A 72,089-nucleotide genomic window follows, 5' to 3' on the forward strand; every position below is an offset into this window, starting at 1 on the left:
ATTCTTCTACGCTCTGATCCCAGAACACTCTGCAGGCAGGACAAACTGTAGGCCAAAGGTTTTGTGGCTGGGTTGGTGTCCCAATCTTTTCACTTGAGGCTTTGCCTGGTTATAGAAGATGGTCAGTTTAGGCTCTGTGTCTCCCATTAGTAGGAGTTTTTGCTAAGGTTACTCTAATAGATTCCCTTGCAATAGGTTACCAACTTACCTCTAAAATGCTTCCCACCACTACAGTCCTTTCTCCAAGTATTTTTTCCTCACTCCAATCTGATTCCTTTTGTCCCCACTCCTTCCTGTTCCCAGCCCACCTCTGAAGGAGAACAAGGAGCCTGTGTGGTTTGACTTAGATAGTCTGCATATATGTAATGGGCAATTAGCTTGGTGTTCTTGTGACAATCTTGGGAGTAGCACCAGGGGATGTCCCTGACTTTACTGCCTACTTGGGGAACCTTTTTACTCCTTCTGGCTTGCCTCATCCAGCCTTGATGTGATGGTATATACTTAGTCTTAGTCTAATGCAGTATTTGGTTGATGTCCCTGAGAGGCCTATACTTTCCTGAGGGGAAGCAGAGGTGGGTGGATCTGGGAGAGAGGGGAGGTGGAGGGGAGAGACTGGAGAAAAGAGGAGAGAGGGGAAACTGTAGTAAAGGTGAAATAATATATGTGATGATGATAATGATGATGATGATGACCATCATCATAATAATAAATAAGGTGAGGATCTCAGTATAAGACATCACCTATATTCTGAATGATCTTTGAAGACTGCGACATTATTACATAGCAGATAATGGAAATTCACATTAACAAATGGAGTAAGGGGAAAATGGGAGGGAGGGAGGGAGGAATGAGAGGATACAAGGGATGGGATAACAATTGAGACGTAATATGAATAAATTAATAAAATATATTAAAAAACAAATGATTGAGAAAATTAAATAGCTAAATATAAAAGAGTGAAATCCAATCTCAGTCTTACATCATTAATAAAAATCAACTGAAGTGGACTGATGTCAGTCCTGGGACTACAAATATCCTAGAGTTACAGGTGGGAGACTGATCCTTGACATTTGTATACGCAGTCATTTCTTGCATATGAAACTTAAGGGTACATGTAACAAAACAAAAACAAATAGTACTCCATCAAAAGAAAAGTTTGCCCAAAGCACAGAGAAGACTCTGAACAATGAAGAGAAAGCCTATGGAACTTGAAAATATCGGCACATCACATGTTTGAAAAGGAGTTACTTTGCAAAAATAAGCGCAAAGAATTCTTTGAACTGAAAAGTCCATGATTTAAAAATGGATTGGAGCTGGAGAGATATCTCAGCAGTTATGAGCCTTGGGTTTGATTCTTAACACCCACATGGCAGTTCACAAATGCCAGTTAACTCCAGTATCAGGGCATCTGACACCTTCTTCTGGCTCCCAGATATACATCCAGGTAAAATTGCCAGACAATATTGAAATGAGAAACTGAGGCAAGACATAGTTGGAAACATGGAATAGGCTCTAGAGGGCCTGCAGTCAATACCGCACGACCTCTTAACTTTATTCACCATTCAATTTATAGACATCTCAGGCATGGGAATAAAAGCAGAAGGTCACTCTCAGGAGATAATGCTGACACAGGGAAAATGGTTTAATCTCAATGGACTCTCAGCCTTGAGGCCACACTGTACATTTTCTGAAATCTGAAGCCCTTGAGTGTATACTTGGCTGAACATCCTTTTTAATCATGGGCTCAGCCAATCCATGTGATTCTTATGCTGGAGCAGAGATCATGACAGCAATGCCTATTGATAGCCTTTACAAATGGCTCCTGATGTAAAATGCCCATATACATAGAATAAATAAATTAATTAAGCTGGGTGCAGTGGTGCACACCTGTAATCCCAGCACTTTGGGAGACAGGGGTAGGTGAATCCCTGTGAGTTTGAGGCCAGCCTGGTCTACAAAGTGAGTCCAAGACAGCCAAGGCTACACAGAGAAACAATGTCTCCAAAAATAAAGCAAAAAAAGTAGATTAATTAAAAATAAATAAAAATGGGCTAAGCAATTGAATATATGTGTAAATGGCCAATGGATACAGTGAAGGCTGTTTAGTGTCACTAAATCATAGCTGAAATGTTAATTAAGTCACAATTGTATATTTTATATACTTCTCAGGATGACTGATGCAAAGAATAAGATTAAACAAGAGCAAGGGTTGTTTCATTAGCCTGGAGTATGTAAGAATCTGTCTTATAGATAAGAGTCTAAAACAGCACAACCTTTACAGAAGAGAATATGTAGTTCTTTTTTTTTTAATTGAGAATGAAACTATCACGTGAGCCAACAATCTCCATCCAAAAGAACTGAAATCTCTATTTTACAATACTATTAACCTTGCTCATCATTATAGTACTCATCACAATAACCCAAATTTGAAAAACACCTAATGCCCATCAACATATGAATGGATGAAGAAAATGCAGTGTGCTCATACAACAGAAGGAAGCTGCAACACGCCACAGTACTCACAGTGCCTGGAGACACCATGCTAAGTGAAATAGCCCTATAACAGAAGAGCAAGTATTGTATGATTCCAAGTAATATGAGTTGTAATATGAGTTTTTTTTTAGAACAAACTAGTACAGTCACTTTGGAAATCTATCTGGTGCTATCTCAGAAAACTGGGAATAGGGGTTCCTCAAGACCCAGCTATTCCACTCCTTGGAATACACCCAGAAGATGCTCCAGCACACAACAAGAACATTTGCTCAACCATGTTCATAGCAGCCTTATTCATAATAGCCAGAACATGGAAACAGCCTAAGTGTCCATCAGTAGAAGAATGGATAAAGAAACTCTGGTACATTTACACTATGGAACACTACTCAGCTATTAAAAACAAGGAATTCCTGAAATTTGTGGACAAATGGATTGAACTAGAAATGATCATAATGAGTGAGTTAACCCAGAAGCAGAAAGACTGAAATGGTATGTACTCACTTATATCTGGACACTAACCCAAGGGCATGTCCCATAAAAGTCTTCACTCACCAGAAAAGTGGGTCAGAGGGGAGGTCATCCTATTAGGACTCTAGGTGAGAGAAGCATGGGAGAATGGGGAAATAGAAGGATCCAGAGGGTCCTAGAAACCTACAAGAAGAACATTATGATGGGCAGATCTGGGCAAAAGGGTCCTGCTCAAACTACGGCACTAGGCAAGGACAATACGTGCAGTAAACTTCGAACCCCTACTCAGATCTAGCCAATGGACAGGACATTCTCCACAGTTGAGTGGAGAGTGGGGTCTGACTTTCACACGAACTCTGGTGCCCCATATTTGACCACACCCCCTGGATGGGGAGACCTTGTGGCACTCAGAGGAAGGATAGCAGGCTACCAAGAAGAGACTTGATACCCTATGAGCATATACAGAGAAAAGAGGTCCCCCTCATACTCAGTCATAGGGGAGGGGAGTAGGGGGAAATGGGAGGGAGGGAGGAATGAGAGGATACAAGGGATGGGATAACAATCAGATGTAATATGAATAAATTAATAAAATATATTATAAATAAATAAATAAATAACAACAACAACAAAAAATAAAACAGAGCAGTTCACCAACCCAGCAAGTGGAATTGTGGACTCTGGGCTTGAGAGTATGGAAAATATTTTATTTCCCTTACTAGTTCATGATCATAAATTTTTAGGTAGGAAGAATTAATATATTTTTTATATATAAGCTTATATCTGTTGTTAACCATGCTTTCTTATATGCTTAAAAATGGTTAGGAGGGTAGATTACCTGTGATAGTCTTACCATGATAAAATAAAAAATATAAAAAGATTTTTAATTCATTCTTTTGATATTGGTAGTACTATGTATATGGCAATCTCTTGTGTACTAAGAACTAGGCAGATGAGACCCCTCCCTTAGGGTAATTGTAGAATACACTGAAAGCTGTGGTAAGTGCAAGTGTGAAGCATTTTTTTTCAGGGTTCTCTGTGACTGCCCATTAGTAGAAAATGTCTTAGTTCAAGATGTCAGGAAAATCATTGATGACAAAGTTATTTAAATCTTGGACTTAGGTTGACTATAGTCAGTCATCTATGAGAAAAGTCATGGAGAAAGACATATAGAATGCTTTGCAGTTTAGTAATGATAAAGTTGTAGAAATTTATCTTATCATTTAACTATGCCACACTGATTACTCTAAGAAGTATTTTTTATTAATTTTTTAGATTTTTACATATACACTTATATTATTACACATAAATACAATAAACTACCTACAGGAAGAAGAACAATGAAACAATCAGGAATTATATAGATGTTACATTCTTAGTGTTTTGGCTATTTGTATTTGACAGCCTTGAAGAAAACACCTTTCCTATCTTGGTGCATCTAATATTCTGAATGTAAATCAATACCTGTCATATCTCATATTGGTCAACTTAAGACATCTATCTAGACCTAAAAACATCTTAATTCCTAAACAACCAAAGAATGGATATAGAAACTGTGGTACATTTACACAATGGAATACTATTTAGCTACTAAAAACAAGGAAATCTTGAAACTTGCAGGTAGATAGATGGAACTAGAAAAGATTATCCTGAGTTAGAAAGGCATGCATGGTATGTACTCATTCATAAGTGGATATTATCCATTTACTACAGAATAAGTACACTATGATACAGAGACTGATTTCTTAAACATTTTATCATGAATTCAACAAACTCCTAACTCTTCCTGTATTCTAGAATTGGATCATCAAATATGCACATAAAAATTCATAGAGAGTGGCATACAAATCAGTTAGTGTGAGCACAATGCTAGTGGGAAGACAGAGGTGAAATGAATTTCAATCTCCCAGATGCAGTCTGGGATACTTTAACTTAATTGTTGGCTAGATGTTTACACCATTCATCAGCTGCTGCACTTTCTTACAGTCTAAATGAGATGAACAGATGAAACTGAGCATCCTCTTCCTTAGTTAGCTGGAATTGGGCCATCTGAGGTTCTACATCCTCTTAGTATTAGCTTTGTACTAAAGAGGGATGACCAATGGTCTCCTTAAGCCTACAAGGAAAAGATCCTGACTTTTAACCTAAGGAAGTGAAGCCCCAACTTAAGATCATTGCAAGTGTCTATCATGGTTAGGACCATCTGACAGTCACTGTGCCAGTGTGCATGGCAGGGTCATTAAAATGTTGGTGTAAGTTTGATCATTCTGTTTGGAATCATAAATGTTAGTAGGCAATAGAGAATGGGGGAGTATCTGCCCACTAATATAGTTCATATCTCAAGTCGTCTATAACAAACCTACAAGATGTGGAAAATAAACATGATTTCATTATTGAAAATGGTATTCCAGATCGGTTGGATGTATGGCTATAAACTAAATTCTTCTGGTGAATGCAACTCACTCTGAATATGAAATATGAAACCTGAACCACAGAACACAACCATATTTTAGAAGTGCCACAATTAAATTACAGTGGAATGATGTCATTTCCTTTTGTGAATCATTCAATTAAAAACAAATTAAACCCATGGGTAATTGAAAATATTTCACTCACACACTTGTATATAATCACATGCACATTTTATTTCTCGGTCCCAATAGGTGAGTACTTAGAGGTTCTCTGTCCCACTAGATTGTCAGTACAATTTTCCAAAATAAATGAAGTAATTAACTTGTAATTTTAAGGGAAGTAAGTTATTTTGGGCTGGATCCCAAATGATTAAAAAACTCACTTAAAAGTTGCTTTGCTGTGCAGTAAGAATTCCTCGGGGCCCACCCTGGGTGTTGTGGTAGACGTGTCACTGACTTAGATGCCTGGCTTTTCAAGGATAGAAGAATACTTAAATTTCCTAAGCATTGCAGAAGCAACTATTTGTCTTGAGGAAAATGTAGGAGATTGAGACTTTTTTTTCTATTTCATTGCAGTGTGAACAGTGCTCAGTGTCTGTGGTCACACTTATGAATAAGTACAGGAATCCACTGTGGTGTGTATGTTCTCCTCTGTACAGGTAGGAAACAGGAAGTGCATAGTTCTTGTCATTTGTCTGTGTTTCCAGCACTGAGAGAGGCACAAATTGGTCCTCGGATTGTGTGTGGCCCTCACTCCATTGCATTTCTGTGTACTGCTTTGTCTTCTTGTAGGCAGCCACATCCTACATTGAAAACATTTATATCTTTCATACATTTATGTCCTGTAAGTAAATTTGTCTCTGGTATGAATCTTTCTCTAGGAGCCATTATCGGGGCATTGTGAGTCACAGTACCAGAGAAACTTTGGCCTAATATAACTTGATAAATCTGAATAAAAATGCAGTTACCAGTAGCTATACATGTATTGCTGATGGCTATATATGTATGTTTCTTAGACATCTGAATAAGTTTTTGAAGAAAAAATAATAAGTTTTAGGACTCCATTGGCATTTAGGGTTGTGGAAATAGACGAACAGGACCTTGCTCATGCTCTTGAATGAAAGGCCCATTATTCTTATGTGAGTTGAAGTGCTAATTGGCCTTTCTTCCATTATAATTTGCTAGTTTTTATACCTTCCCATTCCAACCTGACTACGCTGTCTCACCCTACGCCACATGCACAGCCTTTTTCTTTTCTGACTGCTGTTTTTTTTAGAACTGGTGATATAAAAACTTGCCTAAAGCGAGCTCCCAGACACCTCTGTTCATTTGTTTGCTGCAGAGACATGGCAATACCTAGACTCTTATCATGTTCTACAATCTCATAAGCATAAAAGGAGTGGATAAAAAGTCATGTGACACTTTGCAAAATGTCTAGTATAAAAATTGTGATGATCCTTTCTATCTTGAATATAGATAAGGTATAGCACTTTGTACTGATATTTATTTTAGTATCTCGCTCTCATCTATCTCTCATCTATCTATCTATCTATCTATCTATCTATCTATCTATCATCTATCTATTTATCTATCTATCTATCTATCTATCATCTATCTCTATCTATCTATCTATCTATCTATCTATCTATCTATCATCTATCTATTTATCTATCTATCTATCTATCTATCATCTATCTATCTATCTATCTATCTATCTATCTATCAATCTATGTATCATCTACCTATTATCTATCTATCATCTATCATCTCTCTATCTTTCTATTTCTCTATCTCTCTATCATCTATCTTCTATTATTTATTTTTTAGTGTTTTTGAGACAGGGTTTCTCTGTCTCTGGCTGTCCTGGACTCGCTTTGTAGACCAGGCTGGCTTCAAACTCAAAGAGAGCGCGTATGCCTCTGTCTCGCCACTGCACCAAGCTTGATTTTTTTAAAACTAAGAAATTGGGTTATTTTTTCTAGCATTTCATTAGAAACAAAAGGTGCCCAAATGACCTCTATTGTTATTCGTCAGACAATTACACAAAAGGAGGTTCTATTTGCTGGAGAAGAGAACACTGGGTCAGAGGTGAGTTTGTAATGGGGATGGGAGTACCAAGAGTCAGTCCTAACATAAATCTTTAAATTAGCCACAGTTTGCACTATGCAAGTAGGAACTTCCTAGTTTTAGGATCCTAAAAAATTGAGTTTCCTATTATAATGTCTCTTGGTATTTGTAAAGAAACTTTACAAAGCATTCTATGACTAAGATAAATTTGCCATTTAAAATTTTAAGATTACATTTTAGTACATATACTAAGTGCAGGGTCATTTCTGCCAGTGACTCTCCTCTGGTTCTGGTTCCAGTAGGCACCACTGAGTGAATAAATGGAGACTGAAAATGACACCATGGTGACAGAATTCATTATTTTGGGACTAACAGATAGTCCTATACTACGTGCCATCTTATTTCTGTTTTTTCTACCAGTTTATATAGTGACCGTAGTGGGAAACATCAGTATAATCCTCTTAATTCGAAGCAGCCCACAGCTTCACACCCCCATGTACCTGTTCCTCAGTCACCTAGCCTTTGTGGACATTGGGTACTCCACATCGGTCACACCCCTCATGCTCATCAGTTTCTTAAGAGAGAAAACTACTATCCCTCTCACTGGCTGTGCAGCCCAGCTTGGCTCTGATGTAGCTTTTGGAACAACAGAGTGCTTCCTGCTGGCCGCCATGGCCTATGACCGCTACGTGGCCATCTGCTCACCCTTGCTCTACTCCACGCAGATGTCCCCAGAGGTCTGCATCTTTCTGCTGGGGGCATCCTACTTGGGTGGGTGCATGAATGCTTCGTCGTTCACAGGCTGTTTTGTGAATCTAAACTTCTGTGGCCCAAACAAAATCAACCATTTTTTCTGTGACCTCTTCCCACTCGTGAAGCTCTCTTGTGGCCATGCGTACATTGCTGAGATATCCCCTTCCATCTCCTCGGCGTCGGTCTTGGTGAGCACACTTTCTACCATCGTCGTGTCCTATATTTATATCCTACACTCAATCTTAAGGATGCGCTCTACTGAGGGAAGGAACAAAGCTTTCTCCACCTGCACTTCCCACCTTACCGCAGTCACTTTGTTTTACGGGACGGTTTTGTTTGTGTACGTGATGCCCAAGTCTAGCTATTCAGCGGACCAAGTCAAAGTGGCCTCTGTGATCTATACAGTGGTAATTCCCATGTTGAATCCTCTCATCTATAGTCTGAGGAACAAGGAGGTGAAAGAGGCTATGAAAAAATTAATGGCCAGAACACATTGGTTCCCTTGAAATCAGACAAAACTCCATGGTTAATAAAATCAGTAATCTGAAGAACATCAGGGTGTGATATTTCCATGTTATTTATCCTTAACCCGAACACTTACATATAGGAAAAGCTCCTATAAGTACAGAAAATTGATGTTTATTTCCATTTAAAAGCTAAAAAGTGTCATTTACATGGATAGCTGCTGCATTCAATTGAAATGTGGATTTTTCTTAAAGGTAAGACCACATCACAGGATAAGTTATAACTTTAAATATTACTTATTTGCAAATTTTGTAATGTTGTTTAAATAGACATATTTCAAAGATCTTTTAATCTCTTACTTAAAATAACACCTGGGAATGAAATTTCCAGTAGATATGAAACAAACAGAATGCCCGACAAGTTAGAGATTCAGGTCACTGCCCTCTAAAAGTATTTATTTCCCTTACATGGTGAATGACTCACTTAACTTTTGGAAACAGTGGGCATAGTGTCACTGAAAAAAATTCTGTTTATTTTTCTTTAATTTAATCCAGAATGGAAAAAATCATAACCCATCTGTTTTACCATTACAAGATCCAAATCAGATAACAGAGGAAATTGAATGACTCTTAGCCTATATCTGCCAAATGAGGTCTGCATACGTAGCTGTTAGTGTGGAATTGGGTAGCAGACATTTTTTTGGAGGATGACAACAGGATGAGGAAACTGTCCTTGAACAATATCAAATAGACAGGAAATTATGGCTCAATCAGAGAACACACTTGCCACTCTCTTTTCTAACCTTTATGGTGGTGTCTATGGTCACTGCTTACCCAACTCATGATCAGTCTGCCCATGGAAATTTCTACCCATAGGTCTTCTAACAGTGATTTATGATTAGTACTTTAGTGAATGTATTTTTGTTATTAATATAGTTTTAATGTTGGGCAAACAATGAGAAGATATGGAAAAACCATTTTCAAGCTGACTTCTCATTCACAAAAGACAAAACACTATTTAAAAAACCCACACAGATCTGGATGCTGCTGCTATATGCTAATGAACATTGGAAATGAACATACATGAAAAACATTAACTTAAACTTGAAAAAGCTACAGGAGAGGCATGGAACTGAATCTCCCTCAGAACCCCAAGAAGAAACAAGCCCCAACAATGCCTTGGTCTTGGACTCCAAGCCTCCAGAACTGCAAGACATGCATCTATATTGCCTAAGACATGCACCTTACAGCACTTGGCTATGGTAGACCTAGCAAGGAAATAAAACTGCCTGCTTAGTTTGCTATTAAGTTTCATTATTGGGCAATTTATACCTGGAAGAGAGGGGGATACAGGCTTAGAGAGTATCAGGAACACAAATAATAGATACCTTTTTAAAAAGAAAAAAGACAAAAATAAAAAAGACTATCAGTGGCAATAAAAAGAATTTCACCCAAATAGACTGAGTTAATAAATAAGATTCAACAATAATGACTCTACTCCCATTGAGAGCAATCTAAAACTCTTATACAGGTGTGTGTGTGTGTGTGTGTGTGTGTGTGTGTGTGTGTGTATGATCTTTACTTATTATTTGTCAGATTCCTAGTTAGAAGGCAGGGATTCAAACTGGGAAAGATTTAAAATTCTTGTCTATGTTTCTTTTTTTAAATTTATTTTTTTATTAATTTATTCTTGTTACATCTCAATGGTTATCCTATCCCTTGTATCCTCCCATTCTTCCTTCCCTCCCATTTTCCCCTTATTCCCCTCCCCTATGACTGTTCCTGAGGGGGATTTCCTCCCACTGTATATGCTCATAGGGTATCAAGTCTCTTATAAAGTTTTAAAAATATAAATCTTTTCAAATATAAACCTTTTAAATCTTTTAAAATATAAATTTCAGTAAAGTTTCCCTCTATGAAATGGATTGGCACTTAGAAACCATAAAATTTCTCATATCTTTGTAAGATATAGCAGTGGATTGATGCTTAAAAGTCTAAGAGAAGGAGATCAATTTATAGGATTGACAAAAATCAATGTATATTGTAATTGGGGTAAAGTTATAGGGGTGTATATACTAGGAAAATTCACCAGCCTGGATGCTCAAGTTTGTGTGTGTGATCTTTTCAGTAAACCTTTGCAGAAAATTAGGCAAGAGAGCCATTTTTTCTCATTTTAACTTGAGTCTACAAGCTTTTTGACAATGATGTCACCTATTCACTCACAGAAGCCAAAACTGCTAATTTACTTCTTAAAACTGTTCCCTTCTCCTTCTTAAAGCTCACCTAGCTTACTATATATGCTTTTTGTTTTTTCTGCAATCCATTGTTTTCTTCAATTGCTTTTTATTTAATATTTTGTTTCTTCTCATAATGATGGTTAATTGATGTTGAGTTTTTAATAGGTTTCTTTTTGTCAAAAAATTCCTTTTTGCACTCTCAATTTTGAGTGATATTTTGTTTACGATAGAATTCTGCATTAACAGGTAAAATTATTTTTACACAAAACTTCACTGGAGTCTAGTTTCTATCATTTCTTTGAATGTATCTATCTTTTTTCTTTTTAAGTGGAATACACTTTATCTTCTACCTGTTTTTCTCTGTCTCTCTGTCTCTGTCACTCTCTCTGTCTCTGTCTCTGTCACCACCCTTTCTTATAACACAGAAAATCAAATCCAGGGCCTACTACCTGCTAAGCAAGCATTCTACTATTAAACTATAACTCTGCCCACAGTTCCTTTTTAGTACTCTGTCCATAATTTGCCTAAATGTTCTCATATTTATAACCTTGGGTTTCTTGGACTTCTTAGAATATCTTAGCTCATGTAATTTCACTAATTTGGAAATGTTTTGGTGACTATCTTCAGACATGTCTTCTACCTCATGGGCCTCCTATTTTGAACTTAAATTATTCACATGTTAGATCATTTCACATCTCATAGGAAACTCTTGGGCTATCTTCATTTCCATCCTGTAATATTTATTTTTCTTTCGACAAATCTTTGAGTTACAAACCCTACTTCTGCTGTGATAGAATAGCATGCTTGCTGAGAATTTCACTTATGTTTCTTTTCTCAGATTCAAATGTACCATTTTCTCTATTTTCCTCCATTTTCATCTTTCTCTTCCTCTTTTCTTCCCCCTTATTTCATCCCATCCTCCCATCTCTCTCTCTCTCTCTCTTGTGTGTGTGTGTGTGTGTGTGTGTGTGTGTGTGTGTGTGTCTGTGAATGTGTGTATGCAATTCTTGAATTATTTTCATTTGGCGCTACCTTTGCTGTGCCTTGTCATTTTAAAATTATTGAGGGATGGACAATGAAGATAAACACTAAGAAATGAGATTAACATATCTTCCTATAAAATACGTTTTATTTTGGAGTCCATGAAATCAGTTAATCCCTTTGAGAAGATGAGAACACTGTGCCAAAACAAATCAGTCACATAGGAAATCAGATGGTATCTGTGCACACAGTCTAACACTTAAGTTTGCATTCCAGCCAACTGCTGGTAGCAATGAAATTTTGACTACTGTTTGTAGTTGAAAACCACATTTTCCTAGATTACCCTAAAGTCTTCCCAAGCTTAGTATCTAAAATAAAAGACAATGACACTGTAGGCTCACTTTCTCCCCAATAACTTAAACTTACCTAACTTTGAAAGATGAACTACAAAAAGATAAAATCTGTACTGAGATTTTCAGCTCATTCTTGTCTGGCCAGTTGCTGTGCATCCTGAAAAACTCAAAATTCTTTGTAGAAAATGACTAGGGGAATTTCTAATTCAATTCTCTAGCTTCTTAGATCCCTGAATCTTGTTCTCACAATTTTTAGCTCGAATATAATCTTTAGCATATACAAATAACTCTATTTACACAGCCTGGAATACTGCTATTAAGTTCAAGAACTCATGTTTTTGCTAAGTCTATAATTCTTGAATCCTAGAAAGGTCTCAGTTGCAGAAATGACAAAAACTCCACCAGAATGCTTCTATAGCTGATAAACACTTTCAGAAAAAAACAGCAGAAAACAAAATTGATACACAAAAAATCAGTAGTCATCCCATATGCATATGACAATTGGATTAAGAAACAAATCAGGGAAATGATACTATTTATAATCATCTTAAGTGACATATATCTTAGGGTAACCTTAACCAAGCAAATGAAGGACTTGTATAATAAGTGTTTTAAGACACCTAAAAATTGAAGAAGTCAAAAGATGGAAAGATCGTCCATGCTTGTGGACTGAGATGACTGATATAATAAAAATGGCCACCCTACTAAAAGCAACATAAAAATTCAATGCAATCTCCAGCAAAATTCCAAGACAAGTCTTGACAGATTTTTGAAAAGACAATCCTCAGTTTCTGATGGAAACAAAAAAACTGGGATAGCTTAAAACATTATAAATAATAAAAGAGCTTCTGGAGATAGCACCACCCCCAATTTCAAGTTCTGTCACAGAGCTATAGGAATAAAAATAACATGATATTGATATAAAATGTACACGTTTATTAATGGAATCAAATTGAAGACCCATATATAAATACAACACACCTATGCTCTTCTGTTATTTTACAAAGCACCAAAAATGCACAGTGGGAAAAAGGCTAGCATTTTCAACAAATGGTGCTGATCACACTGGATGACTGCATGGAGAAGAATGTAAGCACACCCATGCTTATCATTTTGCACAAAGATCAATTCTAAATGGATCAAAGACTTCAGTATAAGGGTAGCTACTCTGAATATTAAAAAAGAGAAATTGAGGAGTAGTCCTAAACTTATTGGCACAGGAAGGGACCTTCTGAACAGACTACCAACAGTGCAGGCACAGTCAACAATAAACAAATGAAACTGAAAAGCTTCTGAGTGGCCACGGACAGTGTCAGCTGTACAAAGTGGCAGGCCATAGAAGGGGGAAATCTTTACCAATTATATATCCAATAGAAAGTTAATGTCTGAGCTATATAAAGAAATTTAAAAACTTAAACATCAAGAAAACAAATAACCCAATTAAAAGTGGTTTAGAGAGCTAAAAAGGGAGTTCTCAAAAGATAAAACACAATTATCTGAGGATGAAAACATCTTAAAATGTTTAATATCTTTAATCATCAGGGAAATGCAAATTGAAGCAACTTTGAGATTTCATCTTATATATGCCAGAATGGCCAAGAGCAATAAAAAAAATGACGGCTCATGCTGTCTTGATGTGGGGAAAAGGGAACACTCATCTACTGCGGCTAGTAGTTCAAACTTGTACAGCAACTGTAAAAATCAGTGTGATGTTTTGTCAAGAAGTTGGGAATAGATCTACCTCAAGATCCAGCTGTACTACTCTTGAGCATATATGCAAAGAACTGTTCATTCTGCCACAGAGCAACTTCCTCATCCATAGACATTACTATACTACTCTAATCACAACAGCTAGAATTTGGAAACAGCCTAGATATCTAACAAGTGAATGCATCAGGAAAACACGGTACATTTAAATAATGGAATATCACCCATCTGTTTAAAAAATAAGATAATGGGATTTGCAGGTAAGTAGATGGAACTATAAATAACACCTCGAGTAAGCTAACCCACACCCCAGAAGACGTATATGATATGTATTCTCTTATTTATGGATGTTAGATTTTAAGCCTTCAATAGGCATACAGCTAGTGTATAATCACAGAGGTTAGTTATATAGTAAGGAACTAGTGTGGATGAAAGAATTTCCAAAGGAAAGAGAATTAGAATATATAGTTAGAGATAGGGAGGGTGTGTACTGGAACAAGTGGATTATGTGGAAGTGGAGGGAACACTAGGTTAGGGAAAGAGATGCAGAAAAGGCAACTAACCCTAAGGTCCATTTGAAGTGTCATATGCAAAACCATTGCTTCTTTAAATATATACTTACATGAAAGAAACTTAAATGGGTTCACCAGATAACGGAGGAGACAAAGCTCCAGCTAGGCATCTCTTGCACAAAGTGAAGTTTCCAGTGCCAAAAGCTGGTTACAGCTAATTGAGTTTCTGGCCAAAGAAGCCTAATGAACCCCCCTCAACAACTCAGGCTGTTGCCAATACTACTGATTGCTCCACACAAACTGATGTTAAGCCACTGTTCCTGAAGACAACATTTACATATCTCACTGAACAGGAAGAAGTTGGGTTGATGCCTAACTAGAGGCAACTCAGCTGACTAGTGTTGATGGTACTAGAAGATACTCCGCACACCAGAGGAGAGAGTTGAACATCAACACAGCTACAAACCCATCAATTTAGGGTGGTGATCTGCCTGTATGACACACTGGTGCAATAGTGGCACAAACATCATGCAGGAACTAAGCACTATCTTATTGGGTTTATGGCCCACTCCATGAGATATAACCCATGTCTGACACTGGATGTCAAGGTTCTGAGACTAGATAAGGCCATGAACCTAACAGAAAAACAAATAATATTGTACTGCTAAAGGAATGCAGCAACAAAGTAACTCCTAACAACATCCTACTATCCATAGTAAACATCTGTTCATAGACCAGCGTCTCACTCAACCATCATTAGAGAACTTTCCTCCTTAAGTAGATGGAACAACGTGCAGAGAGGCAGAGACCTTGAAACACTCAGTCTTACATGAAATGTCTTCTTCAAATCCCTCCCCTTAGGGCTCTAGAAACTATGGAGAAGAGGAGGCTGAAATATTGTAAGAACCAGAGGAGATGGATAATACCAAGGAAACAGTGTCTTCCAGACACAACAGGACTGATGTACATATATATTTGCAGAGATTGTGGCAGCATGCTCAGACTCCATACAGCATTAAAGCATATAGAGTCCCAATGCTATGGTAGGAAAATAGACATGAACTCCCATCCCAACTAAGATACTGTCTCCAATTAACAACTCACAAAGGAAAAATTAGTGTCTTCATAAGAATCTCACTGGATACCAGCAGTCCATAGCCGCCAAGACAACACAAATTCAAAGGTATTTGGGGGAAATTTTTTGCCTGATTCTGAATTTTTGTTTGTTTTTTTTTGAGACAGGGTTTCTCTGTGTAGTCTTGGTTGTCCTGGACTTGCTTTGTAGACCAGGCTGTCCTTGAACTCACAGTGATCTGCCTGCCTCTGCCTCCAGAGTGCTGGGATTAAAGGCGTGCATCACCACAGCCTGTTTTTTTTTTCATTTTAAAAACTGGATTTTGCTTTCTAATTTTGTCTGTTTGTTCTTTTTTGTTTTACCCTTGTTTGTCTTTTTACTTGCCTGTTTTTCTTAAAAAAGAAATAAAGAAGACATGAAGTTGGCAGAGTTGGGTGGTGGGAAGGAACTGCGAGAAGATGGGGGAGGAGAAACCAGAAAATAACTTTATATGTATAAAATACAAATATGTATAAAATACAAATAACTTTATATGTATAAAAATAACTTTATTTTCAAGAAAATTTAATCAAAATAAAAGACATAAGAAAAAGTAGCAGTGAATTGGTAAACTTGCATTTATGCTTTAGCTTACTCTAAGAGGAACTATAGAATAAACTTAAAGCCATTCTGATTAAATATAGTTTCAGAAGAAAGTGGGTCAGAGGAGAGGACATCCTATTGAGACTTTAGGCAAGAGTAGCATGGAAGAATGGGGAAATAATAGGACCCACAGGGTCCTGGAAACCTACAAGAAGAACTTTATGACAGGCAGATCTGGATCCTGGGGTCCTCATCAAACTAAGGCACCAGCCAAGGAGAAATAGGCAGTAAACTTCGAACCCCTACCAAGACCTAGCCGACGAACACAATATTCTCCACTGTTGAGTGGAGAGTGGGATCTGATTCTCACGTGAACTCTGGTGCCCCTTTTCTGACCATGTCCCCTGGATGGGGAGGCCTGGTGGCACTCAGAAGAGGGATAGCAAGTTACCAAGAAGAGACTCGATAATCTTAGACCATACATAGGGGGAAGAAGTCTCCCTCAATCACAGACATAGGGGAGGGGAGAAGGGGGGAAGTGGGAGGGAGGGAGGAATGGGAGGAAACAGGGAAAGGGCTAACAATCAAGATGTAATATGAATAAATTAATAAAAAAATAATAATTAAAAAAAAAAAAGAAAAAGAAAAGAAAAAAATAAATATAGTTTCAGCTAAAGCAATTAAGACAACTGAAGGAAATAAAAAAGACGCAATTTGGAAAGGAAGAAGTCAAAGTATCTTTATTTGAATATGATAGTATACACAAGTTACTCAATAAACCCCACTGATAACCTCCTACAGTTCCACAGAAAATTGGCAATCAGTCTACCTCAAGATCCAGCTATAGAACACTTGGGCACATACCCAAAGGATGTTTCATCCTAACCCTTTCTCAAACATATTCCATGCTGCTCTATTCATAGCATCCAGGAATTGGACACAATCTAGATGTCCTTCAATGGATAAATGGATAAAAATTATGTGGTAATTTATACAAAGGAATATCTTTCATCTGTTAAAAATGACATCATGAAATTTATAGGCAAATGAATGGAACTCAGGTATCTCAGACACAGAAAGATGATGAATATGGTGCGTATTATCTTACATCTGACTATTAGCTGTGAAGTTATAATCCATAGAACAAGAGAGCATAGTTACAGAGTAAAGAACTAGAGGGACTGAATATATCCCGATAAGAAAGAGAGATAGAAAAGGTGGTTATGGATGGATCGAGCAGGAATGAGAGAATAAAGTGGGGCAGGATAGGGAGAAAGGGCTGTGGGAGAAACATAGTGAGTGACAGCTAAATTTAACAAGCATTTGAAAGGTAATACGGAAACTTAAACAGCAGAAACTTATATATATATATATATATATATATATATATATATATATATATATATATATATATATATATGGAATACATACCAAGATTTTATATAAATATATGTATATATTTATATGTGTATGATCTAAATGAAATCAGCAAGTAATGGAAGAGAGACAGAGTCCCAGCTGGATCTCTGTCACCAAAAGAAGCTTTGATTACTGGAATTGGGTTACTTCTAATTATGTTGCTGGATAAAGGAGCCTAATGGAGATCCTCAAATAGGCTCAGACTATGGGTTATTCTCCACAACTGACAGCAAAGCCACATTGTTGAAGACAACACGTTCACAGCACATTGGATAGGGAGATGTTCAGCCAGTGCCTACATAGAACTTTCGCTCCTATGTTCCAGCATCTTTCATAGAGCAAGATACTCTGGGTGCTCTTAAAATGTAAACACCAACCCAGCCACAAAACCTTTATCTACAGTGTTATAGTACCTGAAGATATGCTAGACCAATGTTCACACAAAGCTTACAGGAGTAACTATCCAACAACTGATTTTACTTAAGGCCCACTCCTTGATGAGAAACCCGTAACTGGCATCACTCAGGGTGACCAAGAATCTCAGACAATATAGCTCAGGGACCTCGGGTGAAACCAAATAATACTGGTCCTGAAAAAGAAAGAAAACGTAATGAGATTCTGCTATACTCATAAATCAGTGCCTTGTTCAGGCATCATAAAAGAAGCTTCCTCCTGAAGCAGATGGAAGCAAATATAGACACCCTCAGCCAAACATTATGCAGAAGTAAAAGAACTTGGAATACTTACCCCCAAATATGATATCTCCATCAAAACCCTCTCTTCAGAACTCTGCAGAAGAGGAGGCAGAAAGATCATAAGAGACAGGGTGATGGAGGACACCAGGAAAATAAGGTCCTTTTAATGAACATGAGCAAATCTCATCAAAGAGACTGAAGCAGCACACATAGGGCCTGCAGTGTCATTACAGGGTCCTCTGTTTATCTTATGGATTCCAGTTCAGTGATTTTTATGAGATTCCTCAGTGTGATTCTTGTCCCTTCTCTTGGGTTCTTTCCCAGAGTTCCTCATCTCGAACTCCAAAGAGATAGTTTCTGTGTTATCTCATTATCTTTTCTTTTGTTATTTTTAAAAAAATGAGTGAAAGAATGGGTAAAAATTAGCTACTGGGTTTTCTCCAATAGAATGACACAGCACAAAAATCACCTCAGGACTGGCTTCTTATTCAGGAGAAGCTGAGCAACATATAATGGATTCCATTATATTTTTCTTAGTTTGTTTTGTTTGGTTATGGCTTGGTGTTTTGTTTGTTTTCTGTCTGGGTATAGTTTTATGTTGTTTTCTTTGGGGGGCTATTTTTTGGTATGTGTGTTTTGCTTGTTTTTAGGGAGTGTGAGAGGTTCTAGAAGGACATGAGTAGGGGAAGAATATTTCTATCATGTATCTGTCTATCTATCTATCTAAAAATTGTTTCAAATAATAACACTAAAGTAAAACTCTGGCATAGATTTAGAATACAATATAATCAATAAATTTACAAAAATGCAACGTTGAAAATATAATGAATTATAGATTCTCTCTCAAAACCTTTCACCTGAGATAATTTTTTTCACATGGTTTGAGGAACTATCTGATGGAAGTATGTTAGTTCTTACATAAAAGGAAAGTACCAGTGGAAATTTATAGACTCCTAGGAAAGTACTAGTGCGTGTGAAATGAACAGTTCAGGACTCACTGGGAGTGATGTAATGATCCCTGATTATTTGAATTCTCACTGGAATCCAGAGCCTCAGCAGGGACTTATCCTCAGTGACAAACTATGATAGTAGAGACAGCTTTGCAGCTATAAAATCATAATGGCTTTGAGCATCTTACTTTGTAATGAATTCTTGATTGAAGAGGTAAGCTTTGAGATTAGTGGGTAAATCTAGTTTACTGATTTGACTTTTATCTTTGGAGAATACTTTATTTTTAAAACAATGCATCTAAATGTATAAGCTCTTCTGGACACAAGTCAGGTAAACTAAGGCAATAAACTAGACCAAAAATTGACTGAATCAACTTCTATTTTCATATTCCAACTCCTGTGGATAACCAGATGACCTCCATTGTTAAAGATTTCTTATTTATCTATTTATGAATCCAGAACCCAGCATGATCTCTAATTGTATAGGAACTTACTACTCAGGGAAATGAGGTCACTATCTTGGAAATGCTCTGATGGAGTATTGGTAGTGTCTTGTAGAAATACTTGCTTTGCTTATTGACTGAATTTTCTAGTATCAGAAGCTCCAAATGTTTTAGACAAATAGAAAGTATAATGTCAAAAAATATTGAGGTAAGAGTGCATGCAGCCCTGAGCTGGATGAGACCATGTAAAAAGTCCTAATTTTTTTTTTTTTGCATTGAGTATTCACTCACCATTGCACTGTGTAGAATAACATGTGATTTCATTCCAACAAACTTCAGTCAGAAAACTCTGAATTTTTTCTTTTTTCTTTTTCTTTTTATCCAAGGTTATTTTATTTTTTTATTTTTTTTAATTTTTATTTTTTAAAATTAATTTATTCATATTACATCTCAGTTGTTAGCCCATCCCATGTATCCTCCCATTCCTCCCTTCCTCCCACTTTCCCCCTACTCTCCTCCCCTTCCCTATGTCTGTGTCTGAGGGGGACCTCCTCCCCCTGTATATGCTCATAGGGTATCAAGTCTCTCCTTGGTGACCTATTATCTTTCCTCTGAGTGCCACCAGGCATCTCCATCAAAGGGACATGTTCAAATATGGGGCACTAGAGTTTGTGTGAAAGTCAGATCTCCTTCTCCACTCAACAGTGGAGAATGTCCTGTCCATTGGCCAGCCTGGGTAGGGGTTCGAGGTCTACTGGCTATTTTTTCCTTGGCTGTTGCCATAGTTTGCGGAGGACCCGAGGGCCCAGATTCGCCTGTAGTTTTCCAGGACCCGCTGGATCCTTCTATTTCCTCTTTCTCCCAGGCTTCTCACACCTAAAGTCTCAATAGGATGTCCTCCCCTCTTACCCACTATCCTGGTAGGTACAGTTTTTCATGGGGACGTACACCTTGGACTAGTGTCTCGATATAAGTGAGTATATACCATTTAGCTCTTTTTGCTTCTGTGTGAACTCACTCATTGTGACAATTTCTAAATCAATCCATTTGTCCACAAATTTTGGAAATTCCTTGTTTTTAATAGCTGAGTAGTATTCCATAGTGTAAATGTACCACCGTTTCTTTATCCATTCTTCTACTGAGGGACACGTAGGTTGTTTCCAAGTTCTGGCTATTATGAATAAGGCAGCTATGAACATGGTTGAGCATATGTCCCTGTTGTGTGGTAGTGCATCCTCTGGGTATATTCCAAGGAGTGGGATAGCTGGGTCTTGAGGAAGACCTATTCCCATTTTTCTGAGAAAGCACCAGATAGCTTTCCAAAGTGGTTGTACTAGTTTGCATTCCCACCAGCAATGAAGGAGTGTTCCTCTTTCTCCACACCCTCGCCAGCATGAGGTGTCAGTTGAGTTATTGATCTTACCCATTCTGATGGGTGTAAGATGGAATCTCAGTGTTGTTTTGATTTGCATTTCTCTGATGACTAAGGAGGTCGAGCATTTCTTTAAGTGTTTCTCAGCCATTTGATATTCCTCTGTTGAGAATTCTTTGTTTAGTTCCAAGCCCCATTTCTCAGTTGGGTTATTTGGTTTGGTGGTGTTTAATTTCTTGAATTCTTTATATATTTTGGATATTAGACCTTTGTCAGATGAAGAGTTGGTGAAGATCTTTTCCCATTCTGTAGGTTGTCGCTTTGTTCTCTTGACAGTGTCTCCTGCCTTACAGAAGCTTCTCAGCTTCATGAGGTCCCATTTATTAATTGTTGACGTTAAGGTCTAGGCTGTTGGTGTTCTGTTCAGGAAGTTGTCTCCTGTGCCTATGAGTTCCAGACTCTTCCCCACTTTTTTCTCTAACTGGGTTAATGTCTGTGGTTTTAGGTTGAGGTCTTTAATCCACTTGGACTTGAGTTTTGTGCATGGTGACAAATAGGGGTCTAATTGCATTTTTCTACATGTAGACATCCAGTTAGACCAGCACCATTTGTTGAAGATGCTGTTGTTTTTCCATTGAATGGATTTGGCTTCTTTGTCGAAAATCAAGTGAGCAAATGTGTGTGGATTCATATCTGGGTCTTCAGTTCGATTCCATTGATCCACTAGCCTATTGTTGTGCCAGTACCATGCTGTTTTAATTACTATTGCTCTATAGTACAAATTGAGATCAGGTATGGAGATTCCTCCAGAGGATCCTTTATTGTATAGGATTGTTTTTGCTATTCTGGGCTTTTTGTTTCTCCATATGAAGTTGAGAATTGTTCTTTCAATATCTTCAAAACATTTTGTAGGCATTTGACAAAATCCAACACCCATTTATGTTTAAAGTTCTGGAGAGATCAGGAATACAAGGCACTTTTCTAAACATAATAAAGGATATATACAGCAAACCAATAGCCAACATTAAATTAAATGGAGAGATACTAAAGGAAATCCCTCTAAAATCGGGGACCAGACAAGGCTGCCCACTTTCCCCATATCTCTTCAATATAGTTCTTGAAGTTATAGCCAGAGCAATAAGACATCAAAAGGAGATCAAGGGGATCCAAATGGGAAAGGAGGAAGTAAAATTATCCCTATTTGCAGATGATATGATAGTGTATATAAGTGACCCCCAAAATTCCACCAGAGAACTACTACAGCTGATAAGCACCTTCAGCAAACTGGCAGGATACAAAATAAACTCAAAAAAGTCAGTAGCTTTCCTATATACAAATGACAAACAGGCAGAGGAAGAAATTAGGAAAATTACTCCCTTCATGATAGCCACAAGCAATATAAAATATCTAGGAATAACCCTACCAAGTAAGTGAAGGATTTATATGAAAAAAACTTTAAACCTCTGAAGCAAGAGATTGAAAATGACATCAGAAGATGGCGAGATCTACCTTGTTCGTGGATTGGAAGAATCAGCATAGTAAAAATGGCCATCTTACCAAAAGCAGTTTACAGATTCAATGCAATCCCTATCAGAATATCTAAATTTTTCTATGTTTCAAGTTTTAATAAGAAAATTTATCTTGATGTGGCCTTGCTTCACTAACATACAATACGATCTGTGAGCTATTCTTTCGTGTATTCAACCACATAGACGTAAGTCCAAATTTTTGTGTGCTCTGATCTTCACTGTGACTCTTTCATAAATGGTATAGACTTAAAGGTTAGATGAGTTCAGCTTTCCTGAATCTCATATTCCCATTCTTGGCTTCTTATGAAGTCATAAGATATTTACTGATAATCAAACTATACATTCTCAATGAAATAAAAACAATAAAAGTGATCAATACTCTCGCTTAGAAATGAAAGGAGTATACTTAAAATTATTTGTCTCAGCCAGCTTCTTAGTGACCACTCAGTAAAGGTTAGCCATTATTTAAGTTTTCTTCACACTATTTTGTGGTTTTATAGTTTAACTCTTGTGATATTTAAATTTTCTGACACTTACATAAGTTCATTTTAAAACTTTAGATATAAAACCACATAGGTATATTTTACAATATACGAATTTAAAAATAAAAGATATATTAATTGATATAAATTTTCTAGCATTCATGTTTAAAATTGGAAGTCACAAGAATTGAGCATAAATATATGTACACCAAGAGTCCTGAGTAAAATGTTGTCAAATTCTCTTTGAATGATTTATTTATTTTCTCATGTTTCAATGATAACCTCATGTCTGAGGTAGTGAAAATGATGGCATTTATTTATAATTTTTTTCTTATAATGTCCTCATCACAGCCTTGATCTGGCAGCAGCTACACTGTCCCATGGCTTTTCTGGAGGATGGGAACCACACTGCAGTGACAGAGTTCACTTTATTGGGCTTAACAGATGACGCTGTCCTTAGAGTCGTCCTCTTCACCATCATCCTTTGCATCTACCTGGTGACTGTGTCTGGGAACCTCAGCACCATCCTTCTCATCAGAGTCTCTTCCCAGCTCTTATCAACCCATGTACTTTTTTCTCAGCCACTTGGCTTTTGCAGACATAGGCTATTCATCTTCTGTCACACCCAATATGCTTATCAACTTCTTGGTGGAGAAAAACACCATCTCCTACCATGGATGTGGCATCCAGCTTGGTTCAGCTGCTTTCTTTGGGGGACTTGAATGCTTCCTTCTGGCTGCAATGGCTTATGATCGCTTTGTGGCAATTTGCAACCCACTGCTTTATTCCACCAAAATGTCCACACAAGTCTATGTCCAGTTGCTCCTAGTGGCTTACATAGGTGGTTTTCTTGATGGCTGTTCTTTTACTGTTTGTTTCTATTCACTAGTCTTCTGTGGAGCCAGTGAAATCAATCACTTTTTCTATGATTTGACTCCATTATTAAAATTATCATGTTCTGATATCAGTATCATTGTAGTGGTTCTCTCATTTACAGTTGGATTTGTTCTTGTGGTGACAGTGTTTGTAATAAGCATCTCTTACACCTACATCCTCATCACCATCCTGAAGATGCACTCCACTGAGGGTCGACAGAAAGCCTTCTCCACCTGCACCCCCACCTCACTGCGGTCACTTTATTTTATGGGACTATCATGTTCATATATGTGATGCCCAAGTCCAGCTACTTCACGGACCAGAACAAGGTGATGTCTGTGTTCTACATGGTGGTGGTCCCCATGTTGAACCCTCTCATCTACAGCCTCAGGAATAATGAGATTAAGGGTGCTCTGAAGAGACAGCTTGGGAGGAAAATATTTCCTTAGAGATATCTGATATGTTGTAGCTACTGATATAGCAATTATGTCTCATAGGTTTAGTAATAAAATAAAGTTGACTGTGATAACAATCTGTTAATATGTTATTATGAAACCAGAAGAATTATACATTAAAATTCAAATTTCAGATTACAGAAGAAATAGCATTGCCATAGTAAATTACAATAAATAAAAATAAAACTTTACTAACAGTATAAATTTAATCCTATAAAATACAATCTACTGAAATAATTTGACATTATTTGCATATTATTTTAAATACTTTGTAGTGAACTTTGTTTCATATTACATATTAACAATCCATAAAGTCCATGTATTTTTAAAATGTCTGTTCCCTAGTGCTGTTAGGAGGGGTTAGAATCAGAGAACTTGAGCCTAGTAGGCTATTTTTACTTTATTAGAGACATGGCGTGAAGGAGAGTGTCACTCATAATGTTCTTTGTCCCTTTTCTGCAATGACCATAAAGGAGGTGTTTTGCTCCAGCATGTGTTTCATCTTCAATGAATTCACTTCACAACAGAATATGGCCTCATAAACTTCTTCCTTAGAGTAAATTTCCATTGTCAGTTCTGATTAATTCACTCAGCTATTTCTTTTAGCAACAAAAACCTTAATAATATCTCTCACAGTGTTTCTGGGTATGTCTGCTTCAACACCATTTTATCCTGAGATAAACCTTATGACTACAGTTATTTCTGCACACAGTAAGAGAAATGATAGAGAGATACTAGTGGGTAAAATTGGTGAAAATATTCTTTTCATATAAATTCTGTATGAGATATGGATTTTGTGTACCTATAAAAATCTGATGTGTGCAATAAGCCTATGGTACTGGCCTGATATGACATCCATACAAAAGAGCAGGAAATCCATCTCTCATTAATCTGAATTATTGTCAAGAGCAAATGGTCAGTTCCTATGTTAGAATACCATGGAAAGCAAGCAAACACACAACAGGAATGATTTTCCAGAAGAGAGCCAAGTTCTTAAGTTCAATAGTGAGACTGTGAAGATGACAGTTTTAGGAAGACTTCGTGGTCAAGCTCCTCATCCTCATGTGCACAAGGGAGCAGACCTGGCTACCTTTCTTTTAGAATCATTTAAAATCCAACTGGCTTTAGGAAAGATGTAATCAACCTTTAGTTGTAGATGATGATCACATTTTCTTCCCTTTTCTATTCACTGTAGTGTTTCAGAAATAAATTCCATCTTATTGCTGATAGAACAAAATACATTGATATTTTTATTTATTCACTCATTTTCATACATTCCAGATTGTATCCAGTGATCTCACATTTTAAATGTTAGTTTTGTATAAGGGGTTATAAATAAAAACTGGCAAGGATTGGATTTATACTTTAATATCACATCTTTACCAATAAATAAAATGAGACATCTATAGACACTTGATTTTTGACAAAGAAGCCAAAACCATATAATGGAAAAAAAGGCAGCAGCATCAACAAATGGTGCTGCTCTAACTGGATGTCTACACGTAGAAAAAAGCAAATAGACCCTTATGGATCCAAATGGGAAAGGAAGAAGTCAAATTATCCTTATTTGCAGGTGATATGATAGTGTATATAAGTGACCCCCAAAATTCCACCAGAGAACTCCTACAGCTGATAAACACCTTCAGCAAATTGGCAGGATACAAAATAAACTCAAAAAAAGTCAGTAGCTTTCCTATATACAAATGACAAACAAGCAGAGGAAGAAATTAGGAAATCTACACCCTTCACGATAGCCACAAGCAATATAAAATATCTAGGAATAACCCTAACCAAGCAAGTGAAGGACTTATTTGAAAAAAAACTTTAAGTCTCTGAAGAAAGAGATTGAAAATGACATCAGAAGATGGCGGGATCTACCTTATTTGTGGATCAGGAGAATCAACATAGTAAAAATGGCCATCTTACCAAAAGCAATTTACAGATTCAATGCAATCCCTATCAGAATACTTACAAAATATTTTGAAGATATTGAAAGAACAATTCTCAACTTCATATGGAGAAACAAAAAGCCCAGAATAGCAAAAACAATCCAATACAATAAAAGATCCACTGGAGGAATCTCCATACTTGATCTCAAGTTGTACTATAGAGGAACAGTAATTAAAACAGCATGGTACTGGCACAGCAATAGGCTAGTGGATTAATGGAATCGAACTGAAGACCCAGATATGAATCCACACACATTTGGTCACTTGATTTTTGACAAAGAAGCCATATCCATTCCATGGAAAAACAATAGCATCTTCAACAAATGGTGCTAGTCTAACTGGATGTCTACATGTAGAAAATGCAATTAGATCCTTATTTATCACCATGCAAAACTCAAATCAACCTAAAACCAGAGACATTATCCCAGTTAGATGAAAAAGTGGGGAAGAGTCTGGAACACATAGGCACAGGAGACTACTTCCTGAACAGAGCACCAACAGCCCAGGCCTTAACGTCAACCATTAATAAATGGGACCTCATGAGGCTGAGAAGCTTCTGTAAGGCAGGTGACACTGTCAAGAGAACAAAGCGACAACCTACAGAATGGGAAAAGATCTTCACCAATCCTTCATCTGACAAAGGTCTAATATCCAAAATTTATAAAGAACTCAAGAAATTAAACACCACCAAACCAAATAACCCAACAGAGAATTCTCAACAGAGGAATATCAAATGGCTGAGAAACACTTAAAGAAATGCTCGACCTCCTTAGTCATCAGAGAAATGCAAATCAAAACAACACTGAGATTCCATCTTACACCCATCAGAGTGGCTAAGATCAATAACTCAACTGACACCACATGCTGGCGAGGATGTGGAGAAAGAGGAACACTCCTTCATTGCTGGTGGGAATGCAAACTAGTACAGCCAGTTTGGAAATATATCTGGTGCTATCTCAGAATAATGGGAATAAGGCTTCCTCAAGACCCAGCTATCCCACTCCTTGGAATATACCCAGAAGATGCACTACCACACAACTGGGACATATGCTCAATCATGTTCATAGCTGCCTTATTCATAATAGCCAGAACATGGAAACAACTTACGTGTCCCTCAGTAGAAGAATGAATAAAGAATCTATGGTACATCTACACTATGGAATACTACTCAGCCAATAAAAATAAGGAATTTCTGAATTTTGTGGACAAATGGATTGAACTAGAAATTATCATAATGAGTGAGTTCACACAGAAGCAAAAAGAGCTAAATGGTATATACTCACTTATATTGAGACACTAGTCCAAGGTGTGGGTCCTCATGAAAAACTGTACCTACCAGGAAAGTGGGTCAGAGGGGAGGACATCCTATTGAGACTTTAGGTGTGAGAAGCCTGGGAGAATGAAGAAATAGAAGGATCCAGTGGGTCCTGGAAAACTACAGGCAGGTCTGGGCCCTGGGATCTTCCGCAAACTATGGCAACAGCCAAGGAAAATGTAGGCAGTAAACTTTGAACCACTACCCAGACTAGCCAATGGACAGGACATTCTCCACCGTTAAGTGGAGAAGGAGATCTGACTTTCACACAAACTCTGGTGCCCCATATTTGACCATGTCGCTTGGATGGAGATGCCTGGTGGCACTCAGAGGAAAGATAATAGGTCACCAAGGAGAGACTTGATACCCTATGAGCATATACAGGGGGAGGAGGACCCCCTCAGACACAGACATAGGGGAGGGAAGGAGTGGGGAAGCAGGAGGAAGGGAGGAATGGGAGGATACAAGGGATGGGCTAACAACTAAGATGTAATATGAATAAATTAATAATAAAAAAGTTTAAAAAAACAAATAGACCCTTATTTATCACTCTGCACACAACTAAAGTACAAGTGGATTAAAGATCTCAACATAAAACCAGACACACTAAATCTGTTAGAAGAAAAAGTGGGGATGAGCCTTGTACTCATTGGCACAGGAGACAACTTCCTAATGGGATCTCATGAAACTAAAAAGCTTCCGTAAGGCGAAGGACACTATAAACAGAACAAAACAGCCTACAGACTAGGTAAAGCTCTTCACCAACACTGAATCTGATTGAGAGCTAATATCCAAATTAGATAAAAAGCACAAGAAATTAAACACCAAAACCCCAAATAATCCAGTTAGAAATGGGGTACAGAACTAAACAGAATTCTCAACAAAGGAATATTGAGTGGCCTAGAAACACCTAAAGAAGTGTTCAATATCCCTAGTCATCAGGGAAATACACATCAAAACAACTCTGAAATTCCATCTTACACCCCTCAGAATGGCTAAGATAAAAAACACAAGTGACAACACATGATGGCCAGGATATGTAGAAAGGGGAACATTCCTTCATTGCTGGTGGGACTGCAAACTTGCACAGCCACTTTGGAAATCAATTTGGTGCTTTCTTAGAAAAATTAGGACTAGTGCTAACTCAAGACATAGCTGTACAACTCCTGGGCATATGACCCACCATACAACTAGGAGGGAGAGGGCTATGACAAGGATGTAAAGTGAATAATTTAGGGGAAATAAAGATCCTACAAGCAAATGTACACAGACTTCTGCAAATGTTTCAGTTCAATAAGGCAGTGGGTTGCAGGTTGCCACACAGCAATCATAAGCATTGGTAAACAGAAGGAAGCTTTCTACTGACTTAAAGAAAAGCCACTGAGCCAAACTGGGTGCCACATCCAATGTAGAAAATGGTATCTCTCCCCATCAGGAAATTGACAAGCACACTGAGAATGACAAAAGATGATGTGCGTATGTCAACAGAAGCCACATGAGAGGAAAAAAGTTCATGTGGTGATGGAACTAGGAAGAGACTGATGAGAAGGATGGTGCTGAGATTCCTGGACACAGTCACCAGGTAGATGCACAAGATGATGGTGAAGAGGATGAACCTAAGGCCTGGGGCATCTGTTAAGCTAAATAAAATGAACTCTGTCATTGCAGTATGGTTCCTATCCTCCTGGAAAGCTATGGGACAGTGTAGCTGCTGCCAGATCATGGCTGTGATGGAAATGGTATAGGAATGAATTTATAAACCCATGGCTGCATTTTCATTAATACATAATAGAAGTTATTAAAAATATATCATTCGAAATGGATGACTTTTCATTCACAATTAGATAGTGAACAAAGTTTGTGTTTCCACAATATATTTGTCATGAAATCAATTTATGACAAAGCTACTGAAGTTATCAGCAATTTTTCCTTGAGCACTAAGCTCATATGCCATTAGAGACCAAGGGGGTTTCAAGTCTTCTTCTAAGTGTTTGGATGAATAAAAAAGCTTTGAGAGCTAGGTTCTATGCCTAATCCCAGGAATTTGACTTAAAATAAGTTGCTTCAGTTATATTTTTATTATAACTGACTCATTTCTCAAATACAACATATATATTGAGAAATATATACACATGTACATACATACATACATTATCAAAAAAACAAAGATCTTTCAATGTTCTTGAAAGCCACCTTTTGAAATAAGGATTCATTTTAAACTAGGAAGTCAAGATAATTAAACATGATGTTGTAGATTCCTACTTATCTCTTACAATCTTTGTTTACCATTGAAATTAATTCTCTGAAGAATCTTGGCATTCAAACACGGCATAAAATGTTCAAAGACTATTACCTTAGATAAAAATTGTTCATTCACATGAACACAATTTTCAAGGAGTCAATCTGATTTCCCTGGTGAGAGTTTATACATTTGATAATTATTACAGGTATATGATAAATTACCTCAGGTAAATGTTGGTTCTAGGTCCATTTTGTATTCCTTTTAGTGCATACTAAGTCAATTTCCACTAATAAAAAGAGACAACATTAGCTTCGTTCATTCAATATCATTTCATTTGTACAAGTATTTTTTTAGTTAGTGAAGTAATACACTTTATTAGATACCTTGATGAATATGAAATTGGAGGAGATGTAAATTTTATTTTCAAATAACAGTTATTAAAAACAAACATGATTTGTACAAAAAGCTATAAAATATTGTTATAAAGAAAACTTTAAAGAAAGAAAACCTATGCCTTGCTTTCAAGTAAGAACTGATACCTCAAAATTTGTGCTGCAAACAGTGGTAGGGCCTTGTGTGACTTGAATGTCCTAACAACTGTCAGTCCTGGTATTAGATTTTCAATGACACCTGTACTGTGACCTTGCTTGTACCAACCTCTCACACATCGCCTAGGTTTCTGTTGTTGATTTTTGCTTTATCAACAGTATTGAACATCTTCTGATATTCTAAATAACTTACTTTTTAATTTTATTGTAAACATCCCATATTAGAAGATAAATTTCATCCTTACCAGTTTTCATTTATAACCCTATTCTCTGAACTAAACTAATATTTACAATATGAGATCACTGGACACAATTCTGGAATGTATGAAAATGTAAATGGATAAACAAAACCATCAATGTCTTTTGTTCCATGAGCAATAAGATGGAATTTGTTTCTGAAACATTAAAATGAACAGAAAAAGGAGGAAAATGTGATCATCATCAACAACTTAAGGTTGATTACATCTCTCTTAAAAGCAGTCAGATTTCAAAGGAGATGTAGCCAGGTCTTCTGCCTTGTGCACATGAGGATGAAGGGCTTGACCATGAAGTCTCCCTAAAAATGTCCTCTTCACAGCCTCACCTCTTGATCTTAGGAACTTGCCTCTCTTCTGGGAAATCATTTTTGTCGTGTGTTTGCTTGCTTTCCATGGTCTTTGCAAGCTCAAGAATTGCACTCAGTTTAACGTAGGAACTGATCCTTTGCTCTTGACAATAATTCCTATTAATGAGAGATGAATTTCCAGCTCTTTTGTATGGATGTCATGTCAGGCCAGTGCTACAGGCTTGTACCACACACCAGATCTTTATGGGTACACAAAATATATATCCCATAGAGCATTTCTATAAAAAGGACATTTCCACCAGTTTTACCCCCTTGTATCTCTCTATCATTTCTCTTACAATGTGTATAGATAACAGTAATCATCAGGCTTATCTCAGGATAAGATGGTACTGTACCAGTCATACCCAGAAGCACTGTGGTAGGTAATCTTTCTGTTTCTAGAACCAAGAGCTGTGGAAATCAACTGGCATGGAAGAAAAAAGTTTACTATTACGATGAAGTTTTTTGAGGCCTCATTCTCATTGAATTCATTGACGTGTGTCTGTGTTTGTATACCACCAAAGGAACACATAGTGGAGCAAAACTCCTTATTTTATTTTCCATAAAGAGAAGACACAAAGAACATTATGAGAGCCACTATGCTTTATGCCATGTCTCCAGTAAACTAACAATCTCCCTCTAGGCTCAAAGTCTCTGATTCCTGCCCTTCCCAACAGAACTAGGGAACATATGTTAACCAAATACATATCTTTGGAGACAGTTAAGATGCAATCTGGAAAAGAGTTACCTATGAAGTATTTAAAAGAATATGATTTCAGCCAAGTGGAAAATCTTGGATGCAGGCAGATTCAAAGGCCAAACTCCCAAGAAAGGGTAGGCAAGTCCTCAGTAGTTCCTGCCTCACAAATATATCTGTCAGTTATATTTGTCTAGAAGGGTGAAGATGATACTCCAACATTATAGAGAGTTTTGGGTGACTATTCATACAGCAAACTCTCTCTGTCATCTTCTCATTTGGGAAGCCACTAAGCTGTACTCCCTGTATACTCAGGTAACTCATTTTATTCCTTCTCAAGTCTCTGATGGGTTTGAAGACCAGGTAGTTTAGTTTTACAATGATGCTAAGTTGCTTAGGGGCTAAGATTGTTTTAGGTCTAGATAGATATCTTAAGTTGATAGTGACAAGATATAAAAGATATTGATTTACATTCAGAATTTAGATGCACCAAGATAGGATAGATGTTTCCTTCAAGGCTGCCAAATACAAATAGCCAAAACACTATGAATGTAACATTTGTATAATTCCTGATTATTTTGTGCTTCTTCTTGCTGCAGATAGTTTATTGTATATATGTGTAATAATATAAATGTATATGTAAAAATAAAATAATACTTAATAATGAAAAAGAAAACAACTTCAAAATACTTTCAGCAGATTATATTTTATATGATTCAATGTATACTTTAATTAAATTAATTTTAATTTAAAGTCACTCAGTATAATCCTGTTATTTCTTCTATCTAATATATATTGCTATGCTCCTCATTTTCTAAGAATATACCCACAAATTTCATCAATCACAGACACTCAACTTCCTTTTATTACTAATTTATGAGACACTACTGCTATATCAATTGGCACATCACAGATGTCTCTAAGGAAACATTTTCCTAGCAAGTTGTCTCCTCAGAGCACCCTTAATCTCATTATTCCTGAGGCTGTAGATGAGGGGGTTCAACAAGGGGACCACTACCATATAGAACAAAGACACTACCTTGTTCTGATCTATGGAGTAGCTTGACTTGGGCATGACATAAATGAATGTCACAGTCCCATAGTAAAGAGTGACCACAGTGAGGTGGGAGGTGCAGGTGGAGAAGGCCTTCTTTCGACCCTCAGTGGAGCGCATCTTCAGGATGGTGATGAGGATGTAGGTGTAAGAGATGCCTATAACAAACACTGTCACCACAATAATGAATCCAACTGTAAATGAGAGAACTGCTACAGTGAAACTGACATTGGAACATGATAATTTTAATAATGGAGCCAAGTCACAGAAAAAGTGATTGATTTCATTGGGTCCACAGAAGACCAATGGATAGAAACAAACAATAAAAGAACAGCCATCGAGAAAACCACCAGTGTAAACCAGTAGGAGCAACTGGACATAGACTTGTGTGGACATTTTGGTGGAATAAAGCAGTGGGTTGCAAATTGCGACAAAGCGATCATAAGCCATGGCAGCCAGAAGGAAACATTCAAGTCCCGCACAGAAAGCAGCTGAACCAAGCTGGATGGCACATCCATGGTAGGAAATCGTGTTTCTTTCCACCAGGAAGGACACAAGCATATTTGGTATGACAGAAGATGAAGTGCCTATGTCTGCAAATGCCAAGTGGCTGAGAAAAAAGTACATGGGGTGATGGAGCTGGGAAGAGGCTCTGATGAGAAGGATGGTGCTGAGGTTCCCAGACACAGTCACCAGGTAGATGCAAAGGATGATGGTAAAGAGGACAACTCTAAGGACGGGGTCATCTGTTAAGCCCAATAAAATGAACTCTGTCACTGCAGTGTGGTTTCCATCCTCCAGGAAAGCCATGGGACAGTGTAGCTGCTGCCAGATAAAAGCTGTGATGGGCACATTATAAGAAGACCATTTATACATAGATGCCTTCATTTTTATTAACTCAAACAGGAGGTCAACATTGAAACATGAGAAAATAAATATATCATTCAAAGAGAATTTGACAGTTTAATCTGCCAACACTTTTGTTTAGAATTTTGGTGTACATACATTTATGCTTAATTAATGTGATTTAGAATTTTAAACACAAATTCTAGAAAACTTCCATCAAATATTGTATCTTTTATTTTTTACTTACATGTTGTAAAATACACCAAAAAAGCTTTATCTCTAATTTTAGAAAGGAAGACTTATAGAGTGTCAGAAGTTTTAAATATCACCAGAGGTAAAATATGTAACCAAACAATAATGTGAAGAAAATGTAAATAATGGCTCACCTTTTGCCATTAAACACCAGGAAAGATGTGTTGTTTCCATGAGGTAGTACTGAACACTTTCTTATTATTTTTATGTCATTATTGGGTAAGTATTAAGACTACATAAGAAGTCTAGAATGACATGAACCTCTAGCTCACTAAACTTTATCTAGCCTTCATGTATTTATGAAAGAGTCACAGTGAAGTTCAGTGCTCATATCCATTTGGGACATATAGCTGGGTAGTTCTTCAGCTATGTGGTTAATACACAAAAGGTGAGCTTTCTTAGTACACAGTCTGTTAGTGAAGCAAGCCCACATCAAGATAAATTTGCTTATTTACTTGAAAACATAGCAAAGAATCTGTTCTTTCTGGCCAGAGTATGATAGAATGAAATCACATGGTTTCCAACCCTGTGAAATTGGGAGTAAATACTCAACCTAAAAGCTAAGAAATTTACACAGGCTCATCTAGCTCAAGGCAATGTGTGCTCTTACCTCAATATTTTTGACATTATACCTTCTGTTTATCTAAAACATCTGGCGCCTGTGAGAGTAGAACATTCAGTCAATAAACAAAGCACATATTTCCCTAACACACTACCAACAAAGCTCCATCAAAGCATTTCAAGGATAGTGACCTCATTTGCCTGAGGAGAAAGTTTCTATACAGTTAGAGATCATGCTGGGTTCTGGATTGATCAATGGCTAGATAAATAATAAGCCTTTAACACTGAAGGTTACCTGGATATCCACAGGAGTTTTAATGTGAAAATAGAAGTTGATTCACGTAGTTTCGACCTTATTTTACCTGACCTGAGTGCCCACTAAAATTTATACATTTAGGTAGATTGATTTAAAAATAAAGTATTCTCCAATGATAAAGATCAGATCAGTAAGCCAGATCTACTCATTAATCTTAAAACTTACTTCTTCAAACAAAAATTCACTGAAAAGCAACAAGTTCAAAGTCATTATGACTTTATAGCTGCAAATCTGTCTCTATCGTTATTGTTTGTTCCTGAGGATGAGTCCCTACTGAGGTTCTGGATTCCAGTGTGAATTCAAACCATCAGGGACCAATACATGATGTCCAGTGAGTACTGAGAAGTTCATTTTACACACACAATTACCTTTCAAGGAGGCCTTTCATCTCACGTGATACTTTCCTCTTATGTAAGAATTAACATGGTTCCACCTGATAGTTAAAAAGCATGTAAATAATTTTTTTTTGCGAGATAGTGTATAATTCATTATATTTTTCACACTGTGTTTTTGCACATTTACCGATTTCATGATTTGAGACAGAATATTATTAACTGTACTGTTCCTGATGACCTGTGTGTTAGTGGACATTGTTTTAAGTTATTTTCCCAATGCTAAATATTTCACACGATATTTTTTGAACATTGGCTCATGATCATGATGTCATTGTTCTCTCTTTCTGTAGCAACACTTTTACTGTTGTAAAAAAAAACTGGACAAAACCAAGTTAGAGAGGAAAGAATTTAATCGGCTTATATTTCAATATCATGGTCCATCATTGAAGTAGGAACTCAAAGATGAAACACGGAGGGATGTCCTGAAGCAGAGTGCATGAATAACCGGGCTTAATGGAGTGGTGCCCAAGGCTTCCTCACCTTGCTTTCTACAAGACACAATAGTCTTTCCCAGGAGTGGAATCACCCACAGTGATCTGGGTCTCCCCACGACATACAGTAAATAAGAAATGTCTCATAGAAGTGCTTATTGGTCATTCCTATCAAAGCATGTTCCCTTTTTTTTCCTTTATTAATTTATTCTTGTTACATCTCAATGGTTATCCCATCCCTTGTATCCTCCCATTCTTCCCTCCCTCCCATTTTCCCCTTATTCCCCTCCCCTATGACTGTTCCTGAGGGGGATTACCTCCCCCTGTATATGCTCATAGGGTATCAAATCTCTTCTTGGTAACCTGCTGTCCTTCCTCTGAGTGCCACCAGGTCTCCCCCTCCAGGGGACATGGTCAAAGGTGAGGCACCAGAGTATGTGAGAAAGTAATATCCTACTCTCCACTCTACTGTGGAGAGTGTTCTGTCCATTGGCTAGATCTGAGTAGGGATTTAAGGTTTATCACCTGTATTGTCCTTGGCTGGTGCCTTAGTTTGAGCGGGATCCCTGGGCCCAAATCTGCCTATCATAATGTTCTACTTGTAGGTTTCTAGGACCCTCTGGATCCTTCTATTTTGCCGTTCTCCCATGCTTCTCTCATCTAGAGTCCCAATAGAATGTCCTCCCCTCTGTCTCAGTTTCCTGGTAAGTGAAGGCTTTCGTGGGACATGCCCCTTGGGCTAATATGCCGATATAAGTGAGTATATACCATTTGAGTCTTTCTGCTTCTGGGTTAACTCACTCACTATGATCATTTCTAGCTCAATCCATTCATCCACAAATTTCGGGAATTCCTTGTTTTTAATAGCTGAGTAGTATTCCATAGTGTATATGTACCACAGTTTCTTTATCCATTCTTCTACTGAGGGACACTTAGGCTGTTTCCATGTTCTGGCTATTGTGAGTAAGGCTGCTATGAACATGGTTGAGCAAATTTTCTTGTTGTGTGCTGGAGCATCTTCTGGGTATATTCCCAGGAGTGGAATAGCTGGGTCTTGAGGAAGCCCTATTCCCATTTTTCTGAGATAGCACCAGATAGATTTCCAAAGTGGTTGTACTATTTGCATTCCCACCACTAATGAAGAAGTGTTCCTCTCTCCCCACATCCTCACCAGCATGTGGTGTCACTTGAATTTTTGATCTCAGCCATTCTGATGGGTGTAAGATGGAATCTCAGAGTTGTTTTGATTTACATTTCCCTGATGATTAAGGAGGTTGAGCATTTCTTTAAGTGTTTCTCAGCCATTTGATATTCCTCTGTTGAGAATTCTCTGTTTAGTTCCTAGCCTCATTTCTCAATTGGGTTATTTGGTTTGGTGGTGTTTAATTTCTTGAGTTCTTTATATATTTTGGATATTAGACCTTTGTCAGATGTAGGGTTGGTGAAGATCTTTTCCTAGTCTGTAGGCTGTCGCTTTGTTTTCTTGACAGTGTCTCCTGCCTTACAGAAGCTTCTCAGCCTCATGAGGTCCCATTTATTAATTGTTGACATTAATGTCTGGGCTGTTGGTGTTCTGTTCAGGAAGTTGTCTCCTGTGCCAATATTTTCCATGCTCTTTCCCATTTTTTCTTCTAAGTGACTTAGTGTCTCTGGTTTTATGTTGAGGTCTTTAATCCACTTGGATTTGAATTTTGTACAAGGTGACAAATATGGGTCCAGTTGCATTTTTTTACACATAGACATCCAGTTAGACCAGCACCATGTGTTGAACATGCTATCTTTTTTTCCATCGAATGGATTTGGCTTCTTTGTCAAAAATCAAATGACCATATGTGTGTGGATTCATATCTTGGTCTTTGATTCGATTCCACTTATCAACCAGCCTGTTGCTGTGCCAGTACCATGCTGTTTTAATTACTATTGCTTTATAGTACAGTTTGAGATCAGGTATAGAGACTCCTCCAGAGCACCTTTTATTTTACAAGATTGTTTTAGCTATTCTAGGTTTTTTGTTTTTCCACATGAAATTCAGAATTGAACTTTCAATGTCTTTAAAAAATTGTGTAGGTATTTTGATAGGGATTGCATTGAATCTGTAGATTGCTTTTGGTAGGATGGCCATTTTTACTATGCTAATTCTCCCGATCCATGAGCAAGGAAGATCATTCCATCTTCTCACGTCATCTTCAATCTCTTTCTTTAGAGTTTTGAAATTTTTTTCAAACAAGTCCTTCACTTGGTTAGTTAGAGTAACTCCTAAGTATTTTATATTGCTTGTGGCTAATGTGAAGGGTGTAGTTTTCCTAATTTCTTCCTCTGCAAGCTTGTCATTTGTGTATAGGAAGGCTACAGACTTTTTTTGAGTTAATTTTGTACCCAGCCAATTTCCTGAAGGTGTTTATCAGCTGTCGGAGTTCTCTGGTGGAATTTTGAGTGTCACTTATGTAGACTATCATATCATCTGCAAATAGTGATAATTTGACTTCCTCCTTTCCCATTTGAATACCCTTGATCTCCTTTTGTTGTCTTATTGCTCTGGCTAGAACTTCGAGTACTATATTGAAGAGATATGGAGAGAGTGGGCAGCCTTGCCTTGTTCCTGATTTTAGAGGAATTTCCTTGAGTATCTCACCCTTTACTTTGATTTTGGCTATTGGCTTCCTATATATAGCCTTTATTATGTTGAGGAAAGTGCCTTATATTACCGATCTCTCTAAAACTTTAAGCATGAATGGGTGTTGGATTTTATCAAATGATTCTCTGCATCCAAAGAGATGATCATGTGGTTTTTTATTTTCAGTTTGTTTATGTGGTGGATTACATTGATGGATTTCCGTATATTAAACCATCCCTGCATGCCTGGAATGAAGCCTACTTGGTCATGATGAATGATATCTTTGATGTGCTCTTGTATTCGTTTTGCAAGTATTTTATTTAGTATTTTTGCATCGATGTTCATCAGAGAAATTGGTCTGAAATTCTCTTTCTTTGTTGAGTCTTTGTGAGGTTTAGGTATCAATGAGACTATGGCCTCATAGAATGAATTTGGTAATGTTCCATCCCTTTCTATCTTTTGGAGTAGCTTGAAGAGTATCGGTATTAGCTCTCCCTCTAAGGTCTGGTAGAATTCTGCACTGAAACCATCTGGCCCTGGGCTTTTTTTGGTTGGGAGACTATCAATGATTACTTCAATTTCTGTAGGGGAAATGGGACTATTTAGCTTGTTTATCTGTTCTTCACTCAACTTTGGCAAGTGAAATTGATCAAGAAAATCGTCCATTTTCCTTAGATTTTCAAATTTCGTGGCATATTTGCCTTCAAAGTAGGATCTTATGATTCTTTGTATTTCTTCAGTGTCTGTTGTTATGTCTCCCTTTTCGTTTCTGATTTTGTTGATTTCAATACTGTCTCTCTGCCTTTTAGTTAGTTTGGCTAATGGTCTGTCTATCTTGTTGACTTTCTCAAAGAACCACCTCTTGGTTTTGTTGATCCTTTGGACTGTTTTCTTAGTTTCTAATTTGTTAATTTCACCCCTGAGTTTGATTATTTCCAGACGTCTACTCCTTTTGGGTGTTTCTGCTTCTTTTTTCTAGGGCTTCCAGTTGTGTCGTTAAGGTGTTTATGTTCGATGCTTCCAATTTCTTTTTAAAGGCACTTAGTGCTATGAATTTTCCTCTTAGCACTGCTTTCAATGTATCCCACAAGTTTGGGTACGTTGTTCCTTCATTTTCATTGAATTTCAGAAACTCCTTGATTTCTTTCTTTATTTCTTCCCTGACCCAGGTGTCATTTAGCAAAGAGTTGTTCAGTTTCCACATACGTGTAGGCTTTTTGTTATTTCTGTTGTTGTTGAATTGCAGCCTCAGCCCATGATGATCTGATAGGATACAAGGTATTATTTCAATCCTCTTGTATCTGTTGAGGCTTTCTTTGTGAACTACGATGTGATCAATTTTGGAGAAGGTTCCATGGGGTGCAGAGAAGAAGGTATATTCTTTCTTGTTTGGGTGAAAGGTTCTATAGATATCTGTTAGATCCATTTGACCCATGGCATTGGTTAATGATGTTATTTCTCGGCTTAGTTTCTGTTTCAATGACTTGTCCTTCAGTGAGAGTGGGGTGTTGAAGTCTCCCACTATTATTGTGTGGGGATCGATGTGTGGTTTAAGCCTTTTTAGCAGATCTTTTACAAATGTGGGTGCCCTTGCATTGGGAGCATAGATGTTCAGAATTGTGATGTCATCTTGGTTGACTTTACCTTTGATGAGTATGAAGTGTCCATCCTCATCTCTTTTGATTAAGCTTGGTTGAAAGTCTATTTCGTTCGATATTAAAATGGCTACGCCTGCTTGCTTCTTGTGACCATTTGCTTGGAATATTTTTTTCCAACCTTTTATCCTGAGATAATGCCTATCGTTATGTGTGAGATGTGTTTCTTGAATGCAGAAGAATGTTGGATCCTGTTTATGCACCCATTCAGTTAGTCTGTGTCTTTTTATTGGAGAATTGAGACCATTGATGTTGAGAGATATTAATGACCAGTTACTATTAAGAGTCTTAATTTTGATGTTGGTTCCAGTCGAGCGTTTGTGTAGTTGTGTTTTTGCCATGGTATAGTTATCTATTTCCTGAGTAGTTTTGATTGTAGCTTGACCCTTTGGGATGGAGTTTACCTTCTGTAAAGCTGGATTTGTGGATAGGTACTGTTTGAATTTGGTTTTGTCATGGAATATTTTGTTTTCTCCATCAATGGTTATTGACAGTTTTGCTGGGTAAAGTAGTCTGGCCTGGCATCTGTGGTCTTTTAGGGTTTGCAGGATCTCTGTCCAGGCCCTTCTGGCTTTGATGGTCTCTGCTGAGAAGTCGGGTGTAATTCTGTTAGGTTTGCCATTAAATGTTATTTGGCCCTTTTCCCTTGCAGCTTTTAATATTTTTCTTTGTTCTGTATGTTTTGTGTTTTGATTATTATGTGACGGGCAGTTTTTCTTTTCTGGTCAATTCTATTTGGTGTTCTGTATGCCTTTTGTATGTTTATAGGCATCTCTTTCTTTAGACTGGGGAAATTTTCTTCTATGATTTTGTTGAGAATAGTTTCTGGGCCTTGGAGTCTGATATCTTCTCTTTCTTCAATGCCTATTATCCTCAGATTTCTTCTTTTCATGGTATCCTTAATTTCTTGGATGTTTTGTGTCAGGAGTTTTCCAGACTTGGCATTTTCTTTAATGGTTGCTTCAAGATCTGTGATTGTATCTTTTAGACCTGAGATTCATTCTTCCATCTCTTGGATTCTGTTAGAAAAGCTCAGCACTGTGTCATTCGCCTTCTTCTCTTAGGCCTCATGTTCTCGTTTTTCTTCTGTCTGTGTGTTTATCATTGAATCCATTTTCATCTTCATATCTTGAACGGATTTTTTTATTTCTTTCATCTGGTTGTTTATATTTTCCTGAAAATTTTCCAGTTCCACTCTATGTGCTTCTTTTATGTCTCACAGCTACTTGGCTGCGTCTTCCTGCATCTGATTTCGAATTTTATTTGTTTCCTCCGTTATCATCCTCATTACCAAGGATTTGAGGTCATTTTCTTGTGTTTCCGTTGTATTTGAGTTCTCTGGGTTGTTTTCTTTGGGATAGCTGGACACTGGAGATGCCATGTTGTTTTGGGGTTTTTTGCGTATGCTTTTACGCTGTCCTTTAGACCTCTTGCCGTCTCTGTTTTTGTTGGGTAACTTCCAGAGTTGGGTGGAGGGAGTCTGATGATAGATTCATTTGTTTTCTCACGATTTCTGTAGGTTGGAAGCCCTGATACTTCACTGGTGTCACAGCAGGGAAACTGCGACTGCGCTGAGCAAGCACCTGGTGGAAGTGAGCGCTCTGCCCAGCTTGTGTCACAGCAGGAAAACTGCGGCTGCGCTGAGCTGGAGCCTAGGGTGGAAGTCAGCACTCCGCCAAGCCTGTGTCACAGCAGGGGAGCTGTGCCTCGGGCAGAATTGCTTGCTGAGCTGAGCCAGCTTCTCCATGGCATAGCTCACTCTGGGGCTGAACTGTGTGCTGAGTCTAGTTTGGGTCTCAAGGCACCACGCGACCCAAATCCTGTTCAGAGTCCCCTCTCCCACAGCAACTCCCACCGTCCACCACACCAATCGCCTCCACTGGAAGGCTCTGAGCTGCAAACCTCAGCCACCGCCGCTGGTGCCGCTGGAGCCGCTGGTGGCACTGCTGTCTCTGCCACTGTTGCTCTGATCCGAGAAAGTCCGTCCTCCTCCCGTGTGCCGGGGCAAGCAGGTCTTCCGCACCCTGGTCCCTCCGAACCGTGGAGCACTTCTGCTGCCGTGGTGTGGGGACCTTGGTGTTCCTGCTCAGAAATCTGTGCAATTCCCTGAATTGTTCACTGGAGCTTTCAAACACGGTCCACACTGCTCGCCGCCATCTTGGATCCCATATCTATCTATCTATCTATCTATCTATCTATCTATCTATCTATCTAAAATTTTTTACAAATAATAACACTAAAGTACAACTCTGGCATAGATTTAGAATACAATATAATCAATAAATTTACAAAAATCCAATGTTGAAAATATAATGAATTATAGATTCTCTCTCAAAAACTTTCACCTGAGATAATTTTTATCACAGGGTTTGAGGAACTATCTGATGGAAGTATGTTAGTTCTTTCATAAAAGGAAAGTACCAGTGGAAATTTATAGACTCCTAGGAAAGTACTAGTGCGTGTGAAATGAACAGTTCAGGACTCACTGGGAGTGATGTAATGATCCCTGATTATTTGAATTCTCACTGGAATCCAGAGCCTCAGCAGGGACTTATCCTCAGTGACAAACTATGATAGTAGAGACAGCTTTGCAGCTATAAAATCATAATGGCTTTGAGCATCTTACTTTGTAATGAATTCTTGATTGAAGAGGTAAGCTTTGAGATTAGTGGGTAAATCTAGTTTACTGATTTGACTTTTATCTTTGGAGAATACTTTATTTTTAAAACAATGCATCTAAATGTATAAGCTCTTCTGGACACAAGTCAGGTAAACTAAGGCAATAAACTAGACCAAAAATTGACTAAATCAACTTCTATTTTCATATTCCAACTCCTGTGGATAACCAGATGACCTCCATTGTTAAAGATTTCTTATTTGTCTATTTATGAATCCAGAACCCAGCATGATCTCTAATTGTATAGGAACTTACTACTCAGGGAAATGAGGTCACTATCTTGGAAATGCTCTGATGGAGTTTTGGTAGTGTCTTGTAGAAATACTTGCTTTGCTTATTGACTGAATTTTCTAGTATCAGAAGCTCCAATCGTTTTAGACAAATAGAAATTATAATGTCAAAAATATTGAGGTAAGAGTGCATGCAGCCCTGAGCTGGATGAGACTGTGTAAAAAATCTTAATTTTTTTTGCATTGAGTATTCACTCACCATTGCATTGTGTAGAATAACATCTGACTTCATTCCAACAAACTTCAGTCAGAAAACTCTGAATTTTTTCTATGTTTCGAGTTTTAATAAGAAAATTTATCTTGATGTGGCCTTGCTTCACTAATATACAATATGATCTCTGAGCTATTCTTTCGTGTATTCAACCACATAGACGTAAGTCCGAATTTTAGTGTGCTCTGATCTTCACTGTGACTCTTTCATAAATGGTATAGACTTAAAGGTTAGATGAGTTCAGCTTTCCTGAATCTCATATTCCCATTCTTGGCTTCTTATGAAGTCATAAGATATTTACTGATAATCAAACTATACATTCTCAATGAAATAAAAACAATAAAAGTGATCAATACTATCTCTTAGAAATGAAAGGAGTATACTTAAAATTATTTGTCTGATCCAGCTTCTTAGTGACCATTCAGTAAAGGTTAGCCATTATTTAAGTTTTCTTCACACTATTTTGTGGTTTTATCGTTTAACTCTTGTGATATTTACATTTTCTGACACTTACATAAGTTCATTTTAAAACTTTAGATATAAAACCACATAGGTATATTTTACAATATACGAATTTAAAAATAAAAGATATATTAATTGATATAAATTTTCTAGCATTCATGTTTAAAATTGGAAGTCACAAGAATTGAGCATAAATATATGTACACCAAGAGTCCTGAGTAAAATGTTGTCAAATTCTCTTTGAACGATTTATTTATTTTCTCATGTTTCAATGATAACCTCATGTCTGAGTTAGTGAAAATGATGGCATTTATTTATAATTTTTTTCTTATACTGTCCTCATCACAGCATTGATCTGGCAGCATCTATACTGTCCCATGGCTTTTCTGGAGGATGGGAACCACACTGCAGTGACAGAGTTCATTTTATTGGGATTAACTATTGACCCCCGTCCTTAGAGTCGTCCTCTTCACCATCATCCTGTGCATCTACCTGGTGACTGTGTCTGGGAACCTCAGCACCATCCTTCTCATCAGAGTCTCTTCCCAGCTCCATCACCCAATGTACTTTCTTCTCAGCCACTTGACTTTTGCAGACATAGGCTATTCATCTTCTGTCACACCCAATATGCTTATCAACTTCTTGGTGGAGAAAAACACCATCTCCTACCATGGATGTGGCATCCAGCTTGGTTCAGCTGCTTTCTTTGGGGGACTTGAATGCTTCCTTCTGGCTGCAATGGCTTATGATCGCTTTGTGGCAATTTGCAACCCACTGCTTTATTCCACCAAAATGTCCACACAAGTCTATGTCCAGTTGCTCCTAGTGGCTTACATAGGTGGTTTTCTTGATGGCTGTTCTTTTACTGTTTGTTTCTATTCACTAGTCTTCTGTGGAGCCAGTGAAATCAATCACTTTTTCTATGATTTGACTCCATTATTAAAATTATCATGTTCTGATATCAGTATCATTGTAGTGGTTCTCTCATTTACAGTTGGATTTGTTCTTGTGGTGACAGTGTTTGTAATAAGCATCTCTTACACCTACATCCTCATCACCATCCTGAAGATGCACTCCACTGAGGGTCGACAGAAAGCCTTCTCCACCTGCACCCCCACCTCACTGCGGTCACTTTATTTTATGGGACTATCATGTTCATATATGTGATGCCCAAGTCCAGCTACTTCACGGACCAGAACAAGGTGATGTCTGTGTTCTACATGGTGGTGGTCCCCATGTTGAACCCTCTCATCTACAGCCTCAGGAATAATGAGATTAAGGGTGCTCTGAAGAGACAGCTTGGGAGGAAAATATTTCCTTAGAGATATCTGATATGTTGTAGCTACTGATATAGCAATTATGTCTCATAGGTTTAGTAATAAAATAAAGTTGACTGTGATAACAATCTGTTAATATGTTATTATGAAACCAGAAGAATTATACATTAAAATTCAAATTTCAGATTACAGAAGAAATAGCATTGCCATAGTAAATTACAATAAATAAAAATAAAACTTTACTAACAGTATAAATTTAATCCTATAAAATACAATCTACTGAAATAATTTGACATTATTTGCATATTATTTTAAATACTTTGTAGTGAACTTTGTTTTATATTACATATTAACAATCCATAAAGTCCATGTATTTTTAAAATGTCTGTTCCCTAGTGCTGTTAGGAGGGGTTAGAATCAGAGAACTTGAGCCTAGTAGGCTATTTTTACTTTATTAGAGACATGGCGTGAAGGAGAGTGTCACTCATAATGTTCTTTGTCCCTTTTCTGCAATGACCATAAAGGAGGTGTTTTGCTCCAGCATATGTTTCATCTTCAATGAATTCACTTCACAACAGAATGTGGCCTCATAAACTTCTTCCTTAGAGTAAATTTCCATTGTCAGTTCTGATTAATTCACTCAGCTATTTCTTTTAGCAACAAAAACCTTAATAATATCTCTCACAGTGTTTCTGGGTATGTCTGCTTCAACACCATTTTATCCTGAGATAAACCTTATGACTACAGTTATTTCTGCACACAGTAAGAAAAATGATAGAGAGATACTAGTGGGTAAAATTGGTGAAAATATTCTTTTCATATAAATTCTGTATGAGATATGGATTTTGTGTACCTATAAAAATCTGATGTGTGCAATAAGCCTATGGTACTGGCCTGATATGACATCCATACAAAAGAGCAGGAAATCCATCTCTCATTAATCTGAATTATTGTCAAGAGCAAATGGTCAGTTCCTATGTTAGAATACCATGGAAAGCAAGCAAACACACAACAGGAATGATTTTCCAGAAGAGAGCCAAGTTCTTAAGTTCAATAGTGAGACTGTGAAGATGACAGTTTTAGGAAGACTTCGTGGTCAAGCTCCTCATCCTCATGTGCACAAGGGAGCAGACCTGGCTACCTTTCTTTTAAAATCCAACTGGCTTTAGGAAAGATGTAATCAACCTTTAGTTGTAGATGATGATCACATTTTCTTCCCTTTTCTATTCACTGTAGTGTTTCAGAAATAAATTCCATCTTATTGCTGATAGAACAAAATACATTGATATTTTTATTTATCCCCTCATTATCATACATTCCAGATTTATCCAGTGATTTCACATTTTAAATGTTAGTTTTGTATAAGGGGTTATAAATAAAAACTGGCAAGGATGGGTTTTATACTTTAATGTCACATCTTCACCAATAAATAAAATGAGACATCTATAGACACTTGATTTTTGACAAAGAAGCCAAAACCATATAATGGAAAAAAGATAGCTTCATCAACAAATGGTGCTGCTCTAACTGGATGTCTACATGTAGAAAAACCCAAATAGACTCTTATTTATCACTCTGCATAAAACTAAAGTACAGGTAGATTAAAGATCTCAACATAAAACCAGACACACTAAATCTGTTAGAAGAAAAGTGGGTATGAGCCTTGAACTCATTGGTACTGGAGACAACTTCCTAATGGGATCTCATGAAACTAAAAAGCTTTTGTAAGGCGAAGGACACTATCAACAGAACAAAACAGCCTACAGACTGGGTAAAGCTCTTTGCCAATGCTGCATCTGACTGAGAGCTAATATTCAAATTAGATAAAAGCACAAGAAATAAAACACAAAAACCCCAAATAATCCAGTTAGAAATGGGATACAGACCTAAACCGAGAATTCTCAACAAAGGAATATTGAGTGACCTAGAAACACTTAAAGAAATGTTCAATATCCTGAGTCAGCAGGGAAACACAAATCAAAACAACTCTGAAATTCCATCTTACACCCCTCAGAATGGCTAAGATAAAAAACTCAAGTGACAATACATGATAGGCAGGATATGTAGAAAGGTGAACATTCCTTCATTGCTGGTGGGACTGCAAACTTGCACAGCCACTTTGGAAATCAATTTGGTGCTTTCTTAGAAAATTAGGACTAGTGCTAACTCAAGACATAGCTGTACAACTCCTGGGCATATGACCCACCATACAACTAGGAGGGAGAGGGCTATGACAAGGATGTAAAGTGAATAATTTAGGGGAAATAAAGATCCTACAAGCAAATGTACACAGACTTCTGCAAATGTTTTAGTTCAATAAGGCAGTGGGTTGCAGGTTGCCACACAGCAATCATACTCATTGGTAAACAGAAGGAAACTTTCTACTGACTTAAAGAAAGCCACTGAGCCAAACTGGGTACCACATCCAATGTAGAAAATGGTATCTCTCCCCATCAGGAAATTGACAAGCACACTGAGAATGACAAAAGATGATGTGCGTATGTCAACAGAAGCCACATGAGAGGAAAAAAGTTCATGTGGTGATGGAACTAGGAAGAGACTGATGAGAAGGATGGTGCTGAGATTCCTGGACACAGTCACCAGGTAGATGCACAGGATGATGGTGAAGAGGATGACTCTAAAGACTGGGGCATCTGTTAAGTTAAATAAAATGAACTCTGTCATTGCAGTGTGGTTCCTATCCTCCAGAAAAGCTATGGGACAGTGTAGCTGCTGCCAGATCATGGCTGTGATGGAAATGGTATAGGAATGAATTTATAAACTCATGACTGCAATTTCATTAATACATAATAGAAGTTATTAAAATATATCATTCAAAATGGATGACTTTTCATTCACAATTAGATAGTGAACAAAGTTTGTGTTTCCACAATATATTTGTCATGAAATCAAATTATGTCAAAGCTACCGAAGTTATCAGCAATTTTTCCTTGAGCCCTAAGCTCACATGCCATTAGAGACCACGCAGGTTTCAAGTCTTCTTGAAGTGTTTGGATGAATAAAAAAGCTTTGAGGGCTAGGTTCTGTGCCTAATTATTCACAGGAATTTGACTTAAAAATAAGTTGTTTCAGTTATATTTTTATTATAACTGACTCATTTCTCAAATACAACATATATATTGAGAAATATACATACATACATATATACATACATACATGCATGCATACATACATACATACATACATACATACATACATTCTCAAAAAACAAAGATCTTTCAATGGCAGAATGAAGTCAAAATAGCCACCTTTTGAAATAAGGATTCATTTTAAACTAGGAAGTCAAGATAATTAAACATGATGTTATAGTTTCCTAGTTATCTCTTACATCATTATTTACCATTGAAATTAATTCTCTGAAGAATCTTGGCATTCAAACATGACATAAAACCTTCAAAGACTATTACCTTAGATAAAAATTGTTCATTCACATGAACACAATTTTCAAGGAGTCAATCTGATTTGCTTTGGTGAGAATTTATATACCTTCATTTGATAATTATTACAGGTATATGATAAATTATCTCAGGTAAATGTTGGTTCTAGGTCCTTTTTGTATTCCTTTTAGTGCATACTAAGTCAATTTCCACTAATTAAAAGAGACAACATTAGCTTCGTTCATTCAATATCTTTTTATTTGTATAAGTGTTTTTTTAGTTAGTGAAGTAATACACTTTATTAGATACCTTGATGAATATGAAATTGGAGGAGATGTAAATTTTATTTTCAAATAACAGTTATTTAAAACAAACATGATTCTTACAAAAAGCTATAAAATATTGTTATAAAGAAAACTTTATGTAGAAATCCAGTTAGACCAGCATAATTTGTTGAAGATGCTATCCTTTTTCCATTGAATAGATTTGGCTTCTTTGTCAAAAATCAGGTGACTATATGAGTGTGGATTCATATCTGGGTCTTCAATTCGAATCCATTGATCAACCAGCCTATTGCTGTGCCAGTACCATGCTGTTTTAAGTACTATTGCTCTATAGTACAGCTTGAGATCAGGTATGGAGATTCCTCCTGAGGATCTTTTAATGTATAAGATTGTTTTAGCTATTCTGGGTTTTTTGTTTTTCCATATAAAGTTGAGAATTGACCTTTCAATGTCTTTAAAAAATTGTGTAGGTATTTTGATAGGGATTGCATTGAATCTGTAAATTGCTTTTGGTAAAATGGCCATTTTTACTATGTTGATTCTCCCGATCCACGAACAGGGGAGATCCCTCCATCTTCTCAAGTTACCTTCAATCTCTTTCTTTAGGGACTTAAAGTTTTTTTCAAACAAGTCTTTCACTTGCTTGGTTAGAGTTACTCCTAGATATTTTAACTTGCTTGTGGCTAATGTGAAGGGTGTAGATTTTCTAATTTCTTCCTCTGTATGATTGTCATTTGTATATAGGAAGGCTACTGATTTTTTGAGTTAATTTTGTACCCAGCCAGTTTGCTGAACATGCTTATCAACTGAAGGAGTTCTCTGGTGGAATTTTCGTGGTCACTTATGTACACTATCATATCAACTGCAAATAGGGATAGTTTGACTTCTAACTGGATTTCTACATGTAGAAAAATGCAATTGGTCTCATACTTGTCACCATGCACAAAACTCAAGTCCAAATGGATTAAAGACCTCAATATAAAACCAGAGACACTAAATCAGTTAGAAGAAAAAGTGGGGAAGAGCCTGGAACACATCAGCACAGGAGACAACTTCCTGAACAGAACACCAACAGCCCAGGCCTTAAGGTCAACAATTAATAAATGGGACCTCATGAGGCTGAGAAGCTTCTGTAAGGCAGGAGACACCGTCAAGAGAACAAAGCAACAGCCTACAAACTGGAAAAGATCTTCACCAACCCTGCATCTGACAAAGAGCTAATATCCAAACTTTATAAAGAACTCAAGAAATTAAATGCCCCCAAACCAAATAACCCAATTGAGAAATGGGGCTCAGAATTAAACAGAGAATTCTCAACAGAGGAATATCAAATGGCTGAGACACACTTAAAGAAATGTTCAACATCTCTAGTCGTCTGAGAAATGCAAATCAAAACAACTCTGAGATTCCATCTTACACCCATCAGAATGGCTAAAATCAAACATTCAAGTGACAACACATGCTGGTGAGGATGTGGAGAGAGAGGAACACTCCTTCATTGCTGGTGGGAATGCAAACTAGTACAGCCATTTTGGAAATCTATCTGGTGCTATCTCAGAAAAATGGGAATAGGGCTTCCTCAAGACCCAGCTATTCCACTCCTAGGAGTATACCCAGAAGATGCTCCAGCACACAGCAAAAAAATTTGCTCAACCATGTTCATAGCAGCCTTATTCATAATTGCCAGAACATGGAAACAGCCTAAGTGCCCCTCAGTAGAAGAATAGATAAAGAAATTGTGGTACATATACACTATGGAATACTACTCAGCTATTAAAAACAAAGATTTTCCAAAATTTGTGGACAAATGGATTGAACTAGAAATGATCATAATGAGTGAGCTAACCCAGAAGCAGAAAGACTCAAATGGTATATACTCACTTATTACTGGACACTAGCCCAAGGGACAGGTCCCATGAAAGTCTGCACCTACCAGGAAATGGGGATAGAGGTGAGGACATCCTATTGAGACTCTAGATGAGGAAAATATAGGGGATAGGCAAGTAGGGCAACCCAGAAGGTCCTAGAAACCTACAAGAAGAACATTATGATGGGTAGATCTGAGCCCAGGGGTTCTGCTTGATCTAAGGCACCAACCATGGACAAAACGTGCAGTCATCATCAAACCCCTACCCAGATCTAGCCAAGGGACAGAACATTCTCCATAGTTAAGTGGAGACTGGGGAGTGACTTTCACAGGATCTCTGGTGCCCCATATTTGTCCATGTCCCTTTGTTGGGGAGGCCCAATGACACTTGGAGGAAGGATAGCGGACTACCAAGAAAAGACTTGATACCCTAGCACCATATTCAGGGTGAGGAGGTCCCTCACAGCTACAGTCATAGGGAAGGGGGATTGGGGTGAAAGTGGGAGGGAGGGAAGAATGGGCGGATGCATGGGATGGGATAGAAATTGAGATGTAATATGAATTATTTTTAATTTTCAATAAAAATGTGTTATTATTAAAAAAAGAAAACTTTAAAGAAAGAAAACCTATGCCTTGCTTTCAAGTAAGAACTGATACCTCAAAATTCATGTTGCAAACAGTGGTAGTGCCTTGTGTGACTTGAAAATCTTCACAACTGTCAGTCCTGGTATTGGGTTTTCAGTGACACCTGTACTGTGGCCTTGCTTGTACCAACCTCTCACACATGACCTAGGTTTCTGTTGTTGATTTTTGCTTTACCAACAGTATTGAACATCTTCTGATATTCTAAATAACTTACCTTTTAATTTTATTGTAAACATCCTCTATTAGAAGATAAATTTCATCCTTACCAGTTTTCATTTATAACCCTATTCTCTGAACTAAACTAATATTTACAATGTGAGATCACTGGACACAATTCTGGAATGTATGAAAATATAAATGGATAAACAAAACCATCAATGTCTTTTGTTCCATGAGCAATAAGATGGAATTTGTTTCTGAAACATTAAAATGAACAGAAAAAGGAGGAAAATGTGATCATCATCAACAACTTAAGGTTGATTACATCTCTCTTAAGAGCAATCAGATTTCAAAGGAGATGTGGCCAGGTCTTCTGCCTTGTGCACATGAGGATGAGGGGTTTGACCATGAAGTCTCCCTAAAAATGTCCCCTTCACAGCCTCACCTCTTGATCTTAGGAACTTGGCTCTCTTCTGGGAAATCATTTTTGTCGTGTGTTTGCTTGCTTTCCATGGTCTTTGCAAGCTCAAGAATTGCACTCAGTTTAACATAGGAACTGATGCTTTGCTCTTGACAATAATTCAGATTAATGAGAGATGAATTTCCAGCTCTTTTGTATGGATGTCACTTCAGGCCAGTGCTACAGGCTTGTACCACACACCAGATCTTTATGGGTACACAAAATATATATCCCATAGAGCATTTCTATAAAAAGGACATTTCCACCAGTTTTACCCCCTTGTATCTCTCTATCATTTCTCTTACAATGTGCATAGATAACAGTAATCATCAGGCTTATCTCAGGATAAGATGGTACTGTACCAGTCATACCCCGAAGCACTGTGGTAGGCAATCTTTCTGTTTCTAGAACCAAGAGCTGAGGAAATCAACTGGCTGGAAGAAAAAAGTTTACTATTACGATGAAGTTTTTTGAGGCCTCATTGTCGTTGAATTCATTGAAGTGCATCTGTGTCTGTGTATCACCAAAGGAATACATAGTGGAGCAAAACTCCTCATTTTATTTTCCATAAAGAAAAGACACAAAGAACATTATGAGAGCCACTCCTCTGCTTTATGCCATGTCTCCAGTAAACTAACAATCTCCCTCTAGGCTCAAAGTCTCTGATTCCTGCCCTTCCCAACAGCACTAGGGACATATGTTAACCAAATATATGACTTTGGAGACAGTTAAGATGCAATCTGGAAAGGAGTTATCTATGGAATATTTAAAAGAATATGAATTCTGCCAAGTGGAAAATCTTGGATGCATGCAGATTCAAAGGCCAAACTCTGCCAAGACAGGGTAGTCAAGTCCTCAATAGTTCCTGCCTCATAAATATATCTGTCAGTTATATTGGTCCAGAAGGGTGAAGATGATGCTCCAACATTATAGAGAGTTTTGGGTGACTATTCATACAGCAAATTGTCTCTGTCATCTTCTCATTTGGGAAGCCACTAAGCTGTACTCCCTGTATACTCAGGTAACTAATTTTATTCCTTCTCAAGTCTCTGATGGGTTTGAAGACCAGGTAGTTTAATTTTACAATGATGCTAAGTTGCTTAGGGGTTAAGATTGTTTTAGGTCTAGATAGATATCTTAAGTTGATAGTGACAAGATATAAAAGATATTGATTTACATTCAGAATTTAGATGCACCAAGATAGGATAGATGTTTCCTTCAAGGCTGCCAAATACAAATAGCCAAAACAATATGAATGTAACATTTGTATAATTCCTGATTATTTTGTGCTTCTTCTTGCTGCAGATAGTTTATTGTATATATGTGTAATAATATAAATGTATATGTAAAAATAAAATAATACTTAAAAATGAAAAGGAAAACAACTTCAAAATACTTTCAGCAGATTATATTTTATATGATTCAATGTATACTTTAATTAAATTAATTTTAATTGAAAGTCTCTCAGTATGACCCCGTTATTCCTTCTGTAATCTGAAAACTTAAATCTAATATGTATATATATATATATATATATATATTGCTATGCTCCTCATTTTCTAAGAATATACGCACAGATTTCATCAATCACAGACACTCAACTTCCTTTTATTACTAATTTATGAGACACTACTGCTATATCAATTGTCACAACATCACAGATGTCTCTGAGGAAACATTTTCCTAGCAAGTTGTCTCCTCAGAGCACCCTTAATCTCATTATTCCTGAGGCTGTAGATGAGGGGGTTCAACAAGGGGACCACTACCATATAGAACAAAGACATCACCTTGTTCTGATCTGTGGAGTAGCTTGACTTGGGCATGACATAAATGAATGTTACAGGCCCATAGTAAAGAGTGACCGCAGTGAGGTGGGAGGTGCAGGTGGAGAAGGCTTTCTGTCGACCCTCAGTGGAGCGCATCTTCAGGATGGTGATGAGGATGTAGGTGTAAGAGATGCCTATAACAAACACTGTCACCACAATAACGAATCCAACTGTAAATGAGAGAACTGCTACAGTGAAACTGACATTGGAACATGATAATTTTAATAATGGAGCCAAGTCACAGAAAAAGTGATTGATTTCATTGGGTCCACAGAAGACCAATGGATAGAAACAAACAATAAAAGAACAGCCATCAAGAAAACTACCAATGTAAACCAGTAGGAGCAACTGGACATAGACTTGTGTGGACATTTTGGTGGAATAAAGCAGTGGGTTACAAATTGCCACAAATCGATCATAAGGCATTGCAGCCAGAAGGAAGCATTCAAGTCCCCCACAGAAAGCAGCTGAACCAAGCTGGATGGCACATCCATGGTAGGAGATTGTGTTTCTTTCTACCAGGAAGGACACAAGCATATTTGGTATGACAGAAGATGAAGTGCCTATGTCAGCAAAAGCCAAGTGGCTGAGAAAAAAGTACATGGGGTGATGGAGCTGGGAAGAGACTCTGATGAGAAGGATGGTGCTGAGGTTCCCAGACACAGTCACCAGGTAGATGCACAGGATGATGGTAAAGAGGACGACTCTAAGGACGGGGTCATCTGTTAAGCCCAATAAAATGAACTCTGTCACTGCAGTGTGGTTTTCATTCTCCAGGAAAGCCATGAGACAATGTAGCTGCTGCCAGATCAAGGCTGTGATGGGGACATTATAGGAAGACTGTTTATAAATAGATGCCCTCATTTTTATTAACTCAAACAGGAGGTCAACATTGAAACATGAGAAAATAAATATATCATTCAAAGAGAATTTGACAGTTTAATCTGCCAACACTTTTGTTTAGAATTTTGGTGTACATACATTTATGCTTAATTAATGTGATTTAGAATTTTAAACACAAATTCTAGAAAACTTCCATCAAATATTGTATCTTTTATTTTTTACTTACATGTTGTAAAATACACCAAAAAAGCTTTGTCTCTAATTTTTGAAAGGCAGACTTATAGAGTGTCAGAAGTTTTAAATATCACCAGAGGTAAAATATGTAACCAAACAATAATGTGAAGAAAATGTAAATAATGGCTCACCTTTTGCCATTAAGCACCAGGAAAGTTGTTTTGTTTCCATGAGGTAGTACTGAACACTTTCTTATTATTTTTATGTCATTATTGGGTAAATATTAAGACTACATAAGAAGTCTAGAATGACATGAACCTCTAGCTCACTAAACTTTATCTAGCCTTCATGTATTTATGAAAGAGTCACAGTGAAGTTCAGTGCTCATATCCATTTGGGACATATAGCTGGGTAGTTCTTCAGCTATGTGGTTAATACACAAAAGGTGAGCTTTCTTAGTACACAGTCTGTTAGTGAAGCAAGGCCACATCAAGATAAATTTGCTTATTTACTTGAAAACATAGCAAAAAAATCTGTTCTTTCTGACCAGAGTGTGATAGAATGAAATCACATGGTTTCCAACCCTGTGAAATTGGGAGTAAATACTCAAACTAAAAGCTGAGAAATTTACACAGGCTCATCTAGCTCAAGGCAACGTGTGCTCTTACCTCAATATTTTTGACATTATACCTTCTGTTTATCTAAAACATCTGGCGCCTGTGAGAGTAGAACATTCAGTCAATAAACAAAGCACATATTTCCCTAACACATTACCAACAATACTCCATCAAAGCATTTCAAGGATAGTGACCTCATTTGCCTGAGCAGAAAGTTTCTATACAGTTAGAGATCATGCTGGGTTCTGGATTGATCAATGGCTAGATAAATAATAAGCCTTTAACACTGAAGGTTACCTGGATATCCACAGGAGTTTTAATGTGAAAATAGAAGTTGATTCACGTAGTTTCGACCTTATTTTACCTGACTTGCATACCCAATAAAATTTATACATTTAGATAGATTGATTTAAAAATAAAGTATTCTCCAATGATAAAGATCAGATCAGTAAGCCAGATCTACTCATTAATCTTAAAACTTACTTCTTCAAACAAAAATTCACTGAAAAGCAACAAGTTCAAAGTCATTATGACTTTATAGCTGCAAATCTGTCTCTATCGTTATTGTTTGTTCCTGAGGATGAGTCCCTACTGAGGTTCTGGATTCCAGTGTGAATTCAAATCATCAGGGACCAATACATGACTCCCAGTGAGTACTGAGAAGTTCATTTTACACACACAATTACATTTTAAGGAGGCCTTTCATCTCATGTGATACTTTCCTCTTATGTAAGAATTAACATGGTTCCATCTGATAATTAAAAAAGCATGTAAATAGGTTTTCTTTGCGAGATAGTGTATAATTCATTATATTTTTCACATTGCATTTTTCCACATTTACTGATTTCATGGTTTGAGACAGAATATTATTAACTGTACTGTTCCTGATGACCTGTGTGTTAGTGGACATTGTTTTAAGTTATTTTCCCAATGCTAAATATTTCACACGATATTTTTTGAACATTGGCTCATGATCGTGATTTCATTGTTCTCTCTTTCTGTAGCAACACTTTTACTGTTGTAAAAAAAACTGGACAAAACCAAGTTAGAGAGGAAAGAATTTAATCGGCTTATATTTCAATATCATGGTCCATCATTGAAGTAGGAACTCAAAGATGAAACATGGAGGCAGGTCCTGAAGCAGAGTGCATGGATAACCGGGCTTAATGGAGTGGTCCCCAAGCTTCCTCACCTTGCTTTCTACAAGACACATGAGTCCTGCCCAGGAGTGGCATCACCCACAGTGAGCTGGGTCTCCCCATACCAATCAGTAAATAAGAAATATCTCATAGAAGTACCTATTGGTCATTCCTACCAAGGCATGTTCTCAACTGCTGCTGTCCCCTCTTCCCATATAACTTTAGCTGATTCCAAATTGACAAAAACCATCTATCCAACATATCACTAGGCTACAGGATGGCAAGGGGTTCATTTACCAAGTATAATCGCTAGCCCAGGTGGACTGAACAGAAAGGATGATAAGTTGAATCACCCCTGCCACTCCATTGAGCCAGTGAAACTGGGTGAGTTGCAGGTGTTACTTCTCTGTGAATTCTTCTATGAATTATCCATGTGCAGACATACAAGGAGTTTACCCCATAGCTGACTCTAGATCCTATGTAGCTGACAATTAGTCTGAACCACAATGATGACATTTCACCAACCTCTAAGATATAGCAAGTGATGTAGATCTTTGGTTTTGAGAAAGAAAATAATTTCTTTAAATTTATGGCTATGTCTGAAGCATGAAGAATAAATTAGAAGAGAGCAAGGCCAGAAGAGGAAAGACATTTAGGGGATGTAGTAGGCTTGCTCATATGTGAACTGAATATACATACATAGGAGTACATATAAGCATACTCAAATTCTTGTCTCAAGAGATATTTGAAATAATTGTGCTCTGAATTTACATACACAGAGGAATAAAGGGAAACATAAGAGGAAGTGGAGAAAAGGGACAGGAATGACAGAGAGAGAGAGAGAGAGAGAGAGAGAGAGAGAGAGAGAGAGAGAGAGGGAGAGAGAGAGAGAGAATTAAAGCTTCTGAATTAACACACGGATTAAATGATTTGATTTGTAACTAGAAGAGAATGAATTGGGAGTAAAAGAGAATGCAGAGAGGTATAAAATAAAATAGTTAATCACTATCATGTATAAATAAATTAACTTTCTGTGGGAAGATGTAAAATACTTTTACCCAACACATCATAGGATCAATTTGCACCACTAAAAATGTTTTTGGGGGGCATCAGAGACCCAGAGAATCTCTTTCTGGAACACCCCAAAGCAATAAGCTAATATTAGAGTCAGAGAAGAGAACACTAATCTAACTCTTACAGATGTGCAAAGGCCTTTCCAATAGATTTCATCCAATTGAGATTTTTTTTCAGTAAGATTTCTCAAGAAATTCCTTTTTACTGCTTCTTTCTTTTGATTTGAAATTTTAGTTTAATACAAACCACCATGCCAGGTGCAATGGTGAAGGCCTCCATTGTGCTTGAAACAGAGATCTAATGGAAAGAAATGTTGGAAACCAAGCAACCTATTGGCAAAAATCTTTAAGCTATTTTGTCCTTCTACTAGTTTTCAATGAATGTGTCTTAAAGATAGCAGATGTTGAGATTGACCTTTTTCTTACACTGTAGTACTTCTTTTCATCCTTGGTAAATACTCAAAGTCTAGTGAATCTATGCTTTAGACAGAGAAATGTTTCCTTTAGTAATTTAGATATTTACTTTTTTCATTTATTTTCACTCAGTATGCATTAAAGCCTACTAGGATTCTAAAACTGTGGGAAAATTGAAGAGGAGGGGGCAGAGAACATTATTTTAACTATCTATGCCAAAATCTGAGCTCTTCATAAAAACTAGCATTAGTATGTAACAAGCACACTGAAGATTTGCATGGCTGTGCATCTGGCAATGGAAGTCAGTGTTTAGTGTGGAGCTTAAAGAAGTCTTCCAGAACCACCAAATGCATGAGTTGGTAGCTCCAGACTAATCTGAGTGTCACCCATACAATGGGAACAGTGCATTGAGGGAAATAGTACTGTAAGTGAGAGGGCCTTGAGGTAGCAAAGAGTATGGAGAAATTTCAGGTTTTAGAAATGGTTAATTCTTAACATTAATATGCTTGTGTAGTAAGGAAAAAAATCACAGGAGACACAAGAATCAACCTGCCGGACATAATGATAAATGTAGATATCTGACAAAGCTGTCAAAACACATGCTAGAGAAGAGACAATATCTTCCAAAATTGGTGCTGGGAAAATGGAATATCCATGTGAAGAATGAAATTAGACCAATATCTATTTTCTGTGCAAAAATCACCTCCAAATGGGCCAAAAACCTCAATGTGAAACATGAAACTCTGAAGACACAATAAAAAAATGTGGGCAGTCTCTGCAAGACATGGATATGGGAAAAACATTCCAGGACAGGTCTCCATTTGCCCATGATTTAATGTCAATAGTTGGCTGATGGGCCCTCATAAAACTCAAAACATTCTGTACAGCAAAAGAAACCATCAGCTGAGCACAGAGAAACTAAAAAAATTAAAAGACAATCTTTTCAAACTATACATTTGACAGGTGATAAACAACCAGAACATACCAAGAATTAAAAAAGAAAGCAATAGTCAAGAAAATAAATCAACCACTCCCAAAATTTGGAAGATTAGAAAAGAACATAATTTACTTAAATTAATGAGATATGAACAAAATACAAATACTAAATTTGTGTTTGAGACAAAGAAATTGAAAGCTATTGAGCTATGGTATTAGGAATCCACGGAAAAGAAGCCTATATCTACATTTAAACACATTTATGTGTGTGTATATATAGATGTATACACAGATAAAGAATCATATATCCAATCTCTCTTGGCCATTTTTTATGTCTTTGCCTCATAAAATTCACACACATATGAAAAATCTTGGAGATGAATATATTAAATTACATATATAACTATATAATATAGATTAATGTACATATATATGGTATTTTTTCATGACTGTATATGACTAGTCAGTTTAAAATCCACAGTGCCAGCTAGGTGTGCTGGCACACATCTTTAATTCCAGTACTCAGGGAGGCAAAGGCAGACAGATCACTGTGAGCTCAAGGCCTGCCTAGTCTAAAAAGTGAGTACAGGACAGCCAAAGCTACACAGAGAAACACTGTCCCAAAAAACATAACAACAACAACAACAATAAAATCCACAGTGAAGGTTAAGAGTGTGAATATACCAGCAGGAGTTCATGCTATAGCTTGGATTCCAAAGCTGTGCTGGAGGCATAAGATTTTCTTTGAGAGGCCCTAATACTTAAAGCCTTGAACTGATCAGAAAAATCTCTTCTCATTGAAAGATAATCTGCCTAATTCATGAGTGCTAGTTGCAAACTGTCTTGCTGCACCATCCTAGGTTTACTGACACTGGTATTGGATCAAATATCTGAGGACCACATTGTAGTCAAGTTGACTTGTTAAGTTAGCCATCTTATTGGCACTATTTATTGTGAAAGAGGTCAGCCTGAAGTAGAGACACTGGCAATGAACAGTAGTAGATCAATGTTGGTCTCAAATCTACATAATTTCTGACCAAGTAGAACCACAGAAAGGGTAGAGATAAAATACTTTCACGCTCTTAAATTCATGAATTGACCCAGTGATGGAGGCTGTTGAGTGTAAGGAACTAAGTTTGGAAGGAAAAAATGGTAGTCATTACTATATTGAGATTAATAAAGACTTTGAGGGAAAGCAGGGGCTCTGGCTTTTAGGTAGGATACATTGATACTACCAGTTTCTGGATTCTACTCTCATAATTTAAAAAATTTCCTAGAGTAGCATATTATTCATCACTATCTCATTCTCCCCACAAGAGAATCCACTGCCACTAACAGCGAGTGTTAGCATCAGAGTATTGGAACACAGATATGATACATATGTATGTGAAAGACTGATCAAAACAGATGATACTACTGCAATACAAATTTATTGACTGCTCCACCTTGGCATTTTCCCCCCAAAATGTTCTTGATTTCAATTATAGTTATTATATATATTTGAAGGTAGCAATTATTGAGACTGAACATTCACTTAAAAATTAGTTACTAAATAATTTATACACATTAGGCAATTACTTTCTAATATGACTACAATTGAAAAATAATTTTCAGTATATGATTTTTTTGTGGAAAAATTTTTGGTTGTACATGACATTTATTAATTATAATTTAATTTGAACATATAATTTAATTTAGGACATATTACTACTCATCCTATACATTTACTACCAAATTTCAAGTCTGGTTAAGTATATATCATAACATGTATTCCTTTTTATACTATTATGTACTATTTCATTACTACACTACATGGGACAAAATAATGATTTAGCAGATATCTTAAGAAAATGGTTTTTTACTAAGCTGTCTCTTCAGAGCATCCTTCATCTCATTATTCCTGAGGCTGTAGATGATGGGGTTCAACATGGGGATCACCATCATGTAGAACACAGACACCACCTTGTTCTGGTCTGCAGAGTAGCTGGACTTGGGCATCACATAAATGAATGTAACAGTCCCATAGTAGAGAGTGACCGCAGTGAGGTGGGAGGTGCAGGTGGAGAAGGCCTTGTGGCGACCCTCGGTGGAGCGCATCTTCAGGATGGTGATGAGGATATAAACATAAGATATGACTATGACAAAGAGTGTGGTCATAGTGACTGTGCCAGCAGAAAATGAGATGACAACTCCAGAGACACTGGCATCAGAACAGGAGAGTTCCATCAAAGGAGCAAAATCACAGAAAAAATGATTGATTATATTTGGTCCACAGAATAGAAAAGAAAAGAAAGAAAGGATGAAGCAGGAAGTGTTAAGAAAACCCCCTATGTAAGATCCTACAACCAATTGGATACAGACTTGCGTGGACATTTTGGTGGAATACAGCAGTGGATTGCAGATTGCCATGAAGCGATCATAAGCCATCACAGCCAGAAGGAAGCATTCAGTTGTTCCAAAGAAAGCAGCTGAGCCAAGCTGGATGGCACACCCAAGGTAAGAGATGGTGCTTCTCTCTACCAGGAAGTTGACAAGCATATTGGGTGTGACAGAAGATGAGTAGCCTACGTCAACAGTAGCCAAGTGGCTGAGAAAAAAGTACATGGGGTGATGGAGCTGGGAAGAGACTCTGATGAGAAGGATGGTGCTGAGGTTCCCAGAGACAGTCACCAGGTAGATGCACAGGATGATGGTGAAGAGGATGACTCTAAGGACGGGGTCATCTGTTAAGCCCAATAAAATGAACTCTGTCACTGCAGTGCGGTTTCCATCCTCCAGGAAAGCCATGGGACAGTGTAGCTGCTGCCAGATAAAAGCTGTGATGGGGACAGTACAGGAAGGGATTTATGTGGCTGCATTTTCACTAATACATAGATAGTAGTTATAACAAAAACATATCATTCAAAACATATAATTATATTGGATGCTCAGTGTTTATATAGTCCTATGTATTGAATCTTTCATAAACTTCAAAACACAATGTTAGACATTTTCTTTAAATAATGGACTTTCAATTCACATTTATGTATATAGTAAATACACAGATGGATTTAAAACTAAGCATGTGGTGTGAGATGAAATAGTTACCACATGTACAAGAAATATAATTTTACAAATGTAACATTTATAATGAAATCTTAAGTAATTTCTGGCCTGTAAGAATCTTTTCCAAATTACCTGTAGTAGAGTCAATACATTGTATGGTGTCTACTGCCATTTCCATAACAATAATAGGACCCTCATTGATTTAATTGTATAGCAGATAAAAATGTGTGTTTTTAAAATGTTAAGCCACTTAACCTTCTATAAGAAGCACTAGAGGGGCTGGAGAGATGGCTCAGCGGTTAAGAGCACTACCTGCTCTTCCAAAGGACCCGGATTCAATTCCCAACACCCACATGGCAGCTCACAACTGTCTGTAACTCCAAGATCTGAAACCCTCACATAAATTAAAATTAAATAAAAATATTTTTTTAAAAAAGAAGAACTAGAATGAAGACACAGACCCCAGGCAGAGTCAATACATTCTATCCTTTGCTCACTGTGTATAAAGAGTGACAAGAAAATAAAGAGCACATGGGAATTTGGGAGAGGCAACAGGTCCACGCCTTGGTACAAGCATGATATCCTTGGCTAGAGTCATGAGTCAAGTCTATCAGCTACCTGGTTACCATAAGGCAATTTTTATTATGAAGACTGGGAAGAAAAAAAAAAAAGAACTCACACTAAAACTATAAATGTGAAGACCTACTGTAAATTTATTCAATACATTAAAGAGGTACCAATTAAAGCACTGTTTTATCAAGTCATTTGTACTACCAGTTTGTGGAAATATATTATTTCTAATATATTAGCGTGTGCTCTCACCAAATCCTCTCCTGGCTAGAAAATGATGTTTTCTAAGTGAAGTACAATGGAATGAAATAACGTGATTATCAACAGAGTTACATGGTTAAATGTAAATGAAATGTTATGTTTACTCAGGTTCACCCAGACGGGAGCAGGCTGACTCTCATGTTTTGAGATTTTTCAGCCCTATATTCCGGTATTTGTTCATGTCTCTTGGAACCTGTGGTGTTAGGACATCTAGTCATTAAATAAAGTTTGTGTTTCCATGAGATATTTGTCATGAAATCACCAAATTATGTCGAAGTTATTGAATTTGTCAGCAGTTTTTTCCTTGAGCTCTGTAGCTCACTTGCCACTAGACACTATGTGGATCTCCAGTTTTCTAAACTTTTGGGTAAACTCTTAGCTTAGCTCTATGTTTAATTATTCACAGGAATTTTACTTAAAAACAAGTTGTTTCAGTTGTTTTTTTCTTTATTACAACTGACTTGTTTCTCAATTATTCACAGGAATTTTACTTAAAAACAAGTTGTTTCAGTTAATTTTTTCTTTATTACAACTGACTTGTTTCTCAACTACAGCATATGTTTAAAAAGCATTTATATACATACATACATTTTCAAAAAACAAAGTATCTATCTATGATAGAGGGAAGTCAGGGCACTCACCTTTTGAAATTAGGATTCATTTTAAAGTAAGAAGTCAAGATAATTATAACATGACTTTATAGCCTCCTAGCTGTCTCCTACCATCATTGTTTATCATTGAGAATAAGTCTCCAAAGAATTTTGGGATTCAAATGTGAATTCAAATCCCCAGGGACCATTATCTTAGGTAATGAACATCATTTTCAAGGAGTCAATCTGATTTTTTTGGTGAGAATTCATACACTTTCATTTGAAAATTATTATAGACATATGATAACAAATTATCTCAGCTAAATGTTGTTTTTCCATTTTAGTGGAAATTGAATTAGTATCCACTAATCAAAATAGACAATATTGGCTTCTTTCATTCAATAACTTTTCATTTGTGCAAGTATTTTGTAGTTATTGATGTAATACACTTCATTAGGTATCTTGAGGAATATGAGGATGAAAAAGATGTAAAATTTATTTTCAAATAACAGTTATTTAAAACAAATGTAATTCTTACAAAAATTATAAAATATTGTTATAAAGAAAACTGTAAAAAAAAAACTTACTTGAAGGCTGGCCTTCAAATAAGAACTGGTACCTCACAAATCATACCTCAAACAGGTTTTGATTTTATTTTGTTATGGAGGATAGAAGAAAGTGTTCTTCAGTTTGAAGATGCAGTCTGACTCCTGCTAATCTTAATTTTATGGGTTATCACTCTATCTTTAATGCCCCCTTGATGTAAGTGGTGACCACTGAGCACTAATCAACTTTCAAACTTCCTTTACCCAAGATCTATTTACATTGTCTGCTTCTGTAAGTACAGTAATTCCTTTTCTTTTTCTTTTTTCAGAATTTATTCACTTTACATCTTGACTGTAGGCCCCTCCCTTGTCTCCTCCTCATTCTACCATTTCTTTCTCTTCCCCCAAGTCCCCCTTTCCTAGTCCTCAGAAAGGGGGAGCCCTGCTCCCCTACCATCTGACTCCAGCATGTCAGGTTCCATCAGGACTGCCTGCATCCTCTTCCTTTGTGGCCTGGTAAGGCCACCCCACCAGGCGGAGTGATTAACAAGCAGGCAAGAGACTTCCTGTCAGAGACAGCCCCTGCTTCTCATATTAAAGCACCCTTAGGGAGACTGAACTGCCTTTCAACTACATCTGAGCAGGGGATATATGTCCTCTCCACTCATGGTCGTTGGTTGGCACATCAGTCTCTGCAAACTCCCCTGGGACCAGATTTGCTGGCTGTATTGGTTTCCCTGTGGATCTCTGGTCAGCTTCCAGTACTTCTTTGCCCCAGCTCTTCCGTAAGACTGACTGTGCTCTGCGCAAAGTTTAGCTGTGAGTCTGAGCATCTGCTTTGATCCCTGCTGGATGGAGTCTTTCAGAAGGTGTCTATGGTAGGCTCCCACCCTGCTCCCTTCTGAATGAGAACTAAGCATCCTCCCTAGAAGTCTCCTTGTTATTTGTCTTCCTTAGGTCTGTGGATTGTACTATGCTTATTCTGTATTATATTGCTAATATCCACATATAAGTGAGTATAGACCACGCATGTCTTTCTGGGTCTAGGTTACCTCTCTCAGGATCTTTTCTAGCTCCACCTGTTTGCTTGCAAATTTCATGATTTCCTTGTTCTTGATATCTGAGTAGTATTCCATTGTGTAATTGTAGCACAGTTTCTGTATCCATTCTTTGATTGAGGGACATCTAGGTTGTTTCCAGATTCTCGCTATTATGAATAAAGCTGCGATGTACACAGTTGAACAAATGTCTGTAGACTCCATTTTCTTAACCAGAATATTTTATTAACAACTTAGTGACCGAGCCTATGTCAATTGTAACCCGATTAACCAAAACAGCAGGAAATGAAGATTAATGGACACAATAACAAAACCTTAAGGATATCAGTTCCAAGGAACGATTCTCCAGTTGGGAGCTGCAGGATTTCTTCCACTGGAACCTAGAGTAACAAGACCCCAGAGCCTCAGCAGGAGCCGGAGCTCTGAAGCCTTCCCTTGAGCGCTTTTCTCTATGAGCATCTGGAAGGGCAGCGATGAACAGCCAAATCTATCCCAAGTCTCCAATCTGCCCCACCGCCAGTTTATCTCCTTCCAGAGTCTGTTCACGGGATCTTTTCAGTTGGTAGCAATTAAGCTCCTGCATGAGGTGGTTGCTCTTCTAGTGAATTAAAATCACCTGTTCCCTCACTAGACCATTCCGATCCCACACTTGGGATCCTAAAGAACAGGTTTCTCTCCTTCAAATGTCCTTGTTGTAAAGTAGGACATAATTTATGCATATGTCCAGGAGTGGTATAGCTGGTTCTTGCATTAGAGCTATTCCCAATTTTTGGAGAAAACATCAGATTGATTTCCAAAGTGTAAGTTTGCACTCACAAAACAATGGAGGAGTTCTCCTTTCTCCAAAACCTCACTAGTATGTGATGCCACTTGAGCTTTTTATCTTAACCATTCTGATGGGTCTAAGTTGGAATCTCAGAGTTGTTTTGATTTGCATTTCCCTCATGACTAAGGATGCTAAGCATTTCTTTAAGTGTTTTTTGGCCACTTGGGTTTTTATGCTGGCCTTTAGCCATCTGGTTGTCTATGGAAATGGCTAGTAGATCCTGCTGTCCACTGTAGTTCTGGGGGTGTGCAAAGAGCCCTACATAGGAAGCTGGATGTTCCTGCTGGTGCCCTCCCAAGGTGATGGGAATAGTCTTGAACCAGTGGATAGTTCTCAGGGACTTGCCTGTGACTCTCCTCAAATGTATGATTCTGGGGAACAAATGGGTTGCTTAGGAACCCAAGGACCCTCTTCTTGACAAGGGAAGTCCCAGAGTCAGCTGCCCTGCTACTATCTTTCTTGCTCAAGGTTAATGAGGTCCTGTTTCCAAGACACTATGCTCAGACACTAGACACTGTGATCACTGGACACAGCCATTTTGGAGTACCTGTGAGCCCAGAGAGTGGGTTGAGCTTTGGAGCAGTGGCTGGGGTTGTTTTTGTGGATTGAATCTGCATGCCTGGGATAGTGAGAGTGGGCCCCTGTGCGTGCAGCTACAGGCCTCCTGTACCTAAAAGAAATTCACCCCAGGGCACAGTGCAAGGTTGGAACCTCAAGCCACAGGTACCCAGAAGGTTTCCATGTTGGCATCTGGGACTATGAGCCTCCAATACCAGGAAGGCAGTATCCACTTTACAGGATGGTCTAGGCTGGTGCTGCTAGTACCCAGAAGGTATCTGTATTTTGGTTTGAAACCTTTTGTGCCCTGGCACCCCAAGATATCCACAGACAGTGGGAGTGGGTGTGGGGCCTGAGGCTGAGGCAGCACCAGCAGGAGTGTGGGAAACTTTCCCTCAGGTTTAGCCACATGACCTGAAGTTGGACCTCTGAGTTTCCCTCATCATGGGATCCCATCTTACCTGGGAAATGCAGATGTAGGGGTTTGGGGGTCCACAGAGCAGCCTGTTAGTCACTCTGCTCTCACTGTTGTTCTACTGTTCAGAAACCATGTGCACTCAGTGCTGCCATCTGTGGACATTTTTGTGGAATAAAGCAATGGGTTGCAAATTGCCACATAAGCCATGGCAGCCAGAAGGAAGCATTCAAGTGCCACATACATGGTAGGAAATGATATTTCTTTCCACCAAGAAGTTGACAAGCATGGGTGTGACAGAAGATGAGGTGCCTATGTCAGCAAAAGCCAAGTGGCTGAGAAAAAGTACATGGGGGTGATGGGGCTGTGAAGAGATGCTCGTAAGAAGGATGGTGCTGAGATTCTCAGACATGGTCACCAGATAGGTGCATAGGATGATGGTGAAGAGGATGACTCTAAGGACAGGGTCATTTGTTAAGTCCAATAAAATGAACTTTGCCACTACAGTGTGGTTTCCATTCAGGAAAGCCATGGGACAGTGTAGCTGCTTCCAGATCAAGGCTGTGATGGGGACATTATAGGAAGATCATTTATAAATATATGCCATCATTTTAATTAACTCAAACAGTAGGTCATCATTGAAACATGAGAGAATAAATATATCATTCAAAGGGAATTTGACAGTTTCATCTGACAATCTTTTGTTGGGATTCTTGGTGTGCATACATTTATGCTTAATTAATGTGACTTAGAATTTAAGCACAAATTCCAGAAAATTTCATCAAGTAATATATCTTTTATTTCTTAAGTATATAAATATCATAAAATATACCTATGTAGTTTTATATCTAAAGTTAAAAAGGTGATGCTTATATAAATGTCATAAAATTTAAATATCACAAAAGTTAAAATATGAAACCACAGAACAGTGTGAAGAAAACTTAAATAATGGCTAACCTTTACTGAATACACATTAAACACCAGGACATTTCTTTTGTTTCCATGAGGTAGTATTAAATATTTTTATTATTTTTATTGCTTTGCGCATATTTAGTTTCATTATTGGTAAATCTATTAAGACTACATAAGAAGTCTAGAATAAGTATATCAACCTCCAGCCCAATAAACTTTATCTAACTTTTCAGTAAATACTATTTATGAAAGAGTCAGTGAAATTCAGAGCACATACACATTTGGGACACACAGCAGGTTAGTTCTGCTGTGGTGGTTAATACACAAAGGATGAGCTTCTGCAGTACACAGCCTGTTAGTGAAGCAAGGCCACATCGATATAAATTTGCTTATTACAACTTGGAAAAATAGAAAAAAAATCTGTGATTTCTGACCAGAGTGTGATGGAATGAAATCACATGGTTTCCAACACAGTGAAATTGTGAGTAAATATTCAACCTAAAAGCTAAGAAATTTACCCAGGTTCATCCATCTAAGGGCTTCATGCACTCTTACCTCAAGAATTTTAATATTATTCCTTTTGCTTTTCTAAAATATCTGATGCCTATGATGGTAGAACATTCATTCAATAATCAAAGCAAGCATTTCCACAAGGCACTACCAACAGTATGCCATCACATCATTTCAAGGAATATTGACCTCACTTGCCTGAGTAGAAAGTTTCTATCCTGTTAGAGCTCATGGGTCCTGGATTTATTAGTGTCTATATAAATAATAAACCTTTAACAATTGAGGTCACCTGATTATCCACAGGAGTTTGAATATGAAAATAGAACTTAATTCAGCTAGGTTTTGGTCTGGTTTATTGCCTTTATTTTGTCTGACTTCTGTGTCCACTAAAATTTATACATTTATGTGCATTGTTTTATTTTAATATATTTTTATATTTTTGGTAGCCTTGACTGTCCTGGACTCACTTTGTAGACCAGGCTGGCCTAGTTTCAAATGATAAAGCTCAAATCAGTAAGCCAGATTTACCCACAAATCTCAAAACCTACTTCTTCAAACAAGAATTCATCATGAAGTAAGAAGTTTAAAGTCATTACGATTTTATAGCTGCAAAGCTATCTCCACCGTCATTGTTTGTTAATAAGGATAAGTCCCTGCTGAGGCTCTAGATTCCAGCATGAATTCAAATCATCGGGGATTATTATATCACTCCCAGTAAGTACTGAGCAGTTCATTTCATAAACAAAACTACTTTTCAAGGAGGCATACCATCTCAAGTGATATTTTTCTCTTATTTCTTACATAATAAATAACATTTGGTAGTTATTCAAAGCCAAGGGACAGAACATTCTCCACAGTTAAGTGGAGACTGGGGACTGACTTTCACATGATCTCTGCTGCCCCATATTTGGCTATGTCCCTTTGTTGGGGAGGCCCAATGGCACTCGGAGGAAGGACAGCAGACTACCAAGAAGAGACTTGATAATAGCACCATATTCATGGGGAGGAGGTCCCCCTCAGTCACAGCCATAGGGAAGGGGGATTGGCGTGAAAGTGTGAGGGAGGGAGGAATGGGAGGATGCATGGGATGGGATAGAAAATGAGATGTAATATGAATTATTTTATTTTCAATAAAAATGTGTTAAAAAAGAAAACAGGATAAAACTACATCCAGAAGGAAAACAACCAAAACACAATAATAATAATAATAATAATAATAATAATAATAATAATAATAATAATAAAGCAAACTAAGAGACTGTGGAATCCATTATATGTTTCCCAGCTACTCCTGAATATGAATCCTGTCCTGAAGTGGTTTGTATGCTGTTACTCTACTGGAGACAACCTAGTGGATAGGTTTTCATCCATTCATTTATTCCTTTAAAAAAATATATAACAAAAGAAAAAATAATGAGATAATGTAAAACTTACCTCTTTGGAGTTGGACAAGACAAACTATGGAAAAGAGCCCAAGAGAAGGGACAAGAATCAGAGAAACACTCATTCTCACACTGAGGAATTTCATCAAGGCTCTGAACTGGAAGCCATATATAAGAAAAGAGGACCCAGCAAAGACACTGCAGCCCCTCTGTGTGCTTATTCTGTCTCTGTGCATTCACATGAGCTCTGCTCATGTTCATTAAAAGGGCCTTAATTTCTTTTTTAAAAATATATTTTAGTAATTTATTCATATTACAGCTAGATTGTTATCCCTTCCCTTCTATCCTCCCATTCTTCCCTCCCTCCCATTTTCCCCTTACTCCCCTCCCCTATGACTGTGACTGAGGGGGACCTCCTCCCCCTGTATATGCTCATAGGGTATCAAGTCTCTTCTTGGTAACCTGCTGTCCTTCCTCTGAGTGCCACCAGGTCTCCCCATCCAGGGGACATGGTCAATAAATCGTATATACTCACTTATATCTGGGCCTTAATTTCTTATGAAGTGAGGTTCTGAAGAGGATTCTGATGAGAGGGATTTGATGGAGACATCCTATTTAAATCTGGGTGTTCCAAGTTCTCTTACTTCTGCATAATGTCTGGCTGAGGGTGTCTATATTTTCTTCCATCTGCTTCAGGAAGAACCTTCTCTTATGACACCTGAACAAGGCACTGATCTATGAGTATAGCAGAATATCATTAGGAGTCATTTTATCACTACATTTTCTTTCTTGTTTTAAGTCCAATATTATTTGGTTTTACCCTAGGTCCCTGAGTGATCTAGTCTCAGCTTCTTTGTCATCCTGAGCAGTATTGAGTATGAGTTTCTTATCATGGAGTGGACCTTAAGTCCATTGTTACTCCTGTAAGCTTTGTGTCAACATTGGTCTAGCATATTTTCAGGTACTACACCCTTGAGGATGAAGATTTTTTTGTCTAGCTTGGTGTTTACATTTTCTTCTTGATAGCACCTAGAGTACATTACTTTATTACAAATTCTGGAACATGGGAATAAACGTTCTATATAGGCACTGGCTCAACATTTCCCTATTCAATGAGTTGTGAATGTGTTGTCTTCAGCAATGTGGCTTTTGTCAGTTTGTGGACTATAGATTTGGGTTATTTGGAAATTACCATTATGGTCCTTTATCTAACAACTTAATTAGATTTATTCTATTTCCAGTACCAGAAGCTTTGGTGACAAGAAAGCCAGTTAGGACTCTGTATCACTCCCATTATTTGCTGATTTCATTTAGATCACCTATCATCTATCTTTCTGTCTGTCTATCTATCTATCTATCTATCTATCTATCTATCTATCTATCTCTATCTATTTCCATGTTTCCCACAATCCGGAAGCAGCTGGACTGATAGAAACATGGAATGGCCTTTAGAAGACAGCTACAACACCCATTCGGGGGCAGCACCATAGAGGGCTGGGACAGAGTTCTAAAGAAAAATCATATGCTTTGAATCAGCACTCAATATATATGGTAGGTTTTCTTACATAGGATATATGGGTCCAGAAATCAAGGTGTAGAAAAAGGAAGAGATCCATACTTCTGCTCATGATCACCTCTAGTGAGTCACTAGAAACATTTTTGCTTCCTGCTCCTGTGATCTCATTCTCTGCTTGCCTAGAAGTTTTGGTTCCAGGCAAGGGAAGAGCACTCCTCCCAGGAGCCACAACAAACATTCCAATGAATAGGAAGCTCACACTATTTACCCTAGGATGACTTTGATCTTCTAATGCTCTTAAACCAACAGGATAAGATGGTATTAACAAGGCTAGAAGAGGTCATTCCAGGTCCTAGAATACAACAAATATTCAGCACATACTTTTGAAAGAGATGAATGAAAGAAATATTTCCCCATATCTGGTTGGAGAAACCTCATTGAAGACAGTAATGTAAGCTGATACCAGGTGTCACTTATTGAGGTATGAATTATGAGATGTTAATTATTACTGGAGAACATTCATACCACTTTCTACACATTATTTTCTAGGTAAAAATTATATTTTATACTCTTGCCTATAAAAATTGTGTGTATCTCAAATAACTGTTCAATTTGCATCTCATCCCTCCCTATATTCACCAATGTCCCTAATAGTTGTTACTAGACATACAATACATCAACCACTAAAATACTAAAAAAAAAAATTGGATTACATGAATTAAAGAAACCAAATTAGTCCATTTTTATAATTGATTTAATATCTTTGATCATGAACTAACCTGAATCAAATATTAACTTGCAGGAAGATAATTTGTTATCACTACCTGGCATTATTACCAGGTGAAAGTGCAACAGGACTCAAATAAAGAGGAAAACAAGATATTACTTGAGATTGGCAGACTCCTTGAAAATTAATTGTGTTTGTGTGAGATGCACTGCTCAGTACTCCCTGATGATTTGAATTCGCACTGGGTCCAGAGCCTCAGCAGGGACTCATCCTCACTGATAAACAATAACAGAGAAGACAGCTTTGCAGCTATAAAATCACAGTAACTTTCAACGTCTTACTGTGAAATGAATTCTTATTTGAAGAGGTAAGATTTTAATCCACTTGGACTTCTGTTCTGTGCACGGTCATATATATGGATCTATTTGCATTTTTCACAATTTGTTGAAGCTGCTATCTTTTTTCCATCGAATGGTTTTAGCTTCTTTGTAGAAAATCAAGGGTGTAGGTATGTGGGTTTACTTCTGGCTCTTTGATTCAATTTCATTGATCCATCAGTCTGTTTCTGTGCCAGTACCATGCAGTTTTTTTTTAAAAAGTCACTTTTTTTTATAGTACATGT

The 72,089-nt window shown here is 37.4% G+C and overlaps 4 protein-coding genes and 2 pseudogenes across 6 annotated transcripts; 3 read left to right on the forward strand and 3 right to left on the reverse strand.

Moving 5' to 3' along the window:
- Positions 1 to 7,756: 7,756 nt before the first annotated feature.
- LOC311592847 (olfactory receptor 5P4) lies at positions 7,757 to 8,753 on the forward strand (the record flags this gene model as incomplete). The annotated part of the gene is made up of 1 exon (XM_084773695.1): positions 7,757 to 8,753. The coding sequence occupies one exon, from the start codon at positions 7,757 to 7,759 to the stop codon at positions 8,693 to 8,695; it is 939 nt and encodes a 312-aa protein (XP_084629821.1). The 3' UTR covers positions 8,696 to 8,753.
- Positions 8,754 to 23,370: 14,617 nt separating this feature from the next.
- LOC311592839 (olfactory receptor 5P6-like) lies at positions 23,371 to 24,315 on the forward strand (annotated as a pseudogene). The gene has a single exon. The product of its transcript is annotated as an olfactory receptor 5P6-like (transcript).
- Positions 24,316 to 32,595: 8,280 nt separating this feature from the next.
- Positions 32,596 to 33,540, reverse strand: LOC311592835 (olfactory receptor 5P6-like; the record flags this gene model as incomplete). Its single annotated transcript, XM_084773685.1, has 1 exon — positions 32,596 to 33,540. The coding sequence occupies one exon, from the start codon at positions 33,538 to 33,540 to the stop codon at positions 32,596 to 32,598; it is 945 nt and encodes a 314-aa protein (XP_084629811.1).
- Positions 33,541 to 43,817: 10,277 nt separating this feature from the next.
- LOC311592843 (olfactory receptor 5P6-like) lies at positions 43,818 to 44,762 on the forward strand (annotated as a pseudogene). The gene has a single exon. The product of its transcript is annotated as an olfactory receptor 5P6-like (transcript).
- Positions 44,763 to 53,185: 8,423 nt separating this feature from the next.
- LOC311591883 (olfactory receptor 5P76-like) lies at positions 53,186 to 54,142 on the reverse strand (the record flags this gene model as incomplete). Its single annotated transcript, XM_084771703.1, has 1 exon — positions 53,186 to 54,142. The coding sequence occupies one exon, from the start codon at positions 54,140 to 54,142 to the stop codon at positions 53,186 to 53,188; it is 957 nt and encodes a 318-aa protein (XP_084627829.1).
- A 6,252-nt stretch (positions 54,143 to 60,394) lies between these two features.
- Positions 60,395 to 61,339, reverse strand: LOC311592836 (olfactory receptor 5P66; the record flags this gene model as incomplete). Its single annotated transcript, XM_084773686.1, has 1 exon — positions 60,395 to 61,339. The coding sequence occupies one exon, from the start codon at positions 61,337 to 61,339 to the stop codon at positions 60,395 to 60,397; it is 945 nt and encodes a 314-aa protein (XP_084629812.1).
- Between the last annotated feature and the right edge of the window lie 10,750 nt (positions 61,340 to 72,089).

The sequence above is a fragment of the Acomys minous genome (assembly GCF_964271855.1).
Source record: "Acomys minous genome assembly, chromosome: 2".
NCBI classification, from domain to species: domain Eukaryota; kingdom Metazoa; phylum Chordata; class Mammalia; order Rodentia; family Muridae; genus Acomys; species Acomys minous.